At 36.2% G+C, this 70642-nt stretch overlaps 9 protein-coding genes across 10 annotated transcripts in view; 4 read left to right on the top strand and 5 right to left on the bottom strand.

The window, feature by feature from the left end:
* The window catches only part of LOC121776146 (protein EMSY-LIKE 3-like), a 5866-nt gene extending 3477 nt beyond the window's left edge, over window positions 1–2389 (top strand). Inside the window, exons 7-10 of the mRNA XM_042173290.1 lie at window positions 1378–1620; window positions 1692–1760; window positions 1841–1904; window positions 1985–2389. Of these exons, the coding sequence (XP_042029224.1) occupies window positions 1378–1620; window positions 1692–1760; window positions 1841–1904; window positions 1985–2031 (423 nt within the window). The 3' untranslated portion in view covers window positions 2032–2389. The remainder of the gene's footprint in view (window positions 1–1377; window positions 1621–1691; window positions 1761–1840; window positions 1905–1984) is intronic.
* An 848-nt stretch (window positions 2390–3237) lies between these two features.
* Window positions 3238–5628, bottom strand: LOC121777598 (zinc finger CCCH domain-containing protein 14-like). The gene is made up of 3 exons (XM_042174901.1): window positions 5386–5628; window positions 4705–4765; window positions 3238–4233 (listed from the first exon to the last, which is right to left on the bottom strand). Exons 1-3 carry the CDS (start codon window positions 5459–5461, stop codon window positions 3474–3476), a joined length of 897 nt encoding a protein of 298 aa, XP_042030835.1. The 5' UTR covers window positions 5462–5628; the 3' UTR covers window positions 3238–3473.
* An 11786-nt stretch (window positions 5629–17414) lies between these two features.
* LOC121777628 (homeobox-leucine zipper protein HOX27-like) lies at window positions 17415–18902 on the bottom strand. Its single transcript, XM_042174944.1, has 4 exons — window positions 18555–18902; window positions 18262–18482; window positions 18108–18187; window positions 17415–18036 (listed from the first exon to the last, which is right to left on the bottom strand). Exons 1-4 carry the CDS (start codon window positions 18796–18798, stop codon window positions 17721–17723), a joined length of 861 nt encoding a protein of 286 aa, XP_042030878.1. The 5' UTR covers window positions 18799–18902; the 3' UTR covers window positions 17415–17720.
* Window positions 18903–40020: 21118 nt separating this feature from the next.
* On the bottom strand, window positions 40021–40890 carry LOC121776895. Its single transcript, XM_042174045.1, has one exon. It carries the CDS (start codon window positions 40888–40890, stop codon window positions 40021–40023), a length of 870 nt encoding a protein of 289 aa, XP_042029979.1.
* Window positions 40891–43699: 2809 nt separating this feature from the next.
* Window positions 43700–49932, top strand: LOC121775798. 2 transcript variants are annotated; one of them, XM_042172861.1, is made up of 3 exons: window positions 43700–43837; window positions 49153–49227; window positions 49318–49932. In XM_042172861.1, the coding sequence occupies exons 2-3, from the start codon at window positions 49212–49214 to the stop codon at window positions 49662–49664; spliced, it is 363 nt and encodes a 120-aa protein (XP_042028795.1). In that variant the 5' UTR covers window positions 43700–43837; window positions 49153–49211; the 3' UTR covers window positions 49665–49932. The 2 variants fall into 2 exon arrangements, with proteins under 2 accessions (XP_042028795.1, XP_042028794.1); XM_042172860.1 differs by lacking the exon at window positions 43700–43837 and adding an exon at window positions 47550–48000.
* A 970-nt stretch (window positions 49933–50902) lies between these two features.
* LOC121776896 (protein FAR-RED ELONGATED HYPOCOTYL 3-like) lies at window positions 50903–53877 on the top strand. The gene is made up of 7 exons (XM_042174046.1): window positions 50903–50927; window positions 51607–51656; window positions 51769–51966; window positions 52075–52349; window positions 52477–52670; window positions 53120–53494; window positions 53588–53877. Exons 1-7 carry the CDS (start codon window positions 50903–50905, stop codon window positions 53875–53877), a joined length of 1407 nt encoding a protein of 468 aa, XP_042029980.1.
* Window positions 53878–54722: 845 nt separating this feature from the next.
* Window positions 54723–60482, bottom strand: LOC121777422. The gene is made up of 10 exons (XM_042174676.1): window positions 60255–60482; window positions 58449–59168; window positions 57693–58268; window positions 57523–57591; window positions 57188–57442; window positions 56781–57082; window positions 56578–56704; window positions 56339–56461; window positions 56120–56263; window positions 54723–55351 (listed from the first exon to the last, which is right to left on the bottom strand). The coding sequence occupies exons 7-10, from the start codon at window positions 56581–56583 to the stop codon at window positions 54929–54931; spliced, it is 696 nt and encodes a 231-aa protein (XP_042030610.1). The 5' UTR covers window positions 56584–56704; window positions 56781–57082; window positions 57188–57442; window positions 57523–57591; window positions 57693–58268; window positions 58449–59168; window positions 60255–60482; the 3' UTR covers window positions 54723–54928.
* A 2758-nt stretch (window positions 60483–63240) lies between these two features.
* Window positions 63241–63954, top strand: LOC121776481. The gene has a single exon (XM_042173655.1). The coding sequence runs from the start codon at window positions 63268–63270 to the stop codon at window positions 63841–63843; it is 576 nt and encodes a 191-aa protein (XP_042029589.1). The 5' UTR covers window positions 63241–63267; the 3' UTR covers window positions 63844–63954.
* A 4316-nt stretch (window positions 63955–68270) lies between these two features.
* On the bottom strand, window positions 68271–68765 carry LOC121776897 (pectinesterase inhibitor-like). The gene has a single exon (XM_042174047.1). It carries the CDS (start codon window positions 68763–68765, stop codon window positions 68271–68273), a length of 495 nt encoding a protein of 164 aa, XP_042029981.1.
* Between the last annotated feature and the right edge of the window lie 1877 nt (window positions 68766–70642).

A 70642-nucleotide genomic window follows, 5' to 3' on the forward strand; every position in this document is an offset into this window, starting at 1 on the left:
TATATTCTTTCATATAAGATTTTGGATATATTTGTTTGATCGTTATATTTATTTGTTTATGATATCTTTAGTGTTCTTTATTGTAATATGTGAGGTAGAAACATATTCAATAGAAAACAAATATTATCTAAGTTTCATGAGTGAGATGCAGGTTGATGATTTAAACAAAGTTGTGTGTGAAAATTTGAAATACCTGATGCTCTGATAATGTTACATGTGGAACCTTTGATTTGAATCTGTAGATTCTATAGGCTACGTAGACTTTTTCTCTAAGGTGGCTTAATTGAATGCTACTTTCTACTTTATGTTGGGACTAAATAAAGAAGATTGAAGTCCTAAATTTTTACTTTACATTTGTCTGAAATAATTTTGTGGTCATACACATTAAGTGTGATGCTTCTGGTCCTAAACAGTATGCTAATGGTCAACAACATTTCAACCAGATTAGTAACTTAATTGCATTTTAAATTTAAAATTAGAAGGAGAAGAATGTCCTTTTATATATTTTTCTTTAATATTTGTTTTTTTTTTTTAAATTCAAGTATTTTTTTAACTTTTATAGTTAGAATGATATTTAGTTCACTAAATATATACCAAAACATACTGTTTAGGAGCAGAAGCTATCACACCTATTGTGCAGGATCAATTGTTCGAGCAAATGTAGATGACCAATTTTGAAATTAGTAAATAATGAATGCTGAACATTTCAACAGAATTCTGTAGAAAAAAAGTGCTCATTAATTCTTTTCTTTTGATTATGCATCAATTTGTTGTATCTTGGGCCAGGTTTGAATGTGTTTGTTCAGGTTATTGATTTAAACCCAAATAGGTTTCTGTTGAGTTCTTGCTAATTTTTCTTTGGAAATGCAATGCAGTTACAATATTTTGTTCTACCTCAAGGTTTCTGATGCTTGTATATCATCGTTTTCTATTGTAATGTAGACTTGCATTATCACTGCCATGACATGACTTTGATAATCTTACTAACATTGCATGTCGGTATTATCTGATGCTCATAGTAATGAGTGAATCCTCTTGAGCATTTACATGAAGTACTTGGAGGTTGACTATGTCTGAAGGATGCCTAAGATTGGCTCTGCTTGAGCCTTATTTCATATTGGCGGCTAGGACATTGACACAATATCAAAGGCAGAATACAAAGAAATAAAGGCGAAACAAAATGATTTATAATAATTGAAATATAGGTGCTTCTTTCAGTGTGGCCTGAGATTCATGGAAGTATCCCAAAGAAGGGAAAAAAGGATAAAAAGATAAACGAATGAATAAATAAAGAAAGATATTGATTGTATTAATGATGATGATGATGATTTTCCATACTGGAATGAGAGTCTTATATGATCGGTATTCTCTTTGTAGATTTCTCCTGAAGATATACAGTGGGAAGGTGAAGACCCTGGAATTTTCCATCATGGAGGTTACGGCGGACCAGGTCATGGACCGAATAGACATCTTGGGCGGGATAGTGCTCCAGGTGCTGGAAGAGGGCGGGGAATGGTGAAAGGTCAATCCAGAAAGGACTTCCAACCGTCACAGAATGGCATCGGAAAGAAGGGACCAGATGATATTCAGTTGCTTCACACCGACACTTTAATTAAGGAGGTATAAAGTTAGGTCTACTTCATACTCACTGTTATGGTGATTTGTGTATATTAACTGTTAAACTGTGATAGGTAGAGAGAGTTTTTAGTGCTAATCATCCAGACCCTGTAGAGATAGAGAAGGCAAAGAAAGTGCTAAAGGTTAGAGAGTGATACTTTGTTTATTTTTATTAGTTGTTTCTATATGGGACAACCGCAAGTTTAACCTTTTGAAAAAACAGGAGCATGAACAATCTCTTACTGAGGCAATTGCAAGGCTCGGTGATTTATCTGATGGGGAGAGTGGTATGTTATTTTTGATCTAATAATGAAAGCTTCTTGTTTATTTCTTTTTCATGACAAAGTTTGGACTTTTGTCATTACAGATGAGGGTGGGCGCTTTTTACATGCACAAGCTATGGATAGGGAATGATAGACATCATTGAAATTATTGGCGACATGGATGGAAAGATATATAGAGTAGTGCTGGCGACGAAGGTCTGTTTCAAACTATCATGCATCAACATGGTAAAGTTCCAGCTCTGGCGTCAGGATTTTGTTGTATAATGGTTTAATTCAACTAAGTTTCGTAATAGTTTGTCCGTTTTAGTTCTCAGGCGAAAGCCATTACAGGTCGGTTTCCCTTCATTAACTGGATAGTGCTAGCGTGCGTATATGTTCACTAACAGTTGCCATTAAGGTGTAGTCATGTACAAATTGTGTTCATGTTGAGGTTTAGCTTCTCTTATTTAAAATTTTGGCATTGACAAAATAATAGTAGTGTTTATATCTGCGGGCCTTCTTTCACTTTTTCTACCTACTTATCATAATGTGTGGTGTTGATTATGCCGACGTCGACTAGTTCCACAAAGGTGTTTATTTGCCACAGTTGCGCAACTGCTTCCTCAACTAGAACTAGTTATAAATGGTATGTAGTGGCAACAGCAGCCTCTCAATATATTTTTTAACTTAGTATAAAGATATGTAAATACGTAACTCATAAATCGAAGTAAAATCAGAATCCCAATTTGTTTCCACGGTGTCTAATGTGCATGATGAAGCCATCTTCGGCTAAGAAGAGACCACTCAAAGGGGTGGAGGGGATGCGGCTGCCGGGATACCTGCTCTGTTTGCGATGGCAATAAAATCTCAAATCTATAGAAAACCCTTCGAATAATTTAATACAGAAGAACGAAGAGATTCGTGAAGAATAAAGATTAATTCACAACATTACACCGTGTAATGTTGTGAATTTACACGTACCAAAGATTTAAGAAAAAACAAATACTGCCTAGAATGGCTGTAGTTTCTATCGTTTATGTCGAAACAAGTTACTATTAAATTGCATGAGAAAATAATCAAAACAACGAGTATTAAATAGCATCATTTATAGTTGATCATTTAAATGTAAACTAGTACTAATAACCAATATGATATTATCAATTTTTTTTCTGCATGTAACCATTAGTTTTAAGTAATTACTAGTTTAAGTTGCTGAGTTATTGGTAGAGAAATGTCATCTGAGGTAAAAGCTAGAGTGCAAGGTATTCTTTTTACAAAGATTTCACACAACACATTTTGGATGTGGAAAATACCCATGATTATGAGTTTTTGTTAAACATTAAATTTAATCAAGAAGTAAGAAATCAAACACCTTTATATTGTTATAGGTTTCTAGAAAGTAAAGAAAGGCACGAAAAGCCAATCTGATGAAGAGACAGTAAATTTTCAGCAACCATAGAATTTGGCTGTTTACAATATGAGGTCGTCTGACATTATTTGATGTCACACTACATAGAAATCATTATCTGCTTTTATGTCTAATACTAATGATACTGCTGAATTTGTTAATAAGAAGCAGATTACACAAACTGGTTAAGCCAATGAGTTCCGTAATTCAGCAGCAGAATGAGCAAAATGGCATCTATCTCCGAAAGTGCACAATCCCTTGGGGAATTTCTCGCACATCTTCTTCTTATAATGGCTGCTGCTGCTGCTGCTGCTTGGTGGACCACCATGACTATACGAGCCTCCCATAGAATGATGATGATTCTCTTGATGGCCGGATGACGATTCAGTAATATTCACAATGAGTTGGCGTACCATCGAACTAGCCTCCTTTATCTGATCGAATGTTCCTTCAAGCTCAATATTCCGCTGACTCGGATCTGTCTCGTGCTCCTTTATGGAAAGCTTCACACCAGTCTGCCGACAAATCTGCTTAGAGTTGGCACCATTTTTCCCAATAATAGGCCCAGCAAAGGAGGCGTCAATGCTGATTTTAGCAGTTGCTGATGCACCAAAGTTGCCCACAGAATGTTGGGATGCCTCATGGCGTTGGGAATACCCACCTCTCATTCGTTGATCTTCGAAGCCTGGTGTGGCTGGCTTGCCAAGCTCCATATCGCTATGGGCAAAGTGGCATTTGTTTCCATATCTGCATCCCTCAGGAGTGTTTAACCTGTTGCAAAGCTTTGTTTTCATGTTCGGGGACGGTGAATCAGAAAAGGATGGTGTATTCCTTCCAACAGGCGCAGCAATCTTAACACCCATGTTTGCTAACTGGGTGTGCGCACTGTACCCAGGAACATAATGCTGAAAATGACAAGCATCGCCAAAAGAGCACCCTGCCGTGCTGCAATCACCAAATAATAGAAATGAGAAGCAAGATTCAAAAGAGCTTCCAATGATCATATTCCAGTCAATGACTCAAACCGTTACCAAAGTCCCAATAACTGGGAAGAAAGTAATAGACAAAAATGCACAGTAAATATGCATTATTACAGAGTTACAGAGTTACAGAATATAATGTTCCTTATTTTTTTATCGCAAACCAAACTAGTCTCCATGAAAGATGACGCAAAACCTGCCCACACATAAATGGATAAAAAAAGGTGCATTTTGCATTCTTTGCTTCTGCTTATCCAGTTCAAATATGATTTACACATTGTGAGGCAGGAACCAATGATTTAAGCTTCAACCACTCCTTGAAACTTGTACCAACTTATGAGTTTACATACTTTTCGGTTGCCTGTATACACAATTTTAATACAATAATATACTTCAGTAGTAGAAGCTTATGGTTCACATAGATTAAGATTATAACCTGAAAAACTTCGTGCAAGGCTTTGATTTGCTTCCTACACCAGTTGTAAACGAGTCCATTTCTGTACCAGAAAGTTGATTTCTTTCCTCAGTTAATATTTCAATGACTTTTACATCCATCATTAAAGAACATCCTCATCCAGTGATGATGCCAAAACATATGGCAGATATGTAAAATTTTACCAATAGTGTTTTCCTGGTAGACTTGGGAAATTTCCTAAATAATCATTAAGTGACAATGCCCAGTAAAAATTGATACCCAATAACCAAGAACATAAAGGCCTAATACAAAACATACTACATATAGTTAAGTGGATCAGTTATTTTCTAGAAAGCTCTACACAAACACACCGAATTTAGATGTAGATTCCTTAGGTTAATATTATCGTTTCAATCTTACCCAATTTACCCAAATATTCCTCTTGTAGAAAAAATAATTCAAAGACACTGGAATCTGCTTACTGCTCTCTTCACAGTTTTACCATCAGGAGATTCAACTTTAACAAACAACCAAATTATCTCATAACCAACAACTGACGTAAAGCATCGTACTAAATCCAAAAGAAATAGCTCAAGTACAGAAAATCAACAGCACACATAAAAAAGTAGACATATGTATCCGCCGAAAATAATCGAATCGTAGAAAATGAGATAAAGAGATATGTTAATTCAAATTTCTAACCTTCTCTCGACCTTTTGAAGCCTCCATTCCCAGAGAAGGCGGCGTCTGGTCTGCCCCTTTTGCGCCCGAAATCCATTATCACTGCTATATCAAAATTGCAAAAATAAAAAAAAATACAAAAAATTGGAAGAGAAACAAAATATTCGCACGAGGATATGCGCAGAAATTGAAGGAATTTAGTTTTGAAATAAAAAAAAGGCGAAGAAAAAACCCTAGGATTTCCGGAACTGAAATTAGATTCAAATTCAGTTAAAAGTGCGAGGCATTGAGTCGCTCCAGATTTTATATGACAATTAATGTTGTGATTATTAAAATAAATGGGCCTTTCAAATTGGGCTTGGCCTGCATATATACCAGCCTTCTTTTGTTACAATTAGTTTATTTTACTGATTAATTTTTTTATTTGAATTAAACTTGTAAAATTAGGCTTGGGCTGAGCTCGTCGTTGTGAGAGGACTGCGATTGAGTTTTTTGGTAACCGATGATTGGCCCGCATCAAGCCCATTAGAAGCCCAGTTCATGATCGACTCAGATAACACTCATGATTATTAATCTTACATTTCTGCGCATATCAAATAATCTTTATATAATTGTAATTAATTTAATATAATCGAAATAAATTTGTGATACATTCAGATGTAATGTAATAATTAATCCCAACTAATTCCCTACATTGAATGTTAATCATTGGATGATATACTAGAAATACCCTTTTATTATAAGTTTGCATTTGATAAAGTTTCAATGATTTAGAATAATTATTAGATGGAATTAAAAAGTAGGAATGGTGAATTTAAGATGATAAGAATTGAAGATTATGACGCTACTTGGGACCAGAATTAAATAGAAAATTTAATAATATTATATAATGATAAAAGTTTGAGAAAAAAGAAATTTTGAGATGAATAAGAGTAGATGATGTAGGTGATGCATAATGATTGTGAACGTGGATTATGGGCATTGACTATACATTTTTTGAATTTGAGTGCCAAAAACTTGGAAACTTTCAACGAAGCACTAAGGTTGAACTTTGTTGTCAAAATACAGATTTTTGGGTAATCTAATCATCATTATATATGTTTCCATTATCTCGATGAATATTGATGACCAACCATTTATATTCATTAGGGTGGTGGTTATATGTTAATTGATCTATCTACATGTACTATAGAGTATATTTAGGGTGATAATCAACTTTATTGTATTTGTGTCCTTTTTGTGTTTATACAATGATTTCGTGATAAGTTTGTGTATCACAATATCATTATTATTTTAATTTTGTTTATTTATTAGCTCATAAGTTATGGTTTATTTGATTATTATTCTTTAAAGTTAGAAAATTTAGACTTTGTATGAATATCGTGTCGTGTAAAATTAATTTGCATTTTTATCATGCCATATAATTAACGGGGCATTATTGAGTTTTCTTGTGGCATTATCATGTTATTAGCATGTTTGTGTGGGGTCGTGTTCGTCTTCATGTTGAGAGCTTGCTTAACTAGTCGTGTTCGAATTTGAACTAGTTCAATCGTGTCACGGCGATAAAAACTCCAGTCACATGATTTACCTTGCCTAATTATCAGCATAATTTACGCTATGAAATTTAGTTACTCGTGAAATGTGTCTGTGTAGGTAGATGATTATTTTTATATATTATATTAATATATGGTTTTTTGGCCTTTCCTTACATTAAAAAAAGGTTTTCCAAATTGACAGTATTTGACAAAAGATTACATATCTCAAAGACGTTTGCTCGAATTATGACCCGTTTTTGAATATTTAGGATTTACATTCCCAGCAATCTCGGTGGATAATCAATCTCCAATGATTATTGATTAATGTGTTATAACGTGCCAAAAGGTCTATATTAGCCGTGTTTAGGTAGAATGCTAAAGTCAAATAACAATTGCCCTTGTTCAGTAACAATACCATTCTTTATTTTTATTTCTCCAAAATATATTGCTTTCATAAACCAATGTTTCAAGAAAAGTCCATGTATAGGGTTTGTTTTAGTTTCCATGTTCCAATCATTTCTTTCCTAAAAGGAGTAATTGGTGATTTGCAATCATTTCAGAATCTACTATGTCACTTCTCTTAGGCTTGAGCTCGGTTGAAGCTAAAGATAGGGCAGGTAATACGGTCGGTTCGGTTAGAATGGAACCGAAAACACGGTTAATCGAGCCCAAGCCTAACCGAGACTGAAGCACCGGAACCGAAACCGAATTGGCCTCGGTTCGGTTCCTAGCCGGAATAGGGTCGGTTCGGTTCCGGTTAACCGAACCGGAACCGAATTTTAAAAAAAATTATGTAGTTTACAGGTATTGATCCTTGGACATTGCACACGAAAAATTCCCACCTTGGCCACCACTTGCGCTGCATTGCGGTTTTAGTGTTTAATCGGTTCTTTAATTTAATAATCGGTTAAACCGATCGGTTCTCGGTCTAACCGAGAACCGATCAAGACATGCAGAATTTGGAACCGAATATAACCGAATGGGGCGGTTCTCGGTTAACCGAGAACCGAGGTGATCGGTTCGGTCATCGGTTAACCGACTAACCGATGACCGAATTATCAGCCCTACTTCTATCTATAATTTTTCCAACATCCCAATCCTTAAGATCGTGCTTGTATTACAATAAAAAAACGACTAAAGGCATTTTTTAATATTATTAAGGATGCTAATTTGTGTTTATAATTATACTATCAACACTTCATAAAGGATTCTTATTGTTGGTGTCTCAATTAAAATTAGAGGACACAAATGAAGCATCCTTAAAAAAACAAAAAATTAAGATAATTTGTCATCAACTTAGGGACCTTTTTTATCCTAAATTGTGATTATTTTTAAAAAAAATTCAAACACTATTAATTGTGTCTGATTTTAATGTCCTTAGTAATGACCCATTGAAATAAAGTACTAGATCTCCGGTTCAAGCTCGTCGGATTTAATCCTTTAAATTTCTATATACTTGCTTACTAAGAAAACAAAAAAAAAAGACAAAACATGTGGGCATATAATTTTAGAGCTAATATATAGTAGTATAATAAACGATAGGTGATTAATGAATCCAAATATTGGCCAGAATGAGTGCATTCGACATTTAAATCTTCACCCTAGATTCTTTGTTTGGTTGTTAGTTAATGATTTCCTTTTGAGGAAATTTGCAGTGATAAGAATAAAAGGGGTTGAAAGTTGAAAAAGTTTGAAACCGTGTTTCACAGTCAAACAAAATCTTTGATATCTTGCTTTCTTTCCTATGTTTCAACGCCAAAATATATGGTTTCATTTTTTCAAAACCCAAATAATTACACATATATTGGCGTGTTGAAAATGGCAAACTTTTCTTATTTTCGTGGAGATTTCTTACAAGAAAATTGTTTACAAACCACCACCTAGTATGACTATCTCTGGACCATCTCTAACTCTGACTTGTTTATTTTCTAAGATGAATATATGTGATTAGGTCGCTGCCTTCACAGGCTATAATAATGCGTTTATTATGTATATGAAGCTATGAACAAATTATAATATTGAATTTTTGATATAAGTATTAAAACAATTATTTTGAAATTTACAATGTTAAAAATAGACATAAATAGATTTCGTCATTTCGATAAGTTTTAAAGCATATTTAAAAATTAAGAATATTTATTTGTAGCTACTAAATTTATTAAAATCATTGTAGAAATATCGAATCAATCGTCAAACAATGCGAAGAGTATAGCCAATCCATCAGGTTGCACTTATTTCATGTGAGTATACAAACTATGTATGTGTTCCAAAATTACACAGATTTTTTTAAAGTTTAGTTAAAGAAAAGGCAAGAATCATACACATAATAATGAACGCAAATACATAAATAAGTAATGTACAATAGTAAAATAATACTACAAGGTTTCTACTCTAAGTAAAGTTAACAACGATAATGATTTATTTTTATTTTTCAACCGAGTAATAATTTATTGCAAGAAATGTAATCTTGATTTCTTGCTGGTTCATTCTCATACATTCCCTGGATTACCTCTGTCCCATCGCGCATAAAAAAAAAGAAAAAGAAAAGTATAAAATGACACAATTATAGACACAATATTTTAGTAAAATAAAAACAAAATCCAGAGTTAACTATCTTAATTCTTAAGTTTCTCAACATATTCATTACGTGTGCATGGCTAAAAATCAACTAACCTAAGTGATGTAACTCAACCTTATCTTGAGTAGTAGAGAAATGGATGTCGTCGACTTTTCAAATTCGTCGAAAAGTAACAAAAAGATATGGTTAATTTATCACTAACCATAAAGTCATTTCCAGATAATAATGCAATCTTCTCTTTGCTGATTGATTGATTTATTTGTGTTAAAAATGGGCCCCACGTCATCCTCCATTTCATTCCCCTATTTTTCACTATTATTATTATTATTATATAGTTTGACTTGTAAGCATAGGAAAATAAGTGTATTTGATTTTGCAAACAGATAATGATTTTATCCCATATACGTATTATTTTAGTTAATGCAACCAAATAAGTGGGCACCAAACTCTTTTTGGTGTAAAAGCACAAGTTGTCCATGTAAATTGTAAAACGAAATCTAGGGTCACAAATTAGAATAAAGATAAGGGCAAGACTGTCGCGTTCAAAATCTTTCAAATGGGATCTCAAATATTTTCGATTATTGATTCGTTTATTCGCTCTACATTCAGTCATGTCATGCATGTGATTGCTTTTTATGCAGTTTCATTTTTATTGTGTGCCTAACTCCATTTTTTTCGTTACTTTTGTTTTAACTTTCAAGCTTTTAGCATATATTCCAATGTTACATTTGTTCATAAAAATAGTCAGTCTCTAATGAGTTAAATCTTATTTTCAATATTTTATCAATTTTGCATTAAAGTTCATGTCAACGACTACCAAGACTATTTTTTTTCGTAGGTGGAGATAGAAGTATTTTTGGATAGTTGATGCTTACTTGACTTGGAGAATACCGATATGAAGGAGCTTACAATTAAGGTCTACCTTTTTAATTTTTCTAATTTGAAATTTTCAAATGTTAAACAAATTGTTGCAAAAGATTATTAATTATCCGAATCGCTAAAGAAGAATATATTTTCACATACACTTTAAATTACAAATCTTTTTTGTGCTTCTGCGTTTGCTCATGGGCCTACAATGGGATCAATTGACCTCACCCAACCCTACCTAAAATTGTTCTTGTTTTTGGGGTTTTCGATAATTAATTTTTAAATATTTTTGTTTTCCAATAGTGCCATTTATTTCTTTTACGCAACTGCAAGCCATTTAAATAATTTTATCAAAAACACATTTTGAATAATAACATACAGTCCTTACCGTTGATTTTTATTTTCTTTTTCTGATTGACATTATATGACCTACATAAATGAATGGCCTGCAAATTAAACATATTGATATGCTGAAAACATGCTATGTAGCATATTAAGAGCTAGCGTGAGGCTCATGATCACCATATTAAATGATGCATGGTCATATATAAACCTAATCATATATAGTACATAGTATTAATAATTGAAAAATGAAAGCATCCAATGAGACCATACATGTGTTTATATCTAAATGTCTCAAACACAATAAAGCATTGATTTGTTCTTCTTTTACATGCATCATCTATTTAACCTAAATCACATCAATATACAATATTCCCTTTAATATATGCTAATCTATTTTTTTTGACTAAATCTAATTTTTTGACTAAATTACACCCATCAACCAAGGAGGAAAATCTGGATTAGGATTATTTGTATGATGGATACAAACAAAAGAATATTTTCAAATTTCAAAATATGAACAGAATTTTATGACACAGAGATTAAATTTGGAAAGAAAGTTCTCGTGACATATCCTATCCTTAAACCAAAAAATTTCGAATCCCACTTTAATTTTCACTTAATGGCTAAGAAATGAAATGAGCACATAGATTTATCACTAAGAATAACAAATATAAACCAACCACTCCGCCAAAGATTTATCACAAACGTCACACAAAAAGTAATCAACAATCCATCATTAGGTTTATCTCAAAGCATTATACATACACTTTATAGAAAGTAATTAATTTGAATTTAGAAATAGGAAAAGGGTCATCTTCTTCTTGTTTTGTTTTGTTTTAATTGCTTAATTAATGATGAAGATGGTTTGGCAATGAATGAGATAGACAGATAAACCAAGAAAACGTAGCACAAATCATTGGGTGACATACAATATTGGCAGTTGAAGTTACTAGTTAGGTGATTGGATCATGTGATAATGTCTCCTTCACTATTAACTATTAATAACTATACATCTAAAATTTCTCAATCAGGTTTATCAAAATGGGACCCTTGGTCGGTTACTTAAATTAATCATCAAATCTTTGTATGCATAATTTTACTTTTTTTATTTGAAGTTTAACTTTACAATTATCTGTCCTATCTGTTCATTTGTTTTCTAGTTTTTTTGGTGACCCTTCCACCACGCCATAGATCGATTACACTATCAGTATTTTCGTATTTTACCTCTAAACTTTAATTATTCGTATCTGACTGTAGTTAATGAATTAATATTCTACATTTTGTCATCTTGATATGTTGTATGTAAAGTTATCTTAATATTGATTACTGGTAATAATTAAGGAAATTGAAATATATGAAAGATCTTCATTGAGTACTATCATACATATACTTCTAAATTTCTAATTTTCTTAAATACTCATGTCTTAGTTTAATGATATATATCGAAAATAATTGATATGATTATATCTAGATTCATAATTGTAATTTTTTGTGTGTATTGAGCATGTAAACACAAAATCAATTATGAATTTAGTTATGGACTTTGATACAACTGACTGTTTAGAATTCATGTCATCATTAATGGTACATAGCAAAATAATAAACATGAAAAAATCCTGAGTCATAATAAATATTGTGATTTGAACATATAAATACATTAGTTGAGAAATTACTTATTGTTTAATTTATTTTCTCATGTTTAATAGAATCCGGCATATGAATTCACTACTTTTTGTATTCATGCATATGTCAATTCGATGCAGGACAATTACCGGTATACATATCAATAAAAAAGCTAGGAAATCATTAATTGATTATTCACATATATATTAACTGTACCATATGTTATTTGTATAATGAATTTGCATTCTTTTCAATACATAAGGTCCAACATTCTAATTTACTTCATACTATATGATTCAGTTCATTCATCATATACCAATTTACCATAATTATGAAATTGCCATTGATTTGTACTCCACATCGCAATAGATCTATCGCCTTTGCTCGATATGTGTAAATGGCATAGTAGAATATGATCAAATAATAACTATCTCAATATGCTACTTGCTAATTAAATCAATACATTATATTAAAAATGTCAATACAGTGACATGATATCAACACAAATTTTTGTTTGAATATACAACACAAATTTTTGTTGACATTTTTGTAAATGTCAAGATAAATTTGTGTTATCATTTTTAATATAATGTGCTGATTAGTGAACAAGTAGCACATTAAACAAAATGTCAAGATAAATTTGTATGGTATACTCATTTTACTGTATTGACATTTTAATATAATGTGTTGATTGATTAAAAAATAACATTAAAATAGTTAGCACGGTAACACAATTCTAATATTAGTGGATAACCCTAGTATTAGTGGATTTTATATCTTAATTCATTGATGAATTGCGATATTGATCATCAGTTGCATTATTGCATATACTTTTTTATATATGCTCCTTGTTATCTTTCTTACATTAGAAATTGACACGTACAATGAAATCAATATAAGTTAAGTAATGATTTAATAGAACCGTCTGTATATGTAATGATTAATTGGTCCTTCACTAAAATTTAATTTAATAATTGTATGTATTTAATATAACCAATGAGAAATATAGTAATTAGTTTTTTGGTGCTCGCACAACGCCCAACACTTAGTTTTGGACACGCACGAATAGTGTTAGCATCAATAATGAGAATTGACACAACTAATATTTTGGTTTATTTGGTAGGAGATGAGAGTGACTATTGGTGATTACACAATACGTGGAGCTTCAATAATTGGAAACAAACAAAATGATGGATGGCCAAAATGTGTCCCGTAGGAAATTAAAATAAATCAATTGGACAAAATAAATCACTATATAAAGCAATTGATATAGATGGTCCATATATGGATGACTCATTACTCATTCATATATAATACAAAGGGTGCCAAGACTTTTAATATTATACGTACACATAAAGTTTAAGTAACAAATTACTTTAATAAAAAAACATTTAATTGGTAATTTCTACTATCAAATTTAAAACTAAAGCTCCAAACTGAGAGTATCATGAATCTCGTGATTCTTGATAATATAGTTGAGCTGATTTTTTTTTTTTCAGATTTAAGTATAACAGCTGTACATTTTACTTTCTTTGAATGTGGCAAAATAGATAATTAGTTGCTGTTGGTTTTATTTGATTAGTACTATTCCAATATTCTAGATACTAAATATTGACTTTCATATGAACTAAATTGTAAGGCAAAGACCAATTTAAGAGTCTGAAATATTATTTATTGCTCCAAATTTAACTAAGTGGATGGGAAATTGACTGATCATGGTAGAAGTGGTGGGATAATCAAATTGCCCTTTCAATACGTTACCAGAATCCAAATTCACACCTTCAATTCCATGTGACTGGAATTCATTATTCACAGATCATAAATGAAGGAGGAACCACAATGTACGTTTTTCTTAATTATAGATTTATAGTCATGATATTAAATCGCCATTGCACTAGAGTGACGGTGGTGGCATGCATGTGCATGCATCACTTTTATGTTCAATTAATATTTTTAGATATGTTTGATCTTTATCCGAATTTGAAAAAATTTCCGTACAAGTAAACATAAATTCATAATTATCACATGAAATAAATTCATAATTATCATTTTTGACATGTTATACTTTAGAAGTTCTTAATTACAAATTGATTCATTCAATTTATTTGCATAAGTTTGGAAGATTTACACATTCATTTAATAACGAAATTCAGAATTGATCAAAAGTTTTTTAAGTCAATCTAGATGCATGTTTGTTTTTCTTCTTGTCAATTTCATTACCGTAGATATTGCAACTCAAACTACCGGGAGCTCAATTTTCAAAACACCAAATAATTCATCTATATACATCAAACAATGAATTTCACAACAAAGTGAGAATAACCTAATAGAAATACACTTCAAAAATGTCATTCGGTTTAGAATTTCAATATTGAACTAGTATCTAAATATCAATTTGAAACTAATCATGCAAATAAATTAAAAATCATTCAGGCCATCCACAGTGGGGCGGACAATTGCGCCCGATGCAATCTAAATATCAATTTGAAACTAATCATGCAAATAAATTAAAAATCATTGATGCCATCCATAGTGGCCGCGCCCTACGCTTAGTCCGCGGACGAAGCGCAGACGATAGGGTATCGTCCGCGGACTAAGCGTAGGGCGCGGACTATGCAACGCGTTTTTATTTTTTTGAAATTCAAAATTTGTCTATTTAAACCTCGATTGTCATTCTATTTTCATACGAACATTTCTCGCATCTCTCATTTCTCTCATCTCTCACGTTTCTCCATCTCTCACAAACCAAAATGAACCATGACGACGACCAGAGTTCCTCGGAGGATGGTAGTCCGGCCTTGACTCGAACATGAAGGTGGGAGCATCACCGATTGGACCGATGACGAAAGTGCATCTAGCTTCTCCAGCACGGCGACCGAGCCCCCCGCGCAAGGATTACCGACGGGCTTCAATGAGGTTCTATCTAGACAGGACTCAATGCGCAACCAACACGACCATGCGCAGCTCATGAACGACATGGTTGAAGAAGTGTGGGCCCGTAACCGCCGTCGCTGAGTTTGCGTATTTTTTTGTAATCCGTATTGTAATGTATTAATTTTATGAATGAAATGAAGGGTTTTCCCAATTTTTGTAGTTATTTAAATATTCAAATAGAAGAAAATACTAAGGACGCGCCTTAAGGCGCCCCACTGCATGTGGAAGGACAGAAAGATAAAATGCTGACGTGGCGGTGCATAGGGCGGGCCTAAGGGGCGCCCCTCTGTGGAGGATGCTCTCACAGTAATTGAAAAACAATAAAACAATGATATGATTGAACCCCTTTAAAATGTAATGTGATTTATGAAAAGCAGTGATAAAAAATGATAGATACTTCCATATAAAAAGGGGAGAAATGATAAAAGAAGAAAGCAATGATATCACGTGCGGGGAGTCAAGTCACGTGGGAGAGTAATTGGAAAAAATTAAAGAAGAAAGAATAATAGGGGAATGTACTTGGGTGGTGTGTAGTAATAATTGGTGGTGATAAAAATGGGACCTCCCTTTAGCAGACATATTCATACATATGCCAACTTTGTCCCCAATTACAATCCATCATTATATTTATCTTTGCAATTTCGAAATTTTCAAGTTTTATTATGGGTATTTCCACGCCTTCCTCTACTCTATTATTGTGGCTCCAATTATTTATAACTTTAATCAATCAATTCTAAAAACAATTAGACAATGGACTGACACTCTTAGCCTAAACCATGCCTTGAAGCACGGGACATCCCAACATACTTCCACCTATCATGCCTATTCACCACTTTCTTCTTTTTACATTTATGATTATCTAATTTATTTTGTACATAAGTACCATCATTATTATGATTGTCGATGAAATGTTTAAAGGAGTGCATGAGTCAAGGTGTTAATATATGTTGTTTATGTGTATATCTTTCCTTCAATAATAGTATATGTCATGTGATTTTAAGTTCAAACTTCATCGCTCCTTTTTTTTTTTTATCAAAATGAATAAAATTATTACGATTGATTGAGCCTACTCATCCATAACCGAAAATCAAGGATTCCATCGTTAACTTTTTAACAATAGAGAAGTTTTGAATCCTGAACTCAATGTTTCACCATTTGAAATGCCTACAAATTAGTATAATGATAATTTATTAGGACCATTTGTACATGACCTAGTCTTGAATTAAAAAAGAAAAAAGAAAACTCCAATGATATACTACTATCTTCTTTGTACGAATTTTGGATTATAATAAAAAAATGAATATATTTACATAATTTTATGTTACTTAAGTCATATTTCATTTTTAGCTTCCACAAATTACTTGAATCATTTATCTTTATAACAAATATTTTTAATCACACTTATTTTATTTTTCTTGCTATTATTTCTCATACTTTTTATCTTATAGTAGAGTTTATGAAAGAATATCTTTAGCTCCATTTAGCCAATTATACATACTACCTTTAAATTTTCATGCTATACAACGACCTATCCTTCCCGGGGAGATGATTATTTGTTTAAATTTTCATCATGATCTCAAGCCATTAAAAAATTTGAAATTAAATCAAACTATTTCAGTTCAAGTCATTAAAAAATTCGAAATTAAATTAAACTATTTCAGTTCTCAATAACTAAAATAAAGCAAACTTGATCCAAAATCAACACGTACGTATAATATAGTAATTTATTTTTGTTAGTTAGTTCGAAATTCCAAAACAAAACATGTCAGAACTAAAAAAAACAATATTCAAACCATCAATTTATTAACAAAAGAAGCTCAAAGAAACTACCAAGATTCTGTTAAATAGCGCGTGTGCGTTTCAAGCCATATATCTTGCGCTAGTGTTAAATAAATCAAACATTATTAAACATTCGTATATTAGATTGAGTCAAATCTATCTACACGTATACTCCATATAGTTGCATGTCAGTTAAATACTACACAATGAATACATAAGTTTATTTGACTTTCCAATTAGGAATCTCAGTCCAAAGACTCACTTGCTTTTTCCTACAGTGTTATAATAATATTTAAATAAAAAAAATTATGGAAAACAGGAAATAGAATTATGAATAAAAAACAAAATCAGACTGTTCTCGTGAGGAAAAACATAATGGTCAAAAGGAAAATAAGAAGGCAGGTGGAGACCATTTTCCATTCAGAAATCAATGCAAGAAAAAAAAATTAAATTAAGTAAAAAAAAAAAGAAAAAACACTACTTTTTCTTTGTCCCAAACTAATTTCTGTATTCTCCACAAAATCAACATAGTCTGAGCTGAAAAATTTGCTCAAGATGCAGAGTTTCATCACCATCAAACAATCAAAACAAAACCCAAACACCAACACAAAACAACAACCAAAAAAAAGAACAAAACCTAATTTACTTTTCTCCCCCCTTTAATATTTACAAGTAAATCTGCATCACCAAAAAAATCAAGACGCCGCCGGCTGATTAGGATGCGCCGCCTGCGGAAACGGGTAAAATCTGGGCCTCGCCAGCGGAAACGGAATAGCCTTGGGGATATTCGAGTCCGCCTTCGCGGCAGCGGCGGCGGGGGTGGAGGCGACGCGCTCGCACGAGGGGCACATGGTGAGAGTGGTGGCGGGGAGTTGCATGTAGAATGGATTCGAAGTCTTGAGAGCTCTCAGCTCTTGTAGTTCCTTGTGAAGTCTCCTGTTTTCTTCCGTCAGCGTTTCGCAGCATCTCTTCAAGTACTCACAATCCACCTCCGTCTGCTTCAGCTTCGTTCTGCAATTTCAATATATAAATAAATAATCACACATATTTATTTAAATAATTAATGATTAATTAATCCACACCTCGCTCTTCTGTTCTGGAACCACACCTCCACCTGTCTTGCTCTGAGATTCAGCTGCTTCGCCAGCGCCAGTTTTTGCTTCTGCGTCAAGAAAAAAACAAATCATCAGAAACGGATAAAAATCAAATCTTTAATCATGGCTGAATCTGACTGACGGGATTGAGGGTGTTGTGCTCCTTAAAGCTCTCTTCAAGAAACGCCGATTGCTCTTTCGAGAGTCGGAGCTTTTTCCGCGTGTTGAGGGCGTTATCGTCGTCGTCGTCGTTGTCGTTGCCGGCACCCTCGAATTCGCGCTTGTTCGCCGACGAGGCCTCCTCCGCCACCGGCGTCCGGTTCACGTCCAGCCCCTTCCCCGACGACCCATTTTCCGAGCTCCCTTTTCGCATAAATCCGTCAATCACAGCTGAATTGAACAATTCAATTGCATAAATTCGAAGCTAGAAATTACCATTATCAGAAGACCAGAGGCGAGGGAGAAGATTCAGCTGCAGAGGAGTTTCCTCTTGATTATCATCGTTTCCATCCTCCGCCGATGTGTCCTCGTCTTCGCCGTTTTCCTTGGAGCTAAGCCCCAAAGACATGCAGAAATCGAAGCCGGTGGCCTTGGTGGGATCTTGATTTGTGGAGGAGTTGTTATCTTTCAAGAATCCTAGGGATTTCGAGGCATCCCCCAAGCTCAAGCCAAGCTCCATTTTGAGAGAGAAAAAAAAGAGGAGTTTGGATATGAGAGAGGAAACAGTCTTTATAAAGATTCAATTCAACACAGTCTGTGTGAAAATGTTTGTTTAAGAGATGGGACAAGGAGGAGTAGGAGTAGACCAAACATGTCTCAAGTCTACTTTTCCTTCACTTTAATATTTTAAATTAATGATTTGGGATTATCTTTTTTCACAACCTTTTTAAGGATTTCTTTATTTGGGGGGATTAAGAAATTTTAAGTGGTGATGATTAGCATAATGGGGGGTTTGACCGACATACTCATGTTGACAAAAGATCACACGTGAAAGCCCTATTTTTATGAGGCCAAGACATGTCCCTCTTTCAAGATTTTGGGGGACCCTGCCTAAATCCCCTTTTCATGCTTTACAAACACACCCATGCTTTCTTTTTTTGCCTTTTGATTAATACCGTAGCTTAATTAATTGTGTAGTACTAATCTGTGGCGTTAGTCAACATTTGGTGAAAAACAATAGCTAAATTAGTGACTCTAGTACAATTATGTAACTTGGTTATTTTCGCACCTCAAGAAAAAATGAACATATTTTAATATGTTGTCCTAGAAAGGCTGAAAGGTGGGAAGTAAGAGTATCTACAGCGGTGCTCGCGCCGACGGACGACGTCCGTGTCGTTGGCGTGGCACCGCCCTGCTCGCCGCTGGCACGGCGCTGCTCGATGCATCGAGCACGTCCGTGCCAGCGAGCAGCTGACGTGGCGTTTCCTGATTGGCCAACGACAATGTCGTTGGCAATTTGGTTTTTTCTTTTTTTTAAAAAAAATCAAAAATAATACCAAAAAATAAAAATATATATTTTTTCAGATTCCCAAAAATATGGCGTTTTATTACCATTTTTTGATTTTTTTTTATTTTTTTATAATTTTTTTATTCCCAAAATCATCTATAAACACACACATTCATCATCCATTTTTCACATCAAATCATCTCTCATTCATATTTTTTCATACAACCCATCTACATCTTCCTCTCTCACTCAAACTGTCTCTAAAAATGGATTTTATCGATATCATGGCTGAAGCGGAGCGCGAAGAACAAGAATACTATGAACAATATCGTGCCACCTATGAAGCCTATGTCGCCGCCACTACCCCTCCCCTCCTCCTCGACCAACTTGATCAATTCGCCGCTACATCCCTCGTGACCCGGAGGGAGCCAACGAAAGGCTCGTTGCCGACTATTTTTCCGACCAGCCGTGGTTTCATGGGGATTACTTCCGGCGTCGTTTTCGCATGTCAAAACGTTTGTTTATGCGTATTGTCAACACATTGTCCGCCCGTGTTGAATACTTTCAATCAACTAGAGACGCAACCGGTTGGCAAAGTCTCTCGGCGTTGCAGAAGTGTACTTGTGCCATCCGACAACTTGCTACTGGGCAAACGGCTGACCTCTTCGACGAGTATTTGCATGTGGGTGAGTCAACAGGAATCATATTCCTTAAAACTTTTTGCGATGGCATTCGTTCTGCTTTCGGTGAGGAATTCCTTCGGGCACCCACCATCGATGATTGTCAACGGTTGCTTAATCTTCACGAAAACAGTCCACGGTTTTCCCGATATGCTTGGCAGCATTGACTGCATGCATTGGAAGTAGAAGAATTGTCCGACTGCTTGGAGGGGGCAATACTTAAGCGGCCACAAAGGCGGCGGCCCAACGCTTATCCTTGAAGCGGTCGCTGACTACCGCCTATGGATGGCATGCATATTTCGGTGTTGCCGGATCCAACAACGACTTGAACGTGCTCTATTCTTCACCACTCTTCAATGATGTTTTGAATGGTGTAGCACCGACGATCGACTTCACCGTCAACGGAAATGCATACCACATGGGTTACTATCTCGCCGATGGTATATACCCAAGGTGGTCGACTTTCGTGAAGATGTTCAGCAATCCGCAAGACCCGAGACGGGTTCTTTTTGCGCAGCGTCAAGAGTCTGCTCGGAAAGACGTCGAAAGAGCATTTGGGGTCCTTCAAGGCCGATCAACATTGTGAAGACCCCGTCTCGGCTGTGGTACGTTAACAATATCGCCGACATCATGTACACGTGTATTATCTTGCACAACATGATTATAGCTGACGAAGGACCGAGGACGGCCAACTTTTACGATGAGGATGAAGCTGGAAGCTCAACCGCGAGGTCTCCCCCACGACGAGGTGTGCATACGACGGTGGGCTAGAGGATCGAAACAAGACACACAATGCGCGATACTCAAACCCACACTAAGCTACAAGAAGACCTAATCAAACACATTTGGGCGAAATTCGGCCTCGAATAGTGGGTTTTTTTAATTTTATGAATTTAATTATGTAATTTTAAATTTTTAGGATTTTAATTATGTCATTTTAAATTTTTAGGATTTGAATTATGTAATTTTTAATTTTTTAGTAATTTGCAATAGTATTATGGGTATTTTTAATGCATTCTAATATTGTGGAAATGTTTTTATTTAAATTGAATAATAGAATGGTGAGACCCTTGAGCATGTCCTTGCGGAAGAGCATGGATGTGGGTGTTGTGCACTTGCCTAAGAGCAGAGAGTAAAAAAGTAATAAAAGTGGGTCCGGGTCCACATCCGTGCTCTTTGGCAAGAGCATGGATGGGGCTAATTGTTTTTTCAACCAAAGTGTGGGGTATAATTGATCATTTTAAAATTGGATGAGTAAAATCAAGTAGTATAACTATATGGTTGTAAATTAATATGAATATTTATGCTATTTTAACTATATATTTATTTCCTATAACTTGAATTTAATTATTTTTACGAGTTTCTTTTTTCCTTTTTGTTTTCCGTAACAATTAAGTGATTCCCTATACTTATTATTTTTTCTATGGAATAACAAGACATTCATGAATCGGGGAATCATGAGACTTCTTGCATATTGAGATTAATAATAAATAGCTCATACATTCCATAATGAATCTAGCACTTGTTTTCCAGGTTAATTTTTTAAAATTTAACCTTTTAATAATAATTCACTAATGCTACATATAAACTTTATTCAACCATGAAGAAATATGAATTACTTAAGCAAATGTTTAGTCCAAACTAATTTCGAAATTATAATTTTAAAAATCACTTGTCTAAAGTGTAAAGATAAATACTTACTGCTAGTAGGAGTATATGTTAAGTGATACAGAAAAGAAGCTAAAATAATACTGAAAAGAAATACATAAACGAGTACATATATATTACAGTATTAATATCATTAATATATCTATAATTGTATATTTAATTGTGACGAGTATCTATATTCTTCAAGGAAGAATTAGCCATCAAAATTATAGGAAGCTTTTGAAATGTAGTAGTAGTATGAAATACTGAAAAGTAGCACTCTTGTTCAATAAATTATCAAGCTAGAATGCTAGAGTGATTAATTAAGATGATTAAAAGAAGAAATTATATTTATTTAAATTCATATTAATATCCAGACATTTTGTATTTCAATTTAAAATATTAAATCTAAATTATATTCATGTCTTGATCATATTAAATATAATCTTGAATTTTCTAGCATATTTTCATGTATGAGAATTCGCAGTCATCACCCAGGACAAATAATTATTTAAACCATATTGTAAAAACTAAAACATGCTAATTAACAAATTAAGAATAATTTTCTAGAGTACATAAATATTAGCCACATATTTGACCATTCAAGGCAGCCAAATCACTACAATCGACGACAAGCAATGTGAATTAGGTGGGTCCACCAGACGGAAACAAGATGAGTGCCATGATTTCGAAAACTCATAATAATAATAAAATATTATTATTATTATTATTATTATAATTATTATTCTCTTTTTTTCGGAAGAGAATGAATTGTCGTTAGGGCTGTCAAAATGGATATCACATATTGGATACCCGATACCCAAACCCAAAAAAAAACGGGTAATTGGATACCTGATATCTGAAAAATCGGGTATCGGGTCGGGATCGGGTATTGGGTTATTGGGATTTTCGGGTATCGGGTTACCAGATACCCGATCGGGTAATACCCGAAAATCTGAAAATATATATATATATAATTTTAATAATGATTTATTTAATTTGTCAATTTATTATTTACTTATTGACTTTGACTCAATTAATCAATTTGACTCAATTAATGAATTTGAATTTAGATGGAGAACGATGGATTTTGGATGAAGAATGTTAATTTTTTCTCCAAATTGACTATTAGACTTGTGAAGAACGAACCTATGGTTGTGATGATCGAAAAGGAAATTAATGAAATGACAAGATGCAAGGAAGAACACAAGCGAATTACGTGGTTCGGCGTAAGCCTACATCCACGGGCAGAATCTGGTGTGTTTCTTTATTGATCACTCGAGAGATTACAAACACAAGAGCACTCAAAACTCTCAAGAATTTACAAGATGGAAAACCCTCAACTCGCCCGAAAACTTCTTGCTTCGAGAGCTAAAAACGCACAGCTGAAAGATAACACTTCCTCTCTTGAATTCTCTCTCTATCACTTTTGATTTCTGTTGTTGTTAGTTCTGGAATGAATCGCAACTTCCTTAAGTAGTACCGATCAAGAAAAACCGCCGAACAGTTTCCTTTGCCGAACAGCTTCTTTTTCCGAACAGCTTCCTTTGCCGAACAGCTTCCTTTTGTCCGAACACCTTTTGGCGAACACCTTTTGGCGAACACCTTTTGCCGAACACCTTTTGGCGAACACCTTTTGGCGAACACCTTTTGCCGAACACCTTCTGGCGAACACCTTTTGCCGAACACCTTCTGGCGAACACCTTTTGGCGAACAGCTTCCTTTTGCCGAAAACGGTTATAACCGTTTCCAACGGCTAGTTTCTGTTTCGGTTCCCAACGGCTATTTCCTGACTTGATTCTTCCACCAGCTCAATCCGATCTTGATGAGCTCAAACACTAACAAATCCTCCACCTTTGAGCAATCTAAGATCCATCACCACCAGTTCCACCTTCCTTCCCATACTTACAAATTTCGGACCACCCCAACCAAATCCAAGCAATGTCGGAACTTGGATCTCGGTAGGGCTTTAGTAAGTGCATCAGCCGCATTGTGCTCGGTGCTGACCTTCTCAATCTTCACCGCACCCTTCTCAACCTCATCTCGAATGAAATGCAGCCTCACGTCTATATGTTTGCTGCGTTCATGATATGTCTGATGTTTCGAAAGACAAATCGCGCTATTGCTGTCGCACTTGATCACAACATTCTCTTGCTTCACCCCAAAATCACCAACTATACCCCTAAGCCAGAAGCTTTCCTTTACTGCCTCAGCAAGAGCTATATACTCTGCCTCTGTCGTCGATAGAGCCACCACGGATTGGAGATTAGACTTCCAGCTCACCGCGGAGCCGAACAAGGTAAATATGTTCCCAGATTGTGAGCGCCTATTATCAAGGTTAGCTGCATAATCTGAATCGCAAAACCCAATAATGCTATCCTTATCTCCTTCATTCTCTGATTTGAACATTATTCCCAGATCACTACTTCCTTTAAGATACTTGAGAATCCCTTTCAAAGCCAACCAGTGCTCTCTTCCCGGACAGGACATGTATCTGCTCACCACGCTTACCGCATGAGAAATATCAGGCCTTGTGCATATCATCATATACATCACACTCCCAACTATGTTGGAATAAGGTATCTGGCTCATCTCTCTTTCTTCTTGCTGATTTCTGGGACATTGTGATTTGGACAGCTTAGTCTGTTGTGATAGTGGAACTGAGGTTGTTCTACTCTTGTCAATCTGATATTTGTGCAGTACTTTCTGAATGTAGCCTTCTTGGGACAACCACAACACCCTCTTATCTGCACTTCTGAATATATCCATTCCCAAAATCTTGCTAGCACTCCCCAGATCCTTGATTTCAAATCCCTTTTTCAATAAGGCTTTCACCCTATCTAGCTCCTGTCTATCTGGTCCAGCAAGCAAGATGTCGTCTACATATAATAGCAAATACACAGCAGGTCCCTCAGACTTTGATTTGAAGTAGACACAACTATCATATCTGGAATTTATAAATCCCATACTCTGCATATGTTCATCAAACTTGATATGCCATTGTCTACTTGCTTGCTTCAAACCGTATAGACTTTTCTTTAGTAGACAAACCTTATCTTCACTCCCATGTATCACAAATCCCTCTGGCTGATTCATGTATATAGTTTCCTCAAGCTCTCCATGAAGAAAGGCTGTCTTCACATCAAGTTGGTCCAAAAACCAACTTCTTTGAGTAACTATAGCTAGCAAAATTCTGATTGAGGCATGCTTTACCACTGGAGAAAATACTTCATTATAGTCTATTCCCTCCTCTTGTGTGAACCCCCGAGCTACAACCCTAGCCTTGAACCTAATCTTGTTCCCAACCTCCAATTTTTTCTTGTATATCCACTTACAACTCACTGGTTTTTGTGTGGAAGGTCTCTTCACAAGCACCCATGTCTTGTTTTTGATCAGGGACTGTATTTCATCTATCATAGCCTCCATCCACTGCTTGCTCTCCTTAGAACTCATAGCTTCCTTGAAGCATGAAGGCTCTGCATACTCTATGTTTTCTGCAACACATAGTGCATATAGCAAGTATTCTTCTTCACTGTATCTTGTAGATGGTTTAGGGATTCTTCTGACCCTATCTCTGGCTAGAACATAGTCACCCAAATCCTGCTGCTCAGGGTTCAACACATCAGCACCTGCTTCTTCTTGTTCACTATGATTTCCCATCTGCTGTTCAGGCTCAGCAGTTCTATCTGCTCCAGAAACCTCCACCTGAACTGATTCCTCCGCCTCCTCAGGTTCTGGAACACCCATCTCTACCATCCTCTCAGGCTCTGGTTCTTTCTCAGAATGAGATGGCCTCTGGCTCTCTTGAGCCTTTTCCAGAAATGGCATCCTACTTTCTTCAAATTGCACATCTCTAGAGATAATAACTTTCTGATTTCCTGGCTCTATGCACCACAGCCTGTAGCCCTTCACTCCCCTTTGGTATCCAATCATCACACATCTCAAGGCCCTTGGCTCCAACTTACTTTGCCTGATGTGTGCATAAGCCATACAACCAAAAATCTTCATATTCGAATAATCCATGGCCTTTCCATACCATCTCTGATCAGGAGTGTCAAAAGCTATAGCTGAAGAAGGACTTCTATTGATGAGAACTGCTGCCATACTCACAGCCTCACCCCAGAATCTCTTAGCCATTCCAGAGCCAAAGAGCATACATCTAACTCGCTCTAGGATGGTTCTATTCATGCGCTCAGCAACTCCATTCTGTTGGGGATTAGATGGAGATGTCCTATGCCTCTTCATACCTTTCTGCTTGCAGAAAGAATCAAACTCCCCACTCAGAAACTCCAGCCCATTATCAGTTCTTAAACACTTCAAAGAACACCCTTTCTCCACCTCCACTTCCCTACACCACTCCTTGAATTTCATGAATGTCTCTGACTTTTCCTTCAAGATAAACACCCATAATTTTCTAGAAAAATCATCAATAATGGATAGAAAGTATCTACCTCCACCCAATGAAGCTGGTGTAGCTGGGCCCCACAAGTCACTGTGGGCATAGTCTAGTGGTGACCTTGAGCTGTGAATTCCTCTCCCATAGGGCAGTTTCTTACTCTTTCCGAGCACACATTGCTCACACAAACCCAACTGCTCATTGGGATTTTCCAGCTTAATCAGCTCCTTCTTGGCCAATTCTTTGATTCCATTTTCTCCCAAGTGTCCGAGTCTGAGATGCCACATTCTTAAGTCTAATACCAGATTCACAGATCCAGTAACCACACTTGCCTTTAGATAGTATAGGCTTCTCTTTCTCTCAGCCATCATAACAACATCACCATTCTTGACGATGTTCATAATCCCATCAGACAATATGCAATTATATCCTGCTGCATCCAACACTCCAATAGAGATCAAATTCCTCTTAATCTCTGGAATAAACCTCACACCAGTGAGTAACCTGATGGAGCCATCATGAAGTCTAAGCCTGATGGACCCAACTCCTCTGATTCTGCATATCTGGTCATTTCCTAACAAAACTGATCCAGCTGCATTCTTGATTTCCTCAAAATGACTTCTAGTTGGACACATGTGGAAGCTACATCCAGAATCCATGATCCATGGAAGTTCTTCCATGTCCTCAGTCACACACAGAGCCTCCGGGACCACCAACTCTTCTGCAATATCAGCATTGTTCTTGCCATTCTCTTCCTCGGCCTGCTTCTTCTTCCAAACCCAACAATTCTTCTTTATGTGGCCTGGTTTCTTGCAGTGATGGCATGATCTGGTCTCTTTCCAGTCAGCTGTCTTGTTTTTCCATGGCTTCTTCTGTGACTTTCTTTTCACATTCTTCTTGTGATCAGTAACACTCAGACTCTCAGACACCATTTCAGTGGACTTTGGATTAGATTTCTGGATTTCCTTGAGCTTTAGAGCAGAGTACACCTCTTCATATCCAATCTTGGACTCTCTACCAAGAAGTATAGCATCCTTGAAATGCTCATAACTTGGTGGCAAGGAATTCAACAACATCAGAGCCTTGTCCTCATCTTTAATCTCTTCATCAATGTTCTCAAGATCATCGATGCACTTCCCAAATTCTTCGAGCTGTTCCAACACACCTTTTCCATCAGCAATCTTGAAAGTGAGAAGTTTCTGCTTCAGGTGCAGCCGATTTGCCAAAGATTTGGCCATGTATAATGACTCCAACTTGGACCAAACTCCAGCCGCTGTCTCCTCCTTTGAAACTTCTCTGAGGACTCTGTCATTGAGGTTGAGTATCAAGGTATATGCCTTGTACTCTCTGTCTTGAGCCTTTGCCTTCTCCTTTTCATCAGGCTCGGGCTTCTCCCCCTCATTACTGCCTCCACCATTTAGGGTTTCCCATAAACCCTGTTGCATCAAGATTGCTTTCATCTTCAGCCTCCATAGACCAAAATCATTTCGGCCTGTGAACTTTTCAACATCAAACCTTGCTGCAGCCATTATTCAAACAGGTTGAGCGCCTTCTTGAGGACAAAGAAAGAACTCCCAAAACTTTGTGCCTTCTCGATCAATTCAGTGGGTGAAGTTCCCACAGACGGCGCCACGTTGTGAAGAACGAACCTATGGTTGTGATGATCGAAAAGGAAATTAATGAAATGACAAGATGCAAGGAAGAACACAAGCGAATTACGTGGTTCGGCGTAAGCCTACATCCACGGGCAGAATCTGGTGTGTTTCTTTATTGATCACTCGAGAGATTACAAACACAAGAGCACTCAAAACTCTCAAGAATTTACAAGATGGAAAACCCTCAACTCGCCCGAAAACTTCTTGCTTCGAGAGCTAAAAACGCACAGCTGAAAGATAACACTTCCTCTCTTGAATTCTCTCTCTATCACTTTTGATTTCTGTTGTTGTTAGTTCTGGAATGAATCGCAACTTCCTTAAGTAGTACCGATCAAGAAAAAACCGCCGAACAGTTTCCTTTGCCGAACAGCTTCTTTTTCCGAACAGCTTCCTTTGCCGAACAGCTTCCTTTGCCGAACAGCTTCCTTTTGTCCGAACACCTTTTGGCGAACACCTTTTGGCGAACACCTTTTGCCGAACACCTTTTGGCGAACACCTTTTGGCGAACACCTTTTGCCGAACACCTTCTGGCGAACACCTTTTGCCGAACACCTTCTGGCGAACACCTTTTGGCGAACAGCTTCCTTTTGCCGAAAACGGTTATAACCGTTTCCAACGGCTAGTTTCTGTTTCGGTTCCCAACGGCTATTTCCTGACTTGATTCTTCCACCAGCTCAATCCGATCTTGATGAGCTCAAACACTAACAAGACTTATGTTATATTGTTATGTCACTTGAACTTATGTTACTTATGGATAATGGATTTGAGATTATGACTTCATTGACTTGTGACATTTTGAATTATGAATCTTTGATAGTTATTGTGTATGTTATAACTTATATTGTTATAACTTGTGAATTGTGATTGGAAAATTATAACTTTGAATGTTGTGTTGTTATTAGGATTATGAACTTATAGAATTTGGAATTTGTCAGTATTTAATAGGTTGGAACTTGGGAAAAACATGAAAATAACAAATATTTTTTTAAAAAAAAATCGGGATTGGGTACCTAATTTTTCGGGACTGGATACCCGAAATTATTTTCGGATCGGGTAGCAAATTTTAGGTTTTTCGGGATCGGGTACCCGAAAATTTCGGGTCGGGTACCCGATTTGACAGCCATATTTGTGGTTGGTTGTATGGCGAGTCGGTGGGACTGTATAGGACAGGGTTTCTGACGCATGGAGAAATGGACGTAATTTTGTTGGACAAATAGAAATGGGTTTCTTTTTTATGATTAGTTTGGCACACAATTCCTAATTTGTTACACAATATAATAAAGCCACCAATTCTCTGCCATCAGTCAAAATTAAATTTTACTTAAGTACCCCTCATCAATATCCCAGATGTTGGGTTAATCATATGCTACACCCACATCCCAACAACATTACTACTCGCTTATGAAATTAAAATATAGGAGTATGTTGCTATTAAGGAATTAAGGATGGCTATTAGAAAAAGAAAGAGAAGAAATTAGAAAAGAAAGAAAAATAGACCATGGGTTTAATTAATTTAATACTCGTATTAAGAGCCTTGGGCAAGGTTTAATATACGAAAATTATAAGTAATTAATTGTGGTAAGAGTATTGGAGAAGTTTAATTTCTTAGATTCTTAGATATAGTACAGAATGTGTGACCCCATAAAAAATTACTATGGTATGGCTTGATATAATTTTGTAAACAAACATGTTAATCTCGCAATAATTATACTTCATCCATTTCTTAGTAGTGAGCGTATTTCTTTCCAGCATGCAATTTAAGAAAAATTATGTTAAATGAGTTAAATAAGGAAGAATAAAATAAGAAATGAAAAATATAAAGAAATGAAGAGAGAATAAAGTAAGCGAGAAGACTCCACTATTATGAGACGTACGAAAATAAAAAAAATGACTCCATAGAACGAACAAAGGAAGTATTTGCATCTACATCAATGGCTTATTATATGAATTTAATGGGCAACTATAAAATATGACACAGCACAACCGACAGCAAATCATGAAGAAATAATTAAATAAATTCTTGCAATCTTTCTTAACAAATTTGCTCTCATTGTTAGTATGAACTGCGAAGTTGTTAGAATTCAATACACGCGTGATTTCACCAATCATCACATTTTGATCAAATAAACTATGTATGGTGTTGACCTAATTCTTAACCATTCCATGTTGACCTAATTCTTAACCATTCCATGCCTTATTAATACAGTATATATATAATGGACAAAATTTTAGGTTATAGCATAACAACATCTTCAACGAGGAGAGATAAATGAAAGCGATATATCCTCTATTCACATTTTCAAAAAATAAAATATATCATTTCAAAAATTAATACTACATTACAAAGAGAATATATACATATAGAAAGATAAATTATTTTCTAAAATAAAATAATAGTATAAAATGCATTTCAAAACATAAAGGTGTAATACCTTCTTAAATACCTTTCCCCTTGAAAAATGATTTTTCATGAAAAGAAGGTAAATGTAGTAGTTATAAGATTTTACCCCTTCAAAATGGAAAAAATATAATACCTTTTCAAATACATTTCTCCTTAAATGATGATTTTTTATAATAAATAAATAAATATGGTGGTTATGAAATCTACTTTGATAAAGATTTGTTAATATTGCGTTGATAAACAATTTAGACTATGATGACAAATATGATGAAAAAATTATAGTGATATACCGTTATAATAAACACTACAATTATGCATGCGATGAAGATTAATACTCCATGTAAAAGTAATAAACCACTAACACTATAATGATAAACTAGATCAAATGAAACTACAAATCTACAATCCCTTATTACGAGAATTACTATGCACGTGATAAAGATTTTATAAGAGCATCCACGATAGTGGACGAGCCGGCGAACGAGCGATCGGCGAGCCGCTCGTCCACTATTGAGACCGGCGTCCCGCTCATGGACGAGCCAGACGGACGACCCCTCCTCCGTCAGTTTTTGCGCTCGTCCGTCGCGGTGTCCGTCGTCTCGTCCACTATTGTGGGAGCCCGACGGACGCCCGCACGGACGAGAGCAATTTTTGAATTTTTTAAAAAAACTCTATATATACGGCTCGTTTCAGTTCATTTGCACCACTTGTATTAACGAGTTTCTATCTCTCTACTCTCATTTCTATTCAAGATAAATGGTGCACCACGACAGCGACTCCCCAGCCACTAGCGAAACAAAAACATCCTCATTCCCGGTTGGAAGTGGAACGGGCGTCCGGATGCCGGAGATGATGCCTCAGATGTCTGGGGTGATGCCGCCACAGTACTATAACATGTACGCTTGGCCCTAGATGGCAGGGATGATGCCCAAATGGCGGGCATGAGTGCCGGCACGGCTCAGATGAGCGGGATGATGCTGGGGATGATGCCCCAGATGATGACCCAGATGAGCGGGATGATTCAGGGGCAGCCGGCCACTGCTGGGTCGCCCGGGAACAATGTCTATCGCCCCACTATTGATTTCTTTACAGGGGCATCCCAGACATGTACTCCACTGGAGTTTTAGTACACTTCTGCTGAAACTTTCTCACTGGAGGAGTTGGGTCTATCTCCGGTTAGGGTGCCTCCCACTGAGAGTCCACCGGCTGCAGGCCGTCGGGGTGGTTCGAAGAAAGGCATGGGGAGAGGCAGGGGTCGTAGCAAGGGTAAGGGGGTGGCGGGTGAGTCCTCGCAGTCGAGGGCTGGGGTGGATAAGGCGGGGGCTGAGGCGGATGACGACTACGATGAGACACGACGGACCGTGTGGAGTGAGTAGGAGTGTGTGGCTTTGTCAAAAGCCTGGATCAATGTCTGTGATGATCCCATTTGCTCGAGCAACCAGAGGATCGACAACATGTGGAAACTCATCTCCCAAGCCTACTGTTTGTTTAAACCGGCGGATGGAAAGTATCACACGACTGAAGAGTGCCGGAAGACATGGGACTGACTGAAGACCGTTGTATCCCGATTTGCCGGCCTATACGAGAACAACGGCCACATGCTTACCAGCGGCCAGACCATGGAGGATGCGATGCGGATGGCGATGGCGGAGTTCCCCGAGAGCGGCAAGCACGACACGTTTAACCACTGGGACTCCTATGTGGTGCTGATGGAGTCGGCAAAGTTTCAGGCGGGTGTCGCCGCTGGCTGGCCGAAGCGGCAGAAGATCAACTCCAGCGGCGACTACAGCAGCAGTGCCGGCTCCACCGACCTCTCCGACGATGCCGAAGATATCCCAAGTCCTCCCTCGTTTAACTGCCGCCGCCGACGATGTGGGCGTCTAGGGGAGGCGCCAGTAGCGGGTCCCAGGAGGTCCAATCGGCAGCCCCTGCAACATTCCAGCCAACCCCCGAGTTCTCCCGTATTGCCCATATCCAACATCATACGAACATGATAGAAACCATCAAGGAGTGGAGAGCGACCAATGACCCCATACACAAGGAGATGCTGCAGGGGGTCATCGACTTGATGAGGCGTGATGCTGGGCTCCCACCCATCAGCGGTGGGGGAGCATTTGGGGACTCCGACGCCGCCGCGACTGGCCTAGGGGATGACGAGGAGTGAGAGAAGGGCCGCGTGTGTCAAAGCTTGGGGATGGTTTTTTTATTTTCTCTTTGAACAATGTATTTTTTTTATTTCACTATGTATTTTTTAATTATATATATATATATATATTATTTATATAAAATGTTCGTATTTTCTCCGTATTCGTGTCGAAATTTTAATTCCATATTTAAATTTCATATATAAAATGTGAAATTGTGTTGTTGGGATGTCCTAGTGCTTGTCCTAGTGCTAGTCCACTATTGTGCAGTGGGAAATCCTAGTGATGTGGCAGCGGGGTGAGAAGTCCTTATGACGTGAGAGAATGTGTTTTTGGAAAATCCTAATACTAGTCCGTGGGGAAGTCCTTACTATTGTAGATGGTCTAACAATATGATGATAAATCATCAAGTTTGACACGTTGATTATGGTTGACAAACAATTATAAAAGATGTGAGAAGATAAAGTAGATTTTGAAATCTCGACTTAAATTAAGAGAGAGATTCACGTCAATTAAGGTTATAGATAGATGAAATTTTAAAATATACCATAACTGCTTATAATTGCTATGCTTTGTCATTTGTTATATTATGGAATATTTATGAGATCTAACATCCTATTTTCTATGGTAAAATTTAAAATTTCAGATTTAGTTATTGGTTAGACTTAAAGTGATATAAAATGATTGAAGCGTAGTATTATAGTTTTTGACTCTAAATTTTTTAGACGAGGGGAATTAGTGAAAATAAATTTGTGTTCTTTCTAAAATTGATACGAAATCGTAATATTATTTGAGGTAAAAAATTTAATTTATTATTTATTTTTGTATATATTTATTAAAATTCTCGTATGGAAAAATAGGAGTATGTATGAGCTCTTTATGAATATAAATATCGAGTGTTTAATAAAATTCCACGTGTCATGGTCCAAGTGAGTAGGAATCACATCTATATGACGTGTAAATAAAGGTTGCGAACGAAGTTTTGACTAAGTTATTAAATCTCTATGAAAGTAACGCTCCATTAATTTGTCACTTTTTCGTTATACTATAACTTAATGATCATTAATGTCTAATGATTTCTTTTCAACCACGTAGACTCTTATTAAATAGAAATGAATAGCGAAATTATCTCATTTCACTACAGCTCCGATTTCAATCTAAAATAAACAAACTTAAAAGTTAGATTAATATGAGAAAATTTGTCATATAGCTATTTGGAGTGAAAATACTTAGTGAAGAGTCATGCATCTTGTTATCATTTTGAAATGCCCACAATTAAATATATATATATATATTTTATTTTTACTATTTTTATTAATACATCATACAGAGTATATACTAACTCATTTTATTCTAAAATTAATACTAGTATAAAAAAGTGAACACATTTTTTTTTTAACTTTTCATATATTTTTCTTTATAAGTATTTTTACAAAGAATAATACTATGCGGCCACATTATGGCCAGCCATAAATTAATTAACTAACAAAAAAAAATTATTTTTTTTCAAATTTTTGGTTTAATACTACTTGATTTTACTTTTATATCATCTTCATTATATGTTGCTCAACATGTTAGTGTTGCTCTTTCGTAGTTTTTGCTCAACTTATTACTACTGTCATTTCTTGATTGTTGCTCAACGTATACAGTAATTCGTGATATTAATGTGTTTTACGTAATGGAATTTAAAGATAAGTATCAACTCACAAGTTCATTCACACACATATAAGTTTATATCGGTAATTCTAATTTTTTTATACATATAAATGAACTAAATTAACTCTTTATTGCCGACCACATTATGGCCATTTAGCATTAGTCTTTTACAAATCTATGGTGAGACAGAGTGAGAAGTTTATTCATGTACCAAATATTAAGGACGCAAAATTGGCACATCGATTAGGAACATTAACTCTTGTTGACTTATAATTGATTCATTTATTAGTGTTGTGAACTTTGTATTTGAGATTCAAGAAAAAAATATATTAATGCTGACGGTCGCTGTCACGTGCATGTGCGCCACGTAGACAAATGTGAAATCCATGTAACTAAAAATTTTACTCTATTTCAAAATCTACCTAATAATATCATCATTAAAAATTTACTCTATTTTCAAAATCTACCATTTACTTCAGCCACTTGATGAGTGCGTTCAAACTCAACTTCCAGTAAAAAAATGAAATGCTATTTAGACATGTAATTTGTTAGTATTTTAGTGTTTTTTTTCTCATAAATTATCATTGCAATTATCAACTTCATAAATCACATATATAAAACTGAAAACATAATTTATTATATCTCCTTTAATTTTTGAAGAGATGAATAAAATTAGATACTACAGCATATCACTTGACAAATAAATGTACGTATTTACTATATTCACCTTGTAATATAACACTATGTCCTTTGAAGTACAAGCTCAAAATTTATGTGAAGAATAAATTCGCACCAATAGAAATTAAGGGATGTAGATAGATGCGTGAAAATATACAATAATTGCAACCTAACGTTGTATTCTCATAGTAACGTGAAAAAAAACGAAGTTTGTCCGTAATTCATGTTCCACTCTTTAAATGCAAACTTGATTTATGTGTTTTTAAATGCAAGAAACTCAATGGGCATGACCACATTAAACATGGTCTGTCCACTTTCTCATTTAAAGTTTCTTTGACTTTGCCACTCATGTGACATGATCATACACGTTTCTTTTTTATATTTGCCAAATATGTGTTTCTTTTCATTTTTATTTAATTTTTATACTCCATATAAAGATTATTTGAGTTTTTACTTGCATTTCATATATAGTATATGTTTATATAGGATAATGATTTTTTTTAAAAAATCTAAAATTTGCACTATTAATCTAGATTCATTATGATAATTTTTTAAGAATAGTGAATATTATTTCTTTTGAGATGAATTGATAATAAAATTATAAAAAGAAAATGATTGCGGAGACTCATTTGTGGTTGGAAGCAAAAAAAAAGAAGAAAAAGTTGGACGAGAAAAAGTGGACCAATCATGTGTGTGTGAATTGGATTAAATCCATTTGAGTTAAAATTATGAAATGGCCCTAACAAGTTGAAGCTTGTGAAGAAATGATTATTATGCTTTTCTTCCTCGAAATTCTCTAATTTCAAATGCTTTGACAAATGATACAAACTTTATTTATTTTCTCTAACTGTAATTTCATTTCGCCAATCTTAAAAGTAGACGAAAAGTAATGATATTCAATTCCTTACAGAGAAAAAAGTAGTTCAAGATCAAATAGTTAAAGTGTAGGACCCCAACCTAATTACAAATATTTAACAAGAAAAATATTGATGGCAATTCAATATTACACCTGAAATTTAAGCAAAGCTAGCACTATGTATGTATGGATGGATGGTTGGAGATGTAGCATGTGAAGTGTGGGACAAAGTGATGCACAGTGTGAGGGGGACAAGTCTCCAACAAGAGCAATCATTGGCATGAAGAGAGGTGAATGTAGAGTCTCATTTGAAGCAAATTTTGTGTGTGTGTGTGTATGTATGGGAGTGGGGTGGGGGGCCAAGTGCAAGAGGCAGTCCTCCTGTGGTATGAGTATGAGTATGACCAATTATTGCACCACTGATTGAGTTGCTTTTCTGCTTTATATTTGTCCCACAAGTCCTTTTCAGACCTGCCCACACCCCTGTCTTCTTTATACTTCATTTCTATGCATCTTTTGTTTGATCTTGGACTCATTTCCCTGCCCTGATAAATCAGAATACCCATCTCATTTTGGGCATTGCCACTAGAAATGCTTTTTAAAAAGAGGATGCTTTTCCTCCAACTCATGATTAATAGATTGCTTCCAATTCCATCACATTACTTCATGGCTTATCACATTTCAATTACACATTACACAGTAATAGCAGAGTGGAGTTTGCTAGTTATAGCATTGCAACAGTACCAGTCTTATAGCATTAAGGTATTAGGTATTCAAACGCCACTTTTATGTTGATGTATGCAAAGCTATAAAATAAACTGGGTGAAATGCCTTGGTACCTTATGAGCTTCTCAAAAGAATGGATATTGCTCTCAAAAACTGTTTAAATAAGTAAGGAGATTCAAATAGATCCTATTTTGTTATTTGGTCGATTTAAACTAGTACTAGTATATTTTCAATCAGTCGATGTGCAGTTTTTATGAAACATGAGCTAAATCCATATATGTATTGCAAATTCCCCCTCCTATCTTGCTATATCAAAAACCAGGGATGTTACTTTTGCTACCATCACCAAAGTTGACAGAAGCAAATTATGGAAGGCAATATCTTTATTTATTTGAAATGATAAGATTAGAACAAAATAGGAATATCATAATGCAATGAACAGAACAATGAAAGAAGAACATAACTTAAAGAGAGGTAGCAATGAATATATATATCCTCAGCCATCAAAGAGCTAGATTTAGCATGTTGTTCAGCCAAATACAATGCACCATCAAATATGTCAGAAACGCATGATACGACTCGCGTCTCAGACAAACGAGATTGTTATTCAAGTTTGTGGTCACACATAGAAACAAGTTATAAGGAGTAATCATGAAAACAATGTTAGTAATCCTTGTCAAATTTGTAACACTAAACTACTATGTTCAATAGTATCTCAAGAATTGAAATTCAGTTGAGCATATGAATTCAAATTACCACCATTTCTGCAACAGCAACATGTGACACACAAACACACACGCACATCAATCTAGCTTCCTAACTCAAGAACCTGAATTCAAACAACGCTATTTATCATAAATCAATATGCGAGACTCTTATGGCTTTAGAAGTTAAGAAATTACATAATTTAGCTCACAACAATAATCCAGTAATTAAGATGAATAGAGCATGTACAAATTAACTCTATGGTATATATGGGGTGAGATCCCTGCTGTGTTTAAAAACACAGCACCAAATGCTGTGCTATGAAACGCACAAATTTAGGAATAAAACGGCAGCTTCTCTCCACTTTCTCAATCTTTTAATATTTTATTCTTATTTTTATATTTTCAAATTATGAAGACAATGACTTGAAAGTATTAGCATGAGTAGTGAATAAATTTAGCTAAAAAAATGTAAGTGTAGTATCTTAATTTTTTTATTTCGTTCAATTACTGAAAGATTTGTAAAATCTGAAAATATTAATTTAATTGTAGGTATCCTTTTAAAAATAAAATATTTAAAAATAATAGTAACTATAATGAATACCGTTTAAAATTGAATTCCTCAATTAAATATTAATCAAATTATCAAATACTATAAAATAATTAACAACGAAAGGAAATATGAAGGATAGAAAATGACATGATACGCACCTTATGTGGACAACTTAAGTGAGCACCACCCCCGTTCAACACATTTTTAGTGTTGTTCGTTTAGCTTTATAGTTTGATTTAATACATTTTTAAAAAATTTATTGGCATTTTTAATCTTATAAAATTTATAAAAGTAAATGTTCGAATTTTTTGCTTTCTCAAATAAAAAAATAAAACTACAAATCGAACTTTTATGAATTTTATAAAATAAATTGAATAACACTAAAAATGCGTCGAACGAGGGTGGTTGCCTATAACATTTTTAAATGTATTATAATCAAACTATAAAACAAAACAAACAATGCTAAAAATGTGTTAACGAGGATGATACTCACATAAGTTGTTCACATGAAGTGCGTAGCATATCATTTTCTATCCTTCATATTTCCTTTCGTTATTAATTATGTTATAGTATTTGATAATTTGATTAACATTTAATTTGGGCATTCAATTTTAAACACTATTAATTATAGTTATTATTTTTAAATATTTTATTTCAAAAAGGATACCTACCATTAATATTTTCCGATTTAACAAATACTTCAGTAATTGAACGAAAGAAAAAAAAAATTAATATAGTAGTACTTACATTTTTTAGCTATATTATACTCTGTATTCACGCATGGTAATATACTTTCAACTCATGCATTGTCTTCATAAAAATAAGAATAAAATATTGAAAGATTGAGAAAGTGGAGAAGCTGCCGTTTAATTCCTAAATTTGTGCGTTTCATAGCACAACATTTGGTGTTGTGTTTTTAAACACAGCTGGGGATCTCACTCCGTATATATATATATATATATATATATATATGTATGTCCAGCAGCATTGAACGAAAATAATTCAAACTCCACTTATGCTAATTATTCTTTCACATTAAGAAGTACGTAAATTTGAATGATTTTCATTAATTGTCACTCGGCAAATAAGTCATACATATAGAGAGTTGATTCATCACTAGGCAGCCTAAAATTGAATCTCAATTTTGCCCTTGTGCACATTAAGGTTGAGTTAAAATTCATGATAGAGTGCAAATTTCGTAAGAGTCCAATTCATAAAACTAGTATTAACGCCCGTAGTATGCACGAGACATAAGAGTTTCAAATAATGAATATAAAATATAATAAATATATAGAAAATAAGAATTCAAAACAATGTGAGGATTTTAAAAAACAGAAATGTATAGAAAATAAGAATTCAAAGACTAAATGAATTTTTAATATTGAAAAATATAAATTTCTTACTTCCCGCCACACATACATATAAAAAAGTAAATTATCACTTAAAACAACGATAATATTTTATGCATCTTGTTTGTTTTGAATAATATGACAATTTACACTACTATTCGTATTAAGAAATTATACAAACTTTATAAGTTAGATTTAATTTTAAATATATATAATTCATCTTATTCCATAATTTAATTTATAAACTTAGTAGTATTGTTTAATTAATTAGAGGCGGATTAAAATATAAGAATGAAAAACTTTAATTGGGGTAAGTATAGGATGAAAATTGTAAACATTACATTTTTTTTATTGCCGATTAGCTTGTGAATTAATTCGGAGAAAAAATATTGCAATAAATGATTAAATCTCAATTTTAACCTAAATAATTAGAGGCCAAACTAAACTCTCTTAGCACACTTCCAAATTTCACCCAAATATAAGGCTAATATATCAATTTAAATAACTTAATTATAAGACAAAATCAATGGTAATGCACTGTTTAAATATGTTTTTAAACTTCTTCAAGATTATTTGTCCAATTATTTTTGCCTTCAAAAATTAAAGAATTAAGTATTTTCATGTTGAAAATATATTGGAAGACTCAAAATAAAGTAAAGAAATAAAAAACACAACATCTTTCCATTTTCCCTCCAAAAAGGATATTAAAGTTTTTTCACCCAACTTGCACTTTAAATTATGATAGATTAAGACTGCCAGACTACTATTCTTTCAAGAAGCCCAAGGCTTATTACTCAAATTATGGAAAGGCCGTTAAAAGAATGGTCCTAGTTTTGTAGTAGTTCTTTAAAAAAGAATTGTCCTAGTTGCCAATCCTTTCATTACAAATGATTCACTATTCTTGGAAATTAAAGTAGTACTTATTGCTAAAAAAACACATTAAAAATGCTAAAAACTAAAATAAGAAGAGAAAAAGATTAAAAAAAAGCCTTCAAAGAACTTCTCCAAATCAAGATAATCCAATGCTAGTATGATCCATCTCCGCCGCCGCTCCGTCAACACTTGCTCTACCGTCCATCCCCAAAACATCCACACAAAAGCCATTACCTCCTCCCCCTCCGCCTCCGCCAACGCCAAACAATTCCTGAAAAATAACCCCCGTCGCCGTCTGAGCCACGCCGCCGGCAGCTCCTTCCACCGCCGCAAGCAATATCTGATTCCCCAGCGTATTCACCGGCCTCGCACCTCCATAAACCGGCTGCGCCGCCGCCACTCGTCCTCCCTGATTATTCGGACGATTCTGCGCCGGTCTCGGGCGCTGCAGAGGCGGAGGAACGACGGCGGCGACGCAGGTCAAATGGACGTCGAATTCGCAGGCGGCGCAGCGGTAGAGCCACGTTTTAGAGCCAAGCTTCTTGCAGACGTCGCAGGAGAAGGAGTTCCCCAGGTAGGGCGCGGAGAAGGTGAGGGCGAGGGCGTGATTGTGGAGGCGGTGGGTGAGGCTGAGCGGCAGGGAGGCGCAGGTGGTGTGGAGGTCGACGCCGCAGGGGCTGCAGTGGTAGGAGAAGGCGCCGCCGCGGTTGCCGCAGGCGTCGCAGTTGAAGAGGCCCTCCGGGTAGACGGGCCTCGGGTAGAGGGTGAGGGCGTGCTGGTGGTCGAAGGGGTGGCTGATCTGGTGCGGGAGCAGGCTGCATTTCGGGTGGAGCCCGAAGCTGCAGCTGTTGATTATGCAGACGTAGGTTGCTGCTGCCGCGGGGGTGGGGAGATTGCAGGCGGAGCAGTGCTGGGTTGGGGGGTTGTTGGAGAGAAGGAGGGGGTGTGGGTGGCTGAAATGGGTGATGGAAGGTGCCTCTGCGGTGGTGCTGGTTGGCTTCCCCATTTGAGATTGATTATGCAAGTTGTTGCATGGTTTAATTATATTGAGTTGATCAAGGAAGAAGACAGAGAAGGTTTACTTGTGCAAAGTCAACGGTGATTATTGGATCAGGGCAGTTGGCTATTGAGGTCAACTTATGAGGTGGGAGGAATAACGTCGGCGTACCAGATAGTTTGACATGGTCGTCACTTATCATAAATACGTCTCAATTTGTCATTTAAATACGTTCTCAGTAAAATATTTCATTTTATTATATTATTAATCGATCTTATAAAAGTGTGATTCATATTCTACTTTAACTTTTTTCATATACTTTGTTTCGCATATTGTATAGAACATATACCGAATTGAAAGAGACTTTAAATTATTGATGAAGGGATTACGAAAAAGAATAAATAAGAAACTCATTTTTTGTGTATTTTTATTATATACAGTAGTATTAATTATTGGTCAAGCTCACAAGTTTTAAAAAAATGTGATGAGGATTGGGGGATTAATTCCATAATGCAAGGGGAAGAAGACTTGTTCTGTTGGCACGAGGAATCAAATATCAATTGGGCAACGCGAAGATGACGATATATTTCCAATATGAAGGATTTTAAATTTGATTTGATGTGATTTCATCCAGCTAATACGCATTCCACTTGATGAATTAATGAAAGAGGCTATTATCTACCTTTAATCGAAGCATTTTTCAATACCTTATTGCTAAAATTTACTAATAAAATCCACTCCAGAGGTATATTACTGCTTGTTGCTTAATTAGGCATGGAGAAAGTGAACTTCATACACTACAAAAAAACTCGATTTACTGACGGAATTAGTGACGGGAACTATCCTTCTTTAATTAATGGCGAAAAATAGTGACAGAATCAGTTTCTCATCTGATTAAGGATGAATTTAATGCATCTCATTTGACTTTATGAGCATCCTATATCCACAAGACTAAATAACCAGCCTAACATTTAATTCTCCAACTTGATATATCTGTCAACCAAGACTTGTTTGCATGAATGAGTAAAACATAGCTAGAGGACTAATCCCTCATAAATCCTATTCCAACAGTTAACGCACTAAGTAGTAGAGACTAACATATCTCCAACTATTTACACCAAACTCAAATCCATTTTTGAGTATATATTACACGAAAAAGTAGTTTTATTCCAACCATTTACACCAAATTCAAAATTTACACAATTTTTGAATTTTTATCTCACAAAATTTTTACAGTAGCACCATATTTTGTGTTGTTTTTAAAAAAACACAAAAAATGAATTTGAGTTTGGTGTATGGTTGGAGAAGATTTCTATACTAAAACTCATTTTTGGGTACGATTGAAGATGGTCTAACCTCATGTTTAACTCATGTTTAAGGGATGAGATGCTGAATCACCACACCAACAGTAGTGATTCAGATCAACTTTAGTTACAAATACAATCGTATAGAGCACAACATTCAATAATTTTATTTTTTGGTAACTTCTCAAGTCCAAATTGTTATAGAAAAACACAATGACTGTAAACAGAAACAGAATCAGACAAGCCATCCTTTTCAGGCGTCGCAGCTGAACTCGCCGGCGGCGTAGGCCGGTGAAGAGAGGAGTGTGAGAGGGTGGTCGTTGTGGAAAGGGTGGGTGATGGCGTTGGGCATTTGGAAGCATTTTTGGTGGAGGAAGAAAGGGCAGATTGTGCAGGAGTAGATCATGCTGGAGGGCTTCAGCTTGCATCCTGAACAATGAGATGAATTGGTGGCGCCGCCATCGGCATCGGAGATCAGAATCAACGGGTGTGAATGGCTGAAATGAGATTCACACTGTATCCTTCCCATTGTTGGCGACACAACATACAAAACCTAGCAATAAGTATTGTATTAGGAATGAGAGGTGGATTTCTTAAACAAAATTGTGTCATTTTCTTAGAGGTCATCGGAATGAACTGATTGACTTTTGTGGAGGTCAACTTTTAAATGTCTGGTTAGTGATTTAACCTGATTTTTGAATTCATAATAAGTTTTCCTCAACCATAATCAGAAAGAAACTGTCAATCCAATTTTTAATTATGAGTGATGATAGATAAATGTACATGTCGTAACTCATAACTCAACTTTAAGTAAACTGGTCTGTATTTTTTCTCCTTTCCTTCTCTTTGCAGAAAAAAAAGGACGATTTCATCGTCTTGGCTGCCCCCACATCCCGACCCGACATCATGTGAGGGGGTTCAATCAGGGTATGCAGTAGCCCATTAAGGGGGAGGTGCTGCCAGAAGCCCATCTCCCAAGACCTCATACTTGTACCTGAGAGATGGAAGCAACTACACGACAGGAGTGAGATTCGAACCCAAACTCATTGCAGCAAGATCTGCCCCTCCGTTGCCAACTGAGCTGCCCCCGTGGGCAAACTCCTTTCCTTCTCTTCACTATGTAAAGAGGAGTATACTAAGAAAGATAAATTCAATGAAGACTGTGTCATGCATTATTCTAATCAGTCTATAAAAAATTTTCAAACTGGTGGAGGCTGATCATGAGCCTCTATAGTCCTTCAAGTCTATAGAGAAGAAATACCACCTCAGGCTAATTCGCATGATTTGTTGTCCCAAAAATTTTATGCTAGCTCCAGATAGCAACTTAGCCTGAAAATGTCTGATCCAGCCTAATTATTGGACAACTGAAATTGTACCAAGTTTCATCTGTATGTTTGATATCCAGTCCAAGATTATTAAAAATAAAATACTCCATATTCATTTGATAGATTAGATAAAGAAAACCTTAAATATCTTATGTTTATGTTTGGTACTCATTTTACTTATTTCAAGTCATGATTGTAAATCAGAAGGACAAATCACTCCTAATAAAATTCTAAAACTATATAAACAGCATCTCCTATAAACTCCGCCACTCTTCACGTTCACGCCCTTTTGCAGTTATCGCGGGAGAACCTAGAGGCATTTCTAAGGTAATTGCTTTCTGTTTCGCAAAATTTAGTTGGGAAAATGGCTGTTGCAGGAGATCTCAGGGTTTGCTAACTGAACAGAGTTCATACAGATTCAATTTAAGTCTTCGCACGACGTTGCATTTTTCCCCTAGGTTTTGTGTCAGCGGAATATGTTCTAATTAGGATTTCCTCTAATTTCGTCTAACTTAATCCTCTTTTTAAATTTGATTTACTCTTAATATGTGATAATATGAAACTGATTGAGGTTTGCTTTCAGCATTTTTGTGTTATTTATTTTTATAAAATGCAGTAACGAAACAGGCTATCATCAAGTTGAATGTATGAAAAGCTGTGAAGAGGATTTAAATTGACCTAATATTTTGATTTTTCTGGTGAAATACACTGGTAGATGTTTGTTTTCAGCTTTTGGTTAAACTGTTTAGGGCAATTATTATGCTATTGCTTGTTGGGTGATTTGCTGTTTTTCTGACTATTCTGTTCTTTCTGGTGAGAATACATCTAGATGAGATTACTGTGTTCACAGGAGGTTCATGGATTTTCATTTTTATGTTTAGTGTTGTTTTAGAGATAATTGTGTTGTTTTAGTGAAGATACGTTGGCGTTTAGGCAATATGAATGGACCTTTTCAAGGTTTATATCTTGTTTTTGCTTGTTTGTGCTGCATTTATTTTCATTTTTATGGATAGTATAACTTCAATTAGATTGATTATTTCCCTATTTGATCATGTGTGTTCTGATCTAGTTCAGTTCACTTCATGTATTGTGCTGAAAATCATATGTCTCTACTTGGATATACAGTCTGTGTGGTGTTGTTTTTGTTAGTCCTTCAAGTAGTTACTGCTGTGTGTTTTATCTATAAGCAGTGACTTAACATTTGCTTTGTTTCTGATTTGAGCTACAGCTTGTTATATGTTTTAGGGCATTAGCAATGGGGCGCCCTAAGGCGCGCCCTATGGCGCGCCACGTCAGCAGTTTTATCCTCCTACCTCCCCACCTGCAGTGGGGCGCCCTAAGGCGCGCCCTAAGGCGCGCCCTATGGCGCGCCACATCATCATTTTATTTATTTGTTTAATTGATTTAAATGTTTTCAACTAACAATTAATAACGAGTAAATAAAAAGGTCGAAATAACAAACGGGGACACATTAATAAAAAAAGAAGTTACACCGTTCAACTTACAAAAAAAAAAACTAAGTCGGTGCAATTCCCAACTTCCGACGCAGTTCATCTATCAATGCCCGGAGGTATTCGGCTTCGTCGGGGTCGGTACACTTCTTGAGGGCCTTGTGCGTCTCCAACAACGTCCTCGCCATCGACGCTGTCGCCAACGACGAATACACTTCGGCTGCCTGGGGCGGGAGCATTTCCGGGAGCGGAGGTGGGGTTGCAGCGGTCGAGGATGAGGTCGCGGCCGCCTTCCCTTTGGCCTTCGCAGCCTTGACGCCGGGAGGACGTCGGGAGGACATCGGTGTGCCGGAACCGCTGTCGTCCACGTACAACCGGTTGAGGTCAACCGGTTGATTGCCGCTGCCGCTGCTCGTGTAACCACCAACTTCGGTGGTCTTCATCCTCTTTGGCGCACTAGTGTGCAGAATTCCACCTTGGAATTTCTGCTTGTCCCTCAAAAGCGTCCAGATGGCCTCGTGCTTGAACTCGCCGAACATCGACCGGTACGACAATATCGCTTTAGCACGCACGTCTTCCCAGCTCTCGCCGCTCCCCTGTGCCCGCGCGCACTTCTCGAACTCCGCCGCGTACAAGTTCACTTGCTTCTTCACTTGATCCCAGTGCTTGCGGAGTTGCTCACGCTTGCGCTTGTACGCGTTCGGCGGCTTGGCCGCATTGTAGAGGTCGGCGATGCGCTCCCAGTACGCGAACTGCCTCTGGTTGTTCGCGAATATCGGATCTTCCGATATATCTACCCAACACCGGGCCAAAATGAGAGTTTCCTCGTCGGTGTAGTTTGTACGACCGGGGGCGTACTCATCGCAATCACCGGGAGGCGGCAACTTCTGCGCCCGCTGCCGGTTCCGCTTCTTTTTGGCTGGGGCGGAAGCGGTCGCGGCGGGGTCGGGATCGGCCGCTGCGGCGTCACGTCGGGAGGGGGCGACTGGTCGGGTTGGAGACGGCTCCATGTCCGACAACCCATACGAGTCCGTACTGAAATCGGGATCGTATTGGGCGTTGGTGTCGAACGAACGATATTGGCCGGGTTCTGTACCCGGCCAACGCGCATCTCCACTAAACATAGGACTATTTGGACTTGAAGCCATTTCGTAGTAATTATGTAAATGTAAGTTTCGAAAGTGAAATTGTGAAATGAAATGTAAAACGAATGAACTCTATTTATAAAACAACCAAACCGCGTGCCATCGTCCGCGACCTATCGTCCGTGTACGCCACAATGGGGAGGACGATGGCGCGCCTGATGCCTATCGTCCGCAGCCATCGTCCGTGTACGCCACAATGGGGCGGACGATGGCGCGGACGATAGGCATCGGGCGCGCCATCCTCCGCGCCCTTAGTATCGGCCGCGACGATCGTCCGCGACCTATCGTCCGTATCCGCAATGGGCGCGGACGATCGATGGCGCGGACGATGCGCGCCATCGGGCGTGCCATCGTCCGCCCATTGCGGATGGCCTTACGCACTTTTCTAGCTGAGGCCTGAGCTTCAAACTGCACTTAAGACATGAGTAATGTGACCGAAGGTTAGTGACTCTATGCATTAATCTTGTAAAAAAAGTTACTAGAATTTTTTAACTGATACAATAATGTGTCCTTATTGCTGTAATTTGAAAATAGATAGCGACGATACGGGGTATAGTAGGCCTCTTGAAGGGATGGCAGGTGTTATTGCATTACTTGGTAAAATGCATGAGGATACAAATGTTACACTACTACATTTGTTCACACGGGTTGGACATGAGGTTGATTTAAGCAAAACGAGAAGGGAGTTGTTCAATCTCTTGGGTAATATACCCGATCTTTCACTCACTGACAAATTCGTTGTTTGTGAGACTCTTGGAGGAAATCCGGCACGGCTGGATCTGTTTATGGGGCTGCCTGATTCTGTGAAACCTGCATACGTCACGCGTGTTCTCAAGGAGAAGGGGAACCGTTAGGAATAAGCAATCTCTGTAACCAAGTATTGACTGCGATATGTAGGAAAGCTTTTGGTGATATGTATTTTGTACTTTTGGTTACCGGAAATATGAGTACTTTTGGTGATATGTAAAATTGTGACCTTATATGGTAGTACTACTAAATTGAAATCTGGATGTGCTATTTATTTATTTATTTATTTATTTATTTATTTATTGTTGTTCTTGATTGTCACGGGTCTGTGATATACATGGTCCGGTGTCGGCCAGCCCAGTGGCACATTCACTGCCTTTCTCATGCTTCACGGCGTGTTTTTATCGCAGTTAAAAAATAGGCAGTAGTCTATATTTGTAGAAGCGTACCCATATAAAGTAGTAAAAAATATCCAATTTAATGTGTTAGTTTGGTTTTAGGGTGCATTGATCCACATGATTTGTAACCCCGAAATAATTTCTTGTCGGTCCTATTGCCTTAACCCAAAAAATTGGACTAGCCTGATTTATCCCGGTTACTGTGTAGTAGTATAAAACACTTCATTTGTCCTAATATAAGTAATATGGGGTACATTATTTAGGAAAAAGTTAACTCTTCTGGAGTATGTATCACTAAATTTACAAAACATCATTTTCTTAACTTTTTTTGCCGAAAGAAATACTATATGTAAGCGTTTGGTATATTTATTCCGGGAGGATGGAGTACTATTTTTCGAGGTAGATTGGTAAAAAGAATTGAAGTTCGATAAAATTTCAGTTGATTCCAACCTGATCTGATTTTTCTTTGAGCTCGAGCTGAACACAATTACCATTAAAAATAATTTATGTAAGTACTTATAAGATAATTAAGATTAGATTAAAAATAATTTATGTAAGGACAATTTTATCCTTGAATTATCTGAACCTAAACACAATTTCAGTTGAGTAAACACAATTTCAGAATCCGCTCCTCTTCTTCGATTTTCCATTGTAGACGGAAATTGGCTCAATTCAGAGTTGCCGCAACTCTGAACGCTCTCCCACGCCGTCTTGTAGTTTTCACGGAAGCATCCAGATGCATTTGTAAGGTAATTGCTTTGGGTTTGCGAAGATTTGATTGCAATAATTCTGATAGGAAAATGCCTACTGCTGGAGATCTTAGGGTTTACGCAGCTTTGAGTTCATACTGATTTAATCCTCCAAGTCTTCGCACGACGTCGCATTTCCCCTAGGTTTTGTGTCAGCGGCAATTTCTCAAGTTCTCGTCTTGTTTCGTCGAACTTATTCTTCTTCATTTCATTAGATTTACGCTTAATATGAGATAATATGAACTGCTTGAAGTTTGCTTTCGACATTCTTTGGTTATTTTTTATAGAATGCAGAAACGAAACAAGATTTTACTATCATTTTGTTGTTGAATGTTGGGAAATAATGGAGAGAATTGAAATTGAATCGATCAAATATTATGTTTTTTCTATTCTGGCAAAGATACACTTATAGAGGTTTGTTTTCAGCATTTTGGTTAGACTTTTTAGGGTCATTATTATGTTATTGCTTGTTGGATTTGTTTAGGAAATTGGTTTTTACTGACCATTCTGTTCTTTCTGGCTACTATTTAAATCTATTATCATTTAGATATTTTTTGAGAGATTATTGTGTTATCAGAAGGTTAATGGATTTTCATTTCTATGCATAGTGTTCTTAGAGATGATTTTGTTCTTTTAGTGAAGATATGTTGGCTTTTAGGCAATATGAATGGACGTAGTGAAGGTTTATCATGTTCTTTGTTGGTGGTGCTACATTTATTTTCGTTTTGAGGATAGTAGAACTTTAATTAGATTGATAATTTTCCCATTTGATGTGCGCAAGTTCACTTTATGTATTTTGCTGAAAATTTGGATATATAGTCTGTGGTTTGCTATATTAGAGCATCCGCAATAGCGGATATTAGGTAGGACGTCAGGTAGGACTAGCGGGATGTCTGCGGAGGTGTCCGTCGCAATAGCGGATGAGCGGTAGGACGTCCCAAAGTAGGTTAGTCCTAGTGCTAGGCTATTATTGTGCAGTGGGATGTCCTAGTGACGTGGCATGAGGTGTTTTTGGGATGTCCTAGTGCTAGGCTATTGGGATGTTTGTCCTACTGTGGATGCTCTTAGTCTTTCAAGTGGTTACCGTTGTGGATTATGTTTTATCAGTAAGAAGTGGCTTAACAGTTGCTTTGTGTTTGATTTGAGCTACAGATTGTTATCAGTTTAATGCTCTTTTCTAGCTGAGGCCTGAACTTGAAAACACACTAGGCATGAGTGTGACCCAAGGTTAGTGACTCTATGCATTAATCTTTTGTATATAGCTATTTCCGAACTGAAATACAATGATATCTACTTGTTGCTGTAATTTGAAAATAGGTAGCATCGATACGGGGCATAGTGAGTGTAAAAAACGCAAGGCAGTGGACGGGATGGAAGGTGTTCTTGCATTACTTAGTAAAATGCACGAGGATACAATTGCTACACTACAACATTTGTCTACTCGAATCGGATATGCGGTTGATTTAAGCAAAATGAGAAGGGAGTTGTTCAATCTCTTGGGTAATATACCCGATCTTTCACTCGATGACAAATTCGATGTTTGTGAGGCTCTTGGAGAAAAACCAGAGCGCCTTGATCTGTTTATGGGGCTGCCTGATTCTGTGAAACCTGCATACGTCTCGCGTGTTCTTAAGCAGAAGCGTCAGAATAAGCAAGCTTTGTAAGCAAGTTTTGATAGCAGTATGCAGGAACACTTAGTGATATGCATTTTGTTGGTGGTGATGGTAGGTATTTTGTTGGTTAACGGAAATGTGAGAACTTTTTTGGTGTTCTGTAAAGAATTAAGATTGTGATCTTTTATGGTAGTATTAGATTAAACTCTAGATGATTTGATTTATATATTGTTATTCTTGATTGAAAATTGTGGAGGAATAGAACTGAGACTGCATGTGGACTAATTTTTCAGAGTGAATTACATTTTTGGTACCTAAAGTTTTGATTTGCACTCCTTCCGTCCTAACTAAATTGAGTCGTATTTATTTTTTGGACGTCTTAACAAAGTTGAGTCATTACTTTATTTCATCACCTACTTTATTCTCTCTTATCACTCTTTTTTTTCTCTATCTTATTTTATTTATTAACCCCTCCGTCTCATAGTAGATGTCACACTTGAGAGATAGCACGAGATTTTAGGAGTATTATTTTGTGTGTTAAGTGGTGAGAGAAAATATAATTTTATAATTGATGTGAGAAGGAACTTTTTTCAAAATATGAAATGTGATATCTTTTGGGGATAAACTAAAAAGGAAAGTGTGACATCTACTATGAGACGGAGGGAGTATCATTTAAATCATTTAACACAATTTCTTAATATTCGTGTCCAAAAGAAGTGACCCAACTTTGTTGGGATGGAGGGAGTATCAAACTTGGTTTCGTGGTACTCAAACATTAAAAATATCAACATACGTCCCATAGGAGGTGTAATACAAACCCCTATCTATAATACAAACTACAAACTTTAATCCTACACACTTTTTGGAATTAATCAACGGTTAGCAATGAGATTGATATATCAATGTCAACACCTAATACAATTTCTGTCACTGGGGTGTATTTGGAACTCGGTTCTTTCGTTAGTTACTTCATCTCTCATTTCACTCCAACCTTGCCATAATATTGACAACAATATTATGTAACGGCTTATTGACGTGAATGGTCAAAGATGAGTCCCTAATTTATCTCCAATCTACCAAACTATCATTATTTTAATTTTTGGAAATAGATTTCATTCAGCCCGAAACATCTCTCTCATTCAGCCATAAAATATAAGCAGTTTCTGAGGAATCAACATTTCGATATCGACGTTGTTCTCCCGTGGAAATTGATCTCATAAATCTTCTCAGGCGTTCTTCTACGGAGTATATTTGTTCAGCGTAAGCTCAACGTCCACGCTTGTGTTGAAATGGAGATGTCTGACGAAGCTCAAGGTATTTTTCATGCTAATTTGAACTAGTGGTGTATCATAATGTTGAAACCAATGACGATTATGTTGGATGTTTCTGCGTTAGTTAATGAATGAGGTTGAGTAGTAGGCTATATATCGAATTGATCGTTGTTGCTAGGATATATTTGATAACTTTTTTTTGGTGAAGAATTGGTTGTATATTCTATACGTTTTGATGCTTGTTTCGATGCTTTTACATAATAATGATATGTTATGATATTATGGGGAATTGGTTGAATATTCTCTACTTTACATAATAATGATATGTTACGATATCCTGAGGAATTGCTAGGATATATTTGATGACTTTTTTTTGGTGAAGAATTGGTTGAATATTCTCTACTTTTTTTATGATTATTTGTTGTGTATAACATATCAGCGCGTCAGTGTTGACATGGTATTTAACAAGAATGATATGCTGATATTTAGTGTAGATAATGTTCTACTTTGGCAGTCTTACCAGATGTAGACAAGAGTGTATGTGTTGCCGTTCACATTCGTAAGAAATCTGTATAAAAGGAGATAAAGATGACAACACCTTATTTGTCTATTATATTCAGTTCTTTCCGGTGTCATTTCGTGATGATATTCTGCCCCGGCAGTCCTTCCCGTGTCATTACTTGATGAGTTTCTTCGGTGACATTTATTTGTTGTGTGTACAGATACAGTTACCCCAGATTGCAAACTCGAGCTGAAACCTTACGTTGGTCAGGTCTTTGAAACATTAGACGAAGGAATTTCCTTTTATGAAGCATATGCCAACGAGCCGATTTGATACTCGTAGATTCGGACACAAATACTCAAATGGTGTCAAAACATGGCAGACTATTGTATGCAACAGGCAAGATGAAAAGTGGGATGTCGACGAAGAGGGTAGTTCTACCAAACGTAGACGTCGTTCTAGCAGATGTCATTGCAATGCCAAACTTACGTTGAAGTATTCAATCGATTCCGGCAGTCCTCGCTATGTTGTTAGCAACTTTGTAGAACTAGACAATCACGAGATGGTCGATAAAAAGCATGTCCGATACATGAAATCCAACCGTAACCTTGGGGATATCCATTATAAATTCATGTAGGACTACACAAAGGCCAACATTAAACCTACAATGACTTTCAATTTATTGAAGGAGTTCCTGGGTGACTATGATTCTGTTGGTTGCACCGTTACTGACATACGGAATGGCAAGCGTGACATATTGCAAGAAATGAAAGGCGCTGATGTCCAAATGATTTTAAATCAAATGGAGGAGAAGAAGAACACCTGTGATGGTTTCCATTACGAATTCCAGCAAGGTAGTAATGGGAAGTTACTTAGTCTTTTTTGGTGTGACGCTGTGTTGCGAAATAACTACAAGATGTTCGGTAACATTGTATCCTTTGATACTACGTACTCAACAAACAGGTAATCACACGTGTATCTTGTGTCTCACATTTTCTTTATTTTTTTATTAGTCTCAAAATTCAGGTGTTGTGTTGAGTTCTTGTTGACAGTTTGCTCACGCCCGTTGCTTGTTATGCTCGTTGAATAGGTATTGCATGGTGTTTGGGCCATTCACTGGAAAAGAAAACCCCAGATGCCCTGTTACGTTTGGCGTCGGCTTCGTGTCAAATGAGGGCGCTGACTCATTCTCTTGGTTGCTCAGTGAGTTTGTCGAATGTATGGGTTTCACGCCTAAGTTGATAATAACCGACCAGGATTGGGGGATGAAACTTGCTATAGAACGTGTGCTAACTAGTACTAGGCATCGTTGGTGTATATGACACATAATGATGAAGCTTCCTGAAAAGGTTCCCAAAAGAATACTTGCCAACGAAGAGTTGAAGAAGGATTTGAACGTTTGTATATGGTCTGAATTGTTGGAGCCAGAGGAATTTGAAGAAACTTGGTTGACTATTATGGACCAATATGACTTACAAAACGAACCTTGGTTCACAACCATGTTCACCCAACGAGAGTATTGGATTCCAGCATATTTTAGGGATTTCCCAATGGGGTCGTTGTTGAAGACAACATCATTCTCTGAGGCCGAGAATAACTTTTTTAAAAGGTACACAAAACCTCACTTTAATCTCGTTGACTTTGTGATACACTACAACACCAAGTTGGATGCTCAACGTAACATGTCAGAAAGGCTCGTTACTCTGATGCTCAACGTAACATCCTGTCAACAGAGTTGTTATTTGAGAAACACGTAGCGGCTATGCATACAGATCGCATCTTTCAGCAAGTTCAAGATGAGATCGTCGAGGCTCATCGACATTGCAGAATGTCTCACTTTGAGATAGAGGACAATACTGATATTTACACAATAGTGGACAACCATCGGAACAAAGGTGTCGTCCGTCATGAAGTTGGCACCGAATCGTACCACTGCGATTGCAAGTTGTTTCTGCGGCGTGGAATATCATGTTGCCACATTTTCTGGTTGTTCAAAAACCATGACATGAAAGAAATACCAGAAACATATCTTGGTACAAGGTGGCTGAAGACGTCTTTGTTGAAATCAGTATACAATGATCCTAGTGAGGAGGCATCATCATCTTCAGGTTTGTATTCAACATCATTCAGTTATTTTTTCCATGATTCGTTCATATATAATGTCATCATATTGCTATACTACTGATATTGTGTTTCTGCAGCTTCACACGTGGATGATAAACATGTTGTAGCAACCAAACTACATTCATTATACTTTCATCTATTTCAACGAGCACAGAGCAATGGCGAGGACATTTATGCATTATTCGACGGAATGGAAGAGCTAAGTCAAAAACTCTTCGGGGATACAGTACCTTCAGTGTCTTCCATGAGTAAAGAACAAAGGATTGAGAATCTGTACGGGTCAGCTCGACCGAGTGTTGTTAGCGTGAACCCTCCCAATGTAGTCAGTACAAAGGGATCATGCAGCAGGTCTGGAAGAAGAAATTGATTAGCAATAGAGAAGGTTATCATACTACGGAACAAACCTAAGAGGCGATGTGCAAAGTGTCGAGAAATGGGTCATCACGATGCAATGAATTATGGCAGAGAGAAAGGAAAGTCCAAAATGTAGGTTTTTGGGGTTTGACTGTTGATATGTTACATGGTGTTTTCAAGAACATAATAACATCTTGCTACTGTTATTTTTGTTTTCTTATTTACCTAATTATTCGAACACTACCAAATACACATTGTATGAGGTATTGCCAAATATGTGGACATAATTCGATTTATGTAAGTAATATGGATGCTTGTTGCATCTTAAGGCTATGTCATTACACCCCTGTTGAATTATTGTCTGATCATATATAGTTCAGCTCTCTGATTTTGGAGTGAATGAAATATGAGCTGTAGATTTTGAGAAGAATGAGTATTATACAGTTGTATGATTTAGATCAGACTGAACTCATTGATTTGAAGATCCCGGTGCAGATCGAGCTATAATGTTGGTGCAACATCTGTATGACTTCGTATGAATTTTTTTAGTTTTGAGGATCAATCTGTATTGATAATAGTAGTGTAGGTTAATCTAATTTTTCTGAACCGAATGTCAGTATATGTCTACAAATGGATTCAGTTTCAAATTTTCATTCACATTTTTTTAATATGACATTTCACCTTTTTTTTTACTTATGCAGCGAGATGCAGTCTGTCAGCAAAATAATGAAACCTGGTCATAATGAAATATACCACTTTGTCATACCACTATCGACCTGAATATACACACTCTCATAGTGAAACCAATCATTACCATGTCTTAATGGAAATTGGTCATAATGAAATACCACTGTGAAGTTAAAACCGAGATAATATCACCACCATGTTTCATAAATGGAAAGAGATTTCTAATGTTGATGCTTCTCTTAACAAAAGAAACATCTTCACAAGCCAAAAAAAAATACCAATATCCAAAAAAATACCATTCACATCTAAAATTAAATACCATTGTCCAAAAAACTACCATTAACATTTAAAAAACAAATAGTCAATTCCAAATCTACTCAATTCAACTTGCTTTTCTTCCTTGCGGGCTGATTGTGCTGCTCGTTGCTGGGGTTCAACATGCCATTCACTTGCCTCGCGTAATCTGTCCTGAAGTTAGGAGTCACGTTGATGTAATTACTAAGGTAGGACGAGAACCTTTCTTTGCAATCGTTGAACGGTGCAAGGAGCATGGCCTTGCAATATCTCCCCCTCAGAATCTGCAGAAGCCTCACACTAACTCCTTGAAGACCCATTGTCATTAAATTGGCATGGTTACCCATGTAAGTCTCCATGTGTCTCGTCAGGAATACCCCCGAGTCATTCGTTGGATGGCTTGTCTTCCATGGCAAGTCCAGCAAGCGCGTACTACGCTCATTGAGTATGAAATCAGACAGTTCCTCGTGTCCCTTTGACTTGAGATAAAAACTGAGATAATCCCTCTGCAAAATAGGTCAGGGGCGATGTAAACTGTCACTCAGACATGAACACATATACAACAATGTCAACATCACATTTCACCACCCATAGGCAAAATGTCACTCAGGCATGAAAACATATACAGCAAAACAAGCACTGTTAAAGTCAATAGGATCAGCCAAACAGAGAGGATACCAATTTCACTTTTAATGTCAACGGGGTCTTATCATAGTCACAACCAAGAGCCCAATAGGATCAGAGACAAAAGAGCGCTGGTAGCCTCAAATGTAAAACACCAATGATCAAATACAAACACAAACTGAATATGCAAATGTCAGCAGATTTATCTCCCAATAAATGTCAACATAAATGCCAACATGTCAATGCCAAGTCACATAGTGTTAAACTCAATTTGAATTCACAAGCTCACACAGTTTGAATTCACAAGCTCACACAACGGATATGCAAATGTCAGCAGATTTATCTCCCGATAAAAGTCAACATAAATGTCAACATGTCAATGCCAAGCCACATAGTGTCAAACACATCCAACCATTTCTGTACCAAAAAATACCAACGCAAATTGATAATACCATCAACATATGCATCCAAGTTTCAATATTTCAACAGAACGATGTAATTAAATGTCGTAATTCGGGCCAACATGTCATTACCACGCCATATAATGTCAGTGCTTCCAACCATTTCCATTCCCAGCAATAGTAACGCTAATTTATCATAAAATCAATGAACGCATCCAAGTTTCAATATAGTTTCCATAGTAGACTTACTAGTAGATCCAAGTCTCTCTCATATTTGGCCCAATCTGGAATACCGTTCTCGGGCACAACATGGTCTAGCACATCCGCAACCCCAGTCTTCAATGAAAAGCACACCAAATAGTAATGCCTCTTTGAAGATATTGGGAAAAAAATCTGCACATAGCAATACAATTCCTTAAATATTCATTTTCAGGGAGGTCGCTTTTGGTTAAATAATAGAACAAGTACCAAATCATATTGTATGATGTCAAAAGTTCCTGTGCCGTTGAATTGACCATCCATTTCCTCACAGAATGTAGACACAACTTCAGATTTTTCCCAACTAGCTCTCCGTTCAACCACATTGTCTGACTGCAATCGTTACAGAATGTCATTAGACAAAAAAAATTACATTATATTAACAGTACAATTACTGTCACAGCCGTTGTGATAAACAATCTGCTGGGCGTCTGTGTTGATTTATGCACCTCCATGCCATTTAGATACGAAGCCCAAACATCGATAACTTCAGCGTCAACAGCCTCATGTGGCTTCAACTAGCCGAATTTCCTTTTAATAACTTCCACAACATCATCAGAGTAAATAACATGCTCCCTAGATTTCAACCATAAGTTATTCAAGGCGCTCACTTTTGTTAAACCAACAAAAAATAATACAATGTTTTGCTTACGTCCACATGTAGGGTGTTGCAAGAAGGAATTGGTAACAATCTCTCTCTTCTCTAGTCCATGTTAGGTTGATACGCGCTGATGATGAACCCTCTCTTCTCCCTGTAGGCAGTCTGAGTTTCCTTGTTGGAGCAGGTTGTATTACAACATACGTGCTCTTTTCACGATTCATCTCTGCATCTCGGCGTATAGGTAATTTACCCACATCAACGCCCCCCGTAACAGTTTGTGTTTCGAAAAGAGCATCACCTAGTTCAATGGCTGCTTCCACGGCAGAGCGAACGACTACGTCTACTGCATCGTGCTACATCAGAAAAAATAGGGAAATATACAATGTCAATTTTAATGATGCCAAATGCCAATACCCCTGCTTAATGGCAACATTATTAATATCAGCCCTATTATATACCTCCGACGCAACATCACGCACAATAGCACTAGCCACGTCGAGTGCATTCTCCCCATTCATAACCGTTCCTACTTGCGCAACAGCCACATGCTCTTTGCATCCCACCTCTCTTCCAATGTCACTACCAGTAATAAAATCCAGACCATCTCCTCCCAAATCAGCAGCGTTCTCTCTGTCCCCGTCCTGAGATACAACTTCATCCCCACTAAAAAAGAGGTCGGTTGGCTCCCTTAGCTCGTACTCCGACACATCACCCTTTACAGAAAGTAAGATACGATGATTGAGTAAGCAATCAGATTAAACAAAAAAAAAAGAAAAAACGGTGGACATCAAACCTCTTCAACATTGTTTGGATTGTCTGTCTCTTGTTGACGTTCTCAATCACGGTGACAAGTATCATCATCCTACAATGTACAAAAAAAATCACACTTTCATTAAGTATATCAACAGATATTTATCTAGGAAGTGTTTTTAAACAGCAAATAATGTATAATATATACTTAACCTGGCTGGAATCAAACCCAAGGTTGAAGCTTGGGTATTCGTCTTCGTTTTCTAGTATATCCATTTCATCAGCCGCGTCCAACAAAGATTTCAAGGACTCTGACCAGTCTTCTGCTGCACTATAGTGGGCAGACTGTGACTGCGTCATTGACTCCACAGGGTCAAAGTCTTTTTCGTCCAGTCTAAACGCCCACCTAAGAGCGTCACATGTTATTCTAAAGCTGTCCTTATTCCTGATTTCCGGAGGTGCTTGGTTCAATTCCTTTGCCAGCATCTTGAAACCGTCACCTACGTGTTTGGTTGCCCCCCAAACACCCCTCATATACACCAATTCATCCAAAGCATCTCTCTCTTCAACATCTTCAGTAGCCAGCAGATGCACCACTACTGTTGACATTTCCGCACCACCCAGTTCATTCTCATCCAATTGTGAAGTCTCTCGTCCAAGACCGAAATCATCTTCTTTCATTTCCTCTTCCTCTCTCTCTTTCAACAGTTTGGCCGTCCAGCCCTTTATCCTAGGAATGGCACGTGGCACACATCTCCTACGGTGCACTACTCGATCGACGTAGAAGGCCTGCAGTAAATAACAAAATCGTTTTATAAAAAATGTTAACAACAAGCCTAATTCAGATAAAAACAGTGCTCTAAGCTCAAGGTCCAGGCACGTCAACAACAAACACATATTCACACACAAGACCATGTCAACTAAATATCAACAAGTCGACATCATTGATGCAATAAATGAAGGACATACCACTAGGAAAACTACTGGCCCGCTGAGAACTTTGGACTTGTTTTTCATCCACAGCTCGCGCGTCCTCAACAGATTGTCAAGCAAGTACCTACACCAATTGTGCTTCTTTATTTTATGCAAATCACCGAGAATGTCCACAATTCGGGGTTTGACATAGCCATAAGGTATGAGAGCAGTGTCCATCAGCAGTAGGAATATTTTCTTAAAAAGTGCCCCCCAGTTTCTTGTAGCATCATTGCTTCTAGCACCTTGGTCTGCAGAGCATTTATATCAACCTCGTCTTCAAGTGAAAGGGTTTACAGGTATTTGATCCTGGTGTTTATGTCTCATCGATCAAATGTCATCCCTCGTTTGGGAAACCAAAAATAAGCTCGACGTCTTTCGTGTCAACAACTAGCTCAACACCATTGGGCAGCATAAGACTGCACCGTAGGTGGTCAAAATGCTCCAATAGCAAATAGGCTAAGGTTCCTGGAACAGAGGCCACATCATAGTCGAGTAGACCACCAAAGCCGAGCTACCTGACAGCAATTTTCTGCCTTTCGTTTAGAGCCTTCGGGATGTGCAGGAAAAAACGAGTAGTTCTCTTGATCCTTAACTGAGGTCTCTTGGCTTGTACAGGGACGCCAACCACAGATGTTGAAGGCTTTCTAGATAGTCTACTTCGTTTCCCACTCGACTTACCATCGTCTTTTGCTTTCCCTTTTGCTAGACGTTTTGCTGATCAAATAGCAACCATCATTAAGTTAAATAAATGAAAAAAAAACAAAAAAAACATTCAACTCATATAACAACATAGCAACAAAACACAACAACACCTCGACATGTTATTATCACCATGAAAATTAAAACATATGACACGCAAAAAACAATGTCAACATCACATTTCAACACCCATATGCAAACTGTCACTCAGACATGAAACCATATACAGCAAAATAAGCAACGTTAAAGTCAATAGGATCAGCCAAACAATGAGAGAATACTTCACTTTTAATGTCAACGGGATCTTATCAAAGTACTAAACTTGATGCTTTCTTCATTGGAAACAACCCAAACCGAAACAGAAAGTAGGTATTCATTGTGAATATAGTAGATTCAATGTCAACGTGATCTTAACATAGTCACATCCCAGAGATCAATAAGATCATAGACGAAAGAGTGCTGATATCATTTTCAAATTTAATGTCACCGAGATCTTATTACCACAACACAACAAACCAAAACAATACCAATGTCAACCTAACCTATCGTCATACACACGAAACCAAGCACTACAAATACGCACAAATTACATTCGGCATTGACAAAGAAAGCAAACCAAAATCCACATGAAATTTCAACAAAACTTTTCCAACACACATCTAAAAGCTCATATACACTTCAGAATGTCAGTAACACAACATCAACCAAAATTCAGAGTTCTACTAAACGAATTTTACTTGGTATACTCCTTGCAGCATAATTAACCACGCAAATAAAAAAAAAGAAAACCGAACAAAGAGATTAAAGGTTTTCCCCCGGAAACTTTGAAAAACAATCGGCCTAAACAGTGTGGATTTCTTATTAAAATGAACCCAAAAACGAAATAAACAAACGAAAAAATATTTGGGTTTCTCAATAAAATGCAAAAAAAGTGTGAGTTTCTCAACATGTTATAGGTTTTTGGCCAATCGTACATACAAAAAATGAAATTGGATGTCAATGAGGAGTGGAAAAATAGTTATTGTCACCAAAAAACCAAAAACCCATGACTTAAAAATGTCACCACTTTTGAAAACTAGGGTTTCAAGCTGGAAATCTCACCTTCGGATGACTCTGCTCCGCTTGCCCACGTCGCTTCACAGAGCTCATTTCGTCGCCGGAGAGGAGTCGCGTCAACAACGACGAGGAATTGCTTATTCCGCTGCTTCAAAGATTGCCGATTGATTGGAGAGGAAAGACGAAAAGTTGGAATGGAGCGAAAGAAGAGAGAGTAGACATGAATAATGGGCAGAGGTTGAAGAGACGCGATTATCGAGATTGCATAATCTCAACGAAATTAATGATTTTGACTGATTAATTTATTCTCTAAATTACCTTTTGTTGACAAGATTTGTATGAAATGTTGAAATTATAAATGTCAACATTAAACTAACCGTTGATTAATTGTATTAGGTGGGTAAGATTAAAGTTTGTACAGTTTGTATTATAGGGTGTTTGTAGATTATCATGACCCCGTCCCCTAGACTATGATTAAATATCGCTAGAGGGATTTTTGCACTTTTTGGAGATTTTTTTCGTTTAAACTACCTTCGAGCTTCTAAAGGTTATTTCAGTCTATTTGGGATGTGAGAGAGTATAACTTTAGGGAAGTGAAATCACATTCTAAGGTATCCAAATTAGAATTAGCCGAGGAAAAATTAAACTTGCATCAAATATCGTCCAATGGTTCTAAATGATTGAAAGTACAAATTTGCCCTCTACCAATTTGAGGGTGATTTAGCCCGAAAAAAAATGAGAAAAGGTCAATAAGACCTTGAAACGTGCATTAAGTATAGCATACAGACCGAAAATGATATTTTGAAAGTGTAGGTACTGCAAATGTGCATCAGTGAAAGTATAAGTCCTAAATTTATAGTTCCCTCTATTTTAAATAAGGAAGGAAGTGTGTCATTTCAAGAAATTAATACGTGTAACAAAATGTCAATTTGTGTCTCGCATCACAAATAGACTAAAATGCTTATTTAAGGGCTTGATGGGTAGTCTGGACCAAAAAAGTGTCCAAAAAGTGCAAAAAATCATCTAGAGATATTAAATCAAAGTTTAAAGACGTATGATAATATGTCATACGTTTAAAGTTTGAGTACCACATTTAATACAAATCCAAAATTTAGTTGCAAGAAAATGTAATTTATAAGTTTTTTACATGTTACCTCAAATTAAAATTCATAGATCCGCCACGATACAACAACAATATTAGATGCATATCTATATATACTTCCCACATCTATGGTTTCTATTAGAGCATCTACAATAGGAAGGACATCCCCACGGACTAGCACTAGTACATCCCAAAAACACCTTCTGCCACGTCACTAGGACTTCCCACCCCACTGCCACATTACTAGGACATCTCACTGCACAATAGCGGACAAGCACTGGGACATCTCGGCAGACAAGCACAATAAAAAAATTCACAAATTCACAAATACGCAATTACGCAATTAAAATTTCGACACGAATACGGACAGAGAAAGTGCAATAATAATTTTATTAATTAAAAAAATTAAAATAGTACAATGCAACAAATTAAAAACAACAATTTAAACAAAGTACATGTCAGTATGCCTTGAATCTTTATAGTTTGCCGCTAGCCGAACGATCGTTGTGCATGATATGAAGTGCAGCGAGCCGGATATCTTCAAATTTAAAAAAAATAAAAAATCGAAAAAAATTAAAAAATAAAAAATAAAAAAATCGAAAAATGATCTAGTCCGTCGGGACATCCGTCGACCACCCACAATAGCGGAGGAGCGGACGGACGTCCGCGTTATCTGACGCTCGTCCGTCTGACTAGTTCGTCGAGCGCTCGCCGGTCGCAATAGTGGACGAGCGCGACACCGGTCGCTCGTCCGCCGGCTCGTCCACTATTGTGGATACTCTTATGCTCAATAAGTTCCATAATTAACATCACCTTCGTATTTCATTTCTCGTTGCCTTTCTCAAAGATATGGAGAAATGAGTCATAAATACATCAATTTCATGAAATAAAGCCGATTTATATCACCATTTTGGATCCTTTTTACAACCACAGCATCATTTTTAACTAAATAATCCTTATTATTATTAGACTCTTTTAGTCAATGTTTTAAAAACCAAACAGGTGGACGAACCGGCGTAGCTACTGGTTCACGGTTCAACTGGTCCAACCGGTCGAACCACTGGTCGAACCGGAATACTGTAGCAACACACGTAATATATATTTAATGACATATATTATAAAAATAATTAAAATCATATCAATAATAAACAAAAATAACATTATAATGCATAAATTTGGGGTATTCATAACATGCAATGCCAATAGTCCTACAATATACGAAGAAAACTCACTCCTATATAATAACATTAAGTGAATGATAAAATAAAATTATAAAAAAAATATTAATATTTAGTGGATAATAAATATAATTAAATCTACTAGTATACATTAATTATTAAAATAAATTGATTTATAACAATTATATTATTAAACACGAATAAATTGGGTTTATAATAATAATTTAAGTACCTAAAATTTTACTAAAAAAAGATGTAAGAAGATTTTGTTTTCTAATTATGAGCATATTTATAAATAAAAACTGTTATCTAAACGTAAGGCAGGTTTCAATTTAAAAAGAATAAATAGTAAAAGCACATCTTAACTAAATGAGAGCAAAATTAGCATGTGTATAGGAATATTACGTGTCCCACGTCGAAGAGTAAAGATTGATTCATAGCTTGGAAGTAATTATAAAAGGAGGACCTTAATTAAATATAAATCATGCACAATTGCCCATTCAAATTAAAGTCGAAAATATTAAACCGGTTTCCGGTCAAACCGGCGGTTCGAACGGTTCAAAACGGTCCATCATCCAAAAACCATATATTTCACATTCCATCATCCAAAATTTAATAATACTTGGAATGTCATCATTGACTTATTCTCCTACAAATAAATACAAGAAGATGAAACTTCCTCCTGCCTCTTAAAATTATACTTATATATATATATATCACTATTACACACTACACATTAATTCCAAATAGGTTGAGCTAAAACATTCCATCAAAAAAAATGGCTTTGGTGACAAAAATGAGTGATATTGAGAGAGAAACAATCAAGATAGGGAAGCAGCAAATCAACCATTTCAGCCACCGGCACCCGCTGGAGGCGGCGGAGGTCCACGACGGCGACGACAAATTAGGAGCGTGCGCGGGGTGCGAGCACGAGATCGTGGGGCCGGCGTACGTGTGCACGAAGGGCACGTGCAGCTTCGTCCTCCACGACCTCTGCTCCGACCTCCCGCGCCACCACCGCCACCGCTGCCACCCCGGCCACCCGCTCTCCCTCCTCCCCTCGCCGCCGTACAGCGACTGCGAGTTCACGTGCGACGCGTGCGGGGAGTCGGGGCACGGGTTCACGTACCACTGCGCCACCTGCAAGTTCGACCTCCACGTGGAGTGCGCCGCGCTGCCGGAGACCGTCAAGCGGAGCGATCATCACCATGATTTCGTGCTGATGACGAATTTGGACGGTGGGGATTTGGTGTGCTGCGGCTGCGATGATGATCGTGTGGCTAAGGGTGGATGGATGTATTGTTGCTTGGATTGTAAATTAGGTTTGCATTTGGCTTGTGCGGAGACTTGTTAATTATATGATTAATTGTGCTTTAGTTAATTGTGGAGACGTGAAAATGGTGCCCCTTTTCTGCAACTGTATTAATCTATTTCACACTATAATGAATGCACTTCAATTCATGAATTTAATGTTGAGAGGTTCTACCTGTTTCTTTTTGAAATAAAGTTGTCTTCGGTTCGACTTAATGCGATTGTTAAAATTCTTAATATTTTGTCCCACATCGACTTGGTAACGATCCTAACTCACCTATAAAAGTATGGATAACCCTCTCCCTTATAACTCATTTTAAGGGGTGAGTGGCTCATTTCTAATATGGTATCAAAGCGGGCCCAAGTCGATGATAGAGTTTATCTCTTTGTCTCTTCTCTTGCCTACCCACGTGATGGAAGTCCGATGTGTCATTCCGGCCCACACGTGAGGGCATGTTAAAATTCTTAATATCTTCCTAGCTCACGTATAAAAGTATGGATAACCCACACGTGTGGCATGTTAAAATTCTTAATATCTTTCTAACCCTCCTTATAAGGCCTTTTAAGGAGTGAGTGACTCATTTCTAATAGCAATTGCATTTTATGAATATTGTTTGATTGAGTAGATAGAGCTCGATGATTATACCTTCGAGATAGTAACGAGTATGATTAGTCTTAGTTTATGACTTTAATTTGCAGTAAAATTATCAATTTAATCTCAGCGACCATGAGATAGTGTATTCTGCCTACAATATGATGAATATAAATCAACATATTGGAGTATTATTTATTAATTAGCTATGCGACATGTCAAATACTACTATAATACTCTCTTCATTCCTAAATTTTTGTCATCTTTAATATCGGTTTGTCTCATAAAATTAACTCATTTCTAATTTTTAGAAACTTTTTTCACTACTTACTAATATTATTTTAATTAATTTTTCTATTTTATTTTATCAATCTCACATTACACATTTTAAAATCTTTGTATTTAGGGGAAGTGAGAGTATAATTTATAAATGCTTTTCACTATCGAAATACTACTACAGTTTTCAGTTTCACGATCGAAATATGCACTAAAAAATAGAGTTTGATCTGCAAAACTTTTTTTTTTTCTTTTCTTTTGTAATACAATAAAATTAGAATAGTGCAATTGTCATCATTATTTGGCATACATCCAATTTGTTGCATCCGAGATCTACTTTAGAAGAACAGCTAAATACATAGCATTAATATTCGCAAATATATAATAAAGAGTCAATGGCGGATCCAGGAACAAATTATCGTGGGGTCGAACAAGATAGTAAATATTTATTTAAAATAATTGTTTAAATTAATTATTTTTATAAATATATTTTTTAATATAAATAATTCATGCGAGTATCGATATTCTTAAAACAACATACTCCACTTTCTTCGTCCCGTTATAAGCGAGACTCTTCTTTTGGATACAGAATTTAAGAAAAAGACGTTTATGGAGCTAACTGAAGAAAGAATAAAATATGATCTTAGATAAAACAAAGATGCAAATAAATAATAAAGTAAGAGAGAACAATTATATTATATTACGTATTTTGACAAAAAAAATGATATACACATATCATAATTTTTCTGTAACATACCAAATTTTTAAAGATTAAAAAAATTGAATATGAATAATAAGGTTGAAAATTTAAATTATAAAACTAAGAGTAGAAGAAATTAAGAAATATTTACTTTATATAAGTAGGTGGTTAATTCTTGATGCCGGTTTATTCTATTTCACGAGTGAATATAGGGATGAGAAAACAATAATGACATCGCCAATACCATTCCTCTTTCTCTTCGAAAACAAAAACTGCGGAAGGACTCTTCCCCTCCAACTCCTTTGTTCTCGACAACAGTCTACCCATCCGGCTGCCTCACTTCCTTCCTTTCTCTCTGATCAGTCTCCTCATCATCTCACACAGCGTGAGGACGTGAGTCGGGGGCGGAGACGTGAACGCCGTAGGGTCGGAGGCCGAAGAAAGTAACTTTCCGGTGCACTCCGTGGCAGGTGGTGGGGTCGGCCGACCCCGGCCGACCCCACCTGGATCCGCCTCTGTAAAGAGTAAAAGCCAAAAATGATATTGAACATATGACGATTTTATGATTTTGATCAATAACATTATCTTTTGAATTGTTTGGTCCAACACAATTGAAAACAGGCCAAATTTAGTCTTTTTTGGACAGCACCGTTAAATTTAACAGTCAACTGCTATTTAGTTGATTTTGACCGGATTAGGTTTTTAGATTAGAATTTTTAAAATTTTTTCATAAATAATATAGTACTCCTATTATTCTAAAAAAACAAATTTAAAGAAGATGATATCCTTTAAAAAAGCAGAAAATAAACTTAACCCTAACAAAATGAAAATCAGATTTTTGTAAAGTAGAGGGGGCGCCTTCTTATTCTTCTTCCCCACTCTTGTCGCTGATTCTCTCACTCTGCCGCCTGTGCAGCTGTCGTAGCCGCCGTGCGACGGCACGTAGCGGCCATCTCCTCCTATTGCTTTTTTTCTCCACGGCGAACTCACATCTCTCTGCTTCTCTTCCTCCTTCTCTTTCTAAAATCTCACCGCCTTCAAGCTTCTACAATCTCACCAAGAGCGGCGGTGTGAATCTGTGCTCATTCTATTTTAGTTTTTCTTGGAATTTGGTTTCAATTTGTGTAAATTGGACGTAGATTGCGTAGTAGATCTATGGATGCAATTTAAATTTATTTATTACTACTATTAATTAAGTTGAAATTTATATACACTAAATTGTACTCGATCAGTTTGATTTACCCATCGTAACTCTATATTGAGAAAAGTGAGAAAAATTTTGTTTTGTATTTTTTTGCATTTTTTTGTAGTTAAAGTATTTTACATTTAAAATTTTCTGGACAAAATATTAGGTTATAATTAAGGTCTAATAAAACCTAATTAGTACCTTAATCCGGTCAAAATCAACTAAACAGCCGTTGACTGTTAAATTTAAATGGCGCCGTCCAAAAAGGACTAAATCTGACCCATTTTTAATTGTGTTGAACCAAATAATTCAAAAGATAATATTTTGAACCAAAATTATAAAGTTGTCATATGTTCAGGATCACTTTTGCCCTTTAGTCTATAATAAAACAAGGAGAATGAGAATTTTGCGAGCACCTTTTCCACAAACTATACGTTTGATGATATTAAATTATTAATAAAGAATTCAGGGATACACTAAACTAAATCTTTTTCTACTGACTACACTAAACTAAATCTTTTTCTACTAACTCCACTAAACTAAAATTAATATAGTTTCGTTGGGTTGCGTACCAATTCTGGAAATCACATGCAGATATATTATTATATTAATTATATGCTTCTTTTTGCACATGCATAAATTTATTCTTAATTAACAAGCTTCATTACAAGATTTTCGAATTCTTTCGTGCTCTTTCTCTGGAACTAATAATATAACAACTAACTTTCAGTGCACTCTTGTAATCATTTTAGCCAAAATTCTAAATTACCCGAGTATGAGCAAATAATTAAATAGTTTCAATATAATCATTTAATTGAAATAAAATCAAGCATTATAAGGTTTTCTCCAATCATAATACGTAAAGCATACCACAATAATAATTAGTATATAAAAATTAGTAAAAAGTAATACACCAGTATTTTTTTGAATAAATATTAAAATAATTACTATACATAAAAAACGTAGCATCTATAAATTATGATATGCTAGTAATTATGATCTCTCTAATTTTCCAACATGAAATGGGCCTGGATATTAGGAGCCCATACATTTTTCGATTATATTCCTCACGTTCTAATCATTCTATTCTCACATGAAAAAGTGAGATGATTATATATTTCATATTCAATTTTAAAATTGAACCTGTGTTAGTATCTAATTCAATTTTAATTTTATACTATTAGCTTAGTTTCAATTTAATTGGACTGAATTATAGTCTTAGAGTTTCTAATTCGGAAATTAGAATTGGGCTTAATCAACCTAGTTGATATTCAACTTTCAACTTTCAACTTTCAACTTTCTTAATACGACAAATTGACCCACAAACTTTAATCGCTTAAACCTTTTTGAGACAACGCTCTTTTTAGTCGCCCTTGATAGTTGAGTTGAGATTTTCCATGTGACTATGTTTCTTAATAAACAAGACCACATATTTAAATTTTATATGATAAACTAATATTATTGGGTATTTTTGGTATGTGCGAGAGTTGTTTTTACAAATCGCAAATACATTTGCGGCCCATGACGAATACTCCAAGAATGACAAGACGCTCTCGGTCGGCCAATGATGGTAAAAAACAAAATAATTCGACGATAATTATTTGTTTTATCAAATCACTTATTATAATTTCAAACCAGAAATAAATAAGTGGCTCATACTAGCTAACTAGCACACAACAAATTAAAAACCTACTCTTGCAATTTGCAATGAATTGGCTATTGCAATGTTTTAGCAATAATGAGAAGCAACTGAACGAATGTATAGGCCCTAGCACTGGCTTGTGTCAATTGAGGTGGCTCGTTTGCTCCAAATTCATCGCTGCATGTATTAACATCAGTTAGAGCTGCCGATCCTTTGATTCGTAGTGTACCGATGCTACCCATATCTTGCTTCGGTATCAACGGCTTGCATTCATTCAATGTGTCCACAGCATCGCCGAAGACTTCGATGCATGTGTCAATTATTCCTTTGTTGCCGGGATTGGACACTGACTTGGCCACGTCTATCGAGGCTTGTGTGGCCGATACTGCATTTTCAAGCGCGATCTCAGCCAGTCCTCGAGCATTTGCTCCACTGGACCGAGGGTCGGATCTTAAAACTTGAACGCATAGAGAGGGATTGTTGGATTTGGCGCAAAAATCACCTATCAAATCAGCTTGGCATTGACTTAATATTGCTAGACAAACAAAGATTATGGTCAAGTAAGACATCTTTTGTATTTCTCTATGTGTATTTCAACTTTCAAACCTTATAATTGACAATTTTATAAAGTTATAGAATTGATCAAAATTTGACAATACATCATTAATTTTATGGCAGTTTGTCATTCCCTAAAAAAGGCCATGTGAAATTATTTAGACATAATACTTTTTGTTCTTTTAATTGAGGAGAGAAATTTAAAGTATGAATAGATTCAATTTTGATTTTATGGTAATTTGTCATTCCCTAAAAAAGGCAATGTGAAATTATTTAGAAATAATACTTTTGTCCTTTTAATTGAGGAGAGAAATTTAAAGTATGAATAGATTCAATTTTGATTTTATGGCAATTTGTCATTCGCTAAAAAAGGCAATGTGAAATTATTTAGAAATAATACTTTTTGTCCTTTTAATTGAGGAGAGAAATTTAAAGTATGGATAGATTCAATTTTGATATTATGGCAATTTGTCATTCCCTAAAAAAGGCAATGTGAAATTATTTAGAAATAATACTTTTTGTCCTTTTAATTGAGGAGAGAAATTTAAAGTATGAATAGATTCAATTTAATATCCCTTCCCTATTCAGCAACTGATTCAATTTATTTCAAGAATGATAATATTATACGATTATTAATAGCGTTCTTAAGCATTACTTCGATTAGTGCAGAAATAAATATAAATTTAATGTATTAATTAGGTTGAAATTTGCCAATTTATTATGATATGCTTGGAATATTATTTCAACATCTGGATTTATTGCTGGCGTTACCGTGTCATGATCATTCTGGTCCAATTTCTTCGAAAAAATTCCATTACATCTTTTCTTCTAGTAACTTAAGGGAAGTACAATAATTATGATTGGCAAATCACAGTAACTTTTCCCCTATATACGTTCTTTCTTAATTGCGAAATGACACATCACATGAATTTTAGCATTATCTCTACATAATAATATATTAGGACGATGCAAACTCTAAATTATGATTCGAACTATAAAAATAAGCATTATCTCTGCATAATAATATACGAGGATATAATCTAATGCAAACTCTAAATATATACAAACTTCAAACTATGATCTGAATCTATTGACATGTTCCTAATCATAGTTTTTAATTTGTACAATATATAGAATTTACATATTATTACTATTCATAGTAGTATGTGTGCACATAGTTTGTTTCATCGAAATGATATTATGATTATTCATTTAACTATGGGTAATTGCTTGTAATTCTAATACGTACTACATCAATATCATCAAATATTGTGTTAGTTTTTTTTTTTTTACAATAATGATGTATAATTAGAATAGACGTCTATCTTAATCTTCCACTGCGTGTATGGTGGTCCGTGGTCATACATTTTAAATGCTTTTTATATAATACCTTCCAATAAAAAAATAGATCCTTATATAGTTGTATACGAGGTCCAAAGACTTAATCGAGATATAGAAGCTGCTCCAGAGTCTTGTTAGGTTGAGATTTTTGAGCTTAATTGAGAACTAAGATGCATTTTCAGCTACTTATTCATAATTTTCACGCGATGTCAACTACAGAGACATTATGTCAACTACGATGTCAACAACAAACGTTATTTATGTCAACTATGATGTCAACAACAAATGTTATTTATGTCAACAACAAACGTTATTTATGTCAGCTATTATGTCAACAACAACATCTTACAAATAATTAATGTCAATAACAAATATTTTCATGTCAACGACCTATATTATTTATGTCAACAACAACGTTTTACATATAATTCATGTCAACAACAATGTTTTACATATAATTTATGTCAACAACATTTTCCATAAAATTTATATCAACGACCTATATAATTCATGTCAACAACAAACGTTATTATGTCAGCGAGCTATATAA

Source organism: Salvia splendens, chromosome 18 (genome assembly GCF_004379255.2).
Source record: "Salvia splendens isolate huo1 chromosome 18, SspV2, whole genome shotgun sequence".
In the NCBI taxonomy this organism is placed as follows: domain Eukaryota; kingdom Viridiplantae; phylum Streptophyta; class Magnoliopsida; order Lamiales; family Lamiaceae; genus Salvia; species Salvia splendens.

Bases quoted from the DNA above. Each gene is read 5' to 3' on its own strand.
- LOC121777598 (XM_042174901.1), bottom strand. From the start codon at position 5,461: ATGGATTTCGGGCGCAAAAGGGGCAGACCAGACGCCGCCTTCTCTGGG. The intron at 4,766-5,385 runs GTTAGAAATTTG...TTTCTGGTACAG, and splicing joins CTTCAAAAGGTCGAGAGAAG to AAATGGACTCGTTTACAACT. The intron at 4,234-4,704 runs GTTATAATCTTA...TGGTGATTGCAG, and splicing joins CCTTGCACGAAGTTTTTCAG to CACGGCAGGGTGCTCTTTTG.
- LOC121777628 (XM_042174944.1), bottom strand. From the start codon at position 18,798: ATGGAGCTTGGCTTGAGCTTGGGGGATGCCTCGAAATCCCTAGGATTC. The intron at 18,483-18,554 runs GTAATTTCTAGC...TTATGCGAAAAG, and splicing joins CCTCTGGTCTTCTGATAATG to GGAGCTCGGAAAATGGGTCG. The intron at 18,188-18,261 runs GTCAGTCAGATT...TTCTTGACGCAG, and splicing joins AGCACAACACCCTCAATCCC to AAGCAAAAACTGGCGCTGGC.
- LOC121776895 (XM_042174045.1), bottom strand. From the start codon at position 40,890: ATGGGGAAGCCAACCAGCACCACCGCAGAGGCACCTTCCATCACCCAT.
- LOC121776896 (XM_042174046.1), top strand. From the start codon at position 50,903: ATGGAGATGTCTGACGAAGCTCAAG. The intron at 51,967-52,074 runs GTCCGATACATG...AATTTATTGAAG, and splicing joins AGATGGTCGATAAAAAGCAT to GAGTTCCTGGGTGACTATGA. The intron at 52,671-53,119 runs GTGTGCTAACTA...TCCTGTCAACAG, and splicing joins GATGAAACTTGCTATAGAAC to AGTTGTTATTTGAGAAACAC.
- LOC121777422 (XM_042174676.1), bottom strand. The intron at 56,264-56,338 runs GTACTTGTTCTA...TGCTATGTGCAG, and splicing joins ACATCATACAATATGATTTG to ATTTTTTTCCCAATATCTTC. The intron at 55,352-56,119 runs GTAAGTCTACTA...CCTATTTTGCAG, and splicing joins AGAGAGACTTGGATCTACTA to AGGGATTATCTCAGTTTTTA.
- LOC121776481 (XM_042173655.1), top strand. From the start codon at position 63,268: ATGGCTTTGGTGACAAAAATGAGTGATATTGAGAGAGAAACAATCAAG.
- LOC121776897 (XM_042174047.1), bottom strand. From the start codon at position 68,765: ATGTCTTACTTGACCATAATCTTTGTTTGTCTAGCAATATTAAGTCAA.